Here is a 71,775-nt window from a genome sequence, read left to right as displayed (position 1 = left end):
TAATATAATCTCCACTGTAATGTAATCTCAACTGTAATGTAATCTCCACTGTAAATGTTATCTCAACTGTAATGTAATCTCAACTGTAATGTAATCTCAACTGTAATGTACTTTAATGTAATCTCAACTGTAATGTAATCTCCACTGTAATGTAATCTCCACTGTAATGTAATCTCCACTGTAATGTAATCTCAACTGTAATGTAATCTCCACTGTAATGTAATCTCAACTGTAATGTAATCTCCACTGTAATGTAATCTCAACTGTAATGTAATCTCAACTGTAATGTAATCTCCACTGTAATGTACTTTAATGTAATCTCCACTGTAATGTAATCTCCACTGTAAATGTAATCTCAACTGTAATGTACTGTAATGTAATCTCAACTGTAATGCACTGTAATGTAATCTCCACTGTAATGTACTTTAATGTAATCTCCACTGTAATGTAATCTCCACTGTAATGTAATCTCCACTGTAATGTAATCTCCACTGTAATGTAATCTCCACTGTAATGTAATCTCAACTGTAATGTAATCTCCACTATAATGTACTTTAATTTAATCTCAACTGTAATGTAATCTCAACTGTAATGTAATCTCAACTGTAATGTAATCTCAACTGTAATGCACTGTAAAGTAATCTCAACTGTAATGTAATCTCAACTGTAATGTAATCTCCACTGTAATGTAATCTCAACTGTAATGTAATCTCAACTGTAATGTACTTTAATTTAATCTCAACTGTAATGTAATCTCAACTGTAATGTAATCTCAACTGTAATGCACTGTAAAGTAATCTCAACTGTAATGTAATCTCAACTGTAATGTAATCTCCACTGTAATATAATCTCCACTGTAATGTAATCTCAACTGTAATGTAATCTCCACTGTAATGTAATCTCCACTGTAATGTAATCTCAACTGTAATGTAATCTCAACTGTAATGTAATCTCAACTGTAATGTACTGTAATGTAATCTCAACTGTAATGTAATCTCAACTGTAATGTAATCTCCACTGTAATGTAATCTCAACTGTAATGTAATCTCAACTGTAATGTAATCTCAACTGTAATGTACTTTAATGTAATCTCAACTAACTGCAATCCAGGCCATGTAGTTGTGCTATTAGATCAAGCACAGGGATAACACATTACATTGTTGTAGAAATAAACCAAATAGCTGACATTGTATTCCCATTTAAACTTTAGTGTGCGTTTAACTATAACACATTTAGGTGACAATTAATCAAAAAATCTGACATTGATCTTCCAATTGAAATTTGGTTGGGAATTCAACAAACGTTTTGTCTGTCTTTGTTTTTGATTGGTTGAAAATCGGTTGGAATCTCATTGATCAACGAATCTACCAAATAGTATCCAATTTCTCCACGTTGAAATGACCTAGTGTGCCCAGTGGATTACATTCTCACTTAATTAATTGATTTTGGATCAACTCTATAGGGCGGCAGGGTAGCCTAGTGGCCTAGTGTTTAGAGCGTTGGACTAGTAATCGGAAGGTTGCAAGTTCAAATCCCCGAACTGACAAGGTACAAATCTGTTGTTCTGCCCCTGAACAGGCAGTTAACCCCACAGGCAGTTAACCCACTGCTCCTAGGCCGCCATTGAAAATAAGAATTTGTTCTTAACTGACTTGCCTAGTAAAATAAAGATTAAATTAAATAGACTTTAATAAACAATTGGCAGAAGGATGAAACTTCATCAAGAGGTTAATTGATTTACATGTATTGGTTTTTAGTCAATTGAGCAAATATATCTCAGGTGTAAGAACCTTCCAAACTCAACTTTTTATTGTCCTACTCGAGTCGTATGGGAGTTTTCTCTGCTAACTGCAACGCTGCTAACTGCAACTCTGCAACACTGCAACTCTGCTAACTGCAACTCTGCTAACTGCAACTCTGCAACGCTGCTAACTGCAACTCTGCAACACTGCAACTCTGCTAACTGCAACTCTGCAACTCTGCTAACTGCAACGCTGCTAACTGCAACTCTGCTAACTGCAACTCTGCTAACTGCAACGCTGCTAACTGCAACACTGCTAACTGCAACGCTGCTAACTGCAACACTGCTAACTGCAACGCTGCTAACTGCAACACTGCTAACTGCAACGCTGCTAACTGCAACTCTGCTAACTGCAACGCTGCTAACTGCAACTCTGCAACGCTGCTAACTGCAACTCTGCTAACTGCAACGCTGCAACTCTGCTAACTGCAACTCTCTAACTGCAACGCTGCTAACTGCAACGCTGCTAACTGCATCCAAGTTTCTTCACGTAGGTGTTTCAAAGTGCTGTCAGTCAAAGACGAGCTCGTGAAGCTCCCTGCCCACTCAGACTGTCTTTTCAAACTTCCTGGTAGTTAGTCCTGAGAGAAAATGTACTTTTTCAAAAATGTATTACAGGTGATATTTCAGTTACTCAAAAGGCTATTTTACACCTTTAAACTAGAAGTAGACTGTACAGATCGTGTAAATAGAAAAGGCTTAATTAGTCCACATTGTCCACTCCGTACTGTATCTTTACTATGTACATGGAAAGATGAGTGTTGATGGGATGGATGTGTCAACACGTTGGTAAATGAGAACACAGCGTCAGTGGCCTCTCAGTCGCGGGCGAGCTAGACCACATTCCTTTCTGCGTTCTATTGTTCTAGAGTGTTATATTGTTCTAGAGCGTTCTATTGTTCTAGTGTGTTATATTGTTCTAGAGCGTTCTATTGTTCTAGAGCGTTCTATTGTTCTAGAGCGTTCTATTGATCTAGAGCGTTCTATTGTTCTAGAGCGTTCTATTGATCTAGAGCATTCTATTGTTCTAGAGTGTTATATTGTTCTAGAGCGTTCTATTGTTCTAGAGCGTTCTATTGTTCTAGAGTGTTATATTGTTCTAGAGTGTTATATTGTTCTAGAGCGTTCTATTGTTCTAGAGCGTTCTATTGTTCTAGAGCGTTCTATTGTTCTAGAGCATTCTAACAAGGAATAGGCTGCCATTTTGGATGTAGACCCTCGCTTCCATCTGGAAAACAATGCCAATTACGTGACTGCTCTCCCCGTAATGTTTTAACCATTATAACGATGGCTGACCTTTTAGTCGACACAACCTGCTGACGATGTGTATAATATCTCACTGGCTCAGATCAATTCTCAGATAACTGAAGCCACTGTGAAACCAAAGTTCAGCAGAAGTGCTGTGACAGTCCCCCTTGAAATAAGACATTTAGAGGGTAAAGGCCACACAAGGTAGGCAGGACACACGCAACAGTCAACCAGCTGACAGTAGAGAGGCCATTCGGTTCCTTTTGTTGTCTACAACCATCCTGAGACCCTTTCTGGATGAACAAAAAAGCCAGCAGCTGAAAGAGAAAGAGAGAAAGAGAGAGAGAAAGAGACCTAGAGAGAGAGATGGAGAACTAGAGAGAGAGACAGAGAACTAGAGAGAGAGAGAAAGATAACTAGAGAGAGACAGAGAACTAGAGAGAGAGAGAAAGAGAATTAGAGAGAGACGGAGAACTAGAGAGAGAGAGACGGAGAACTAGAGAGAGAGACAGAGAACTAGAGAGAGAGAGAAAGATAACTAGAGAGAGACAGAGAACTAGAAAGAGAGAGAAAGAGAACTAGAGAGAGAGAAAAAGAGAACTAGAGAGAGACAGAGAACTAGAGAGAGAGAGAAAGAGAACTAGAGAGAGAGAGAAAGATAACTAGAGAGAGACAGAGAACTAGAAAGAGAGAGAAAGAGAACTAGAGAGAGAGAAAAAGAGAACTAAAGAGAGACAGAGAACTAGAGAGAGACAGAGAACTGGAGAGAGAGAGAAAGAGAACTAGAGAGAGAGACGGAGAACCAGAGAGAGAGAGAGACAGAGAACTGTACCTTCATTGGGTGAGGAAGAATTCACTATCCAGCCGGTTGCCATGAGATTCCCCAAGCTGCCCAACCCAGGTCTGGATGACCGGATCCCATCTCATAAGGAGCTGGAGAGGATGGAGAAAGAGGAGGCTGGGGACAGGCCCAAATGGGACAACAAGACCCAGTACATGCTGACCTGTGTGGGCTTCTGTGTGGGGCTGGGGAACGTGTGGAGGTTCCCTTACCTGTGTCAGAGCCATGGAGGAGGTAGGGGAGAAAGAGGGGAGTGGGTTTGATTGTATGCAACATTTTTGTAAATTAATGAAAAGGATTTTGAGATACGTATTTTTTCACAGTAGAAATTAAAAATAAATTAAAAACTACAAACTACAGTGAGATTACAAAACATTACATTGAGCGAGGCACTTAAACCTAGTTGCTCTGGATGAGAGCATCTACTAAATAACTAAAATGTCAAACGTAGGACGAGTCAACAACATTATTTGGTTAATAACATTTCAAAGTAACTGGGGCGGCAGGGTAGCCTAGTGGTTAGAGTGCTGGACTAGTAACCGGAAGTTTGAAAGTTCATACCCCCGAGCTGACAAGGTACAAATCTGTCGTTCTGCCCCTGAACAGGCTGTTTCCTAGGCCGTCATTGAAAATATTAATTTGTTCTTAACTGACCTGCCTAGTTAAATAAAGTTTTTTTTTAAATAAGATATATGAGAACTTTTAAAAGAGGGATTTTTCACTGGAGAGTTCATTTAAAATGGTATTATCTGTAGTAGACTATTGTTGATTTGTCAACTGATCAAAACAACCAACAAGAGATTCCAATTCCAATCTTGTGTTCCCAGGAGCGTTTTATGATCCCATTCCTGATCTAATGTTCCCAGGAGCGTTTTATGATCCCATTCCTGATCTAATGTTCCCAGGAGCGTTTTATGATCCCATTCCTGATCTTGTGTTCCCAGGAGCGTGTTATGATCCCATTCCTGATCTTGTGTTCCCAGGAGCGTTTTATGATCCCATTCCTGATCTTGTGTTCCCAGGAGCGTTTTATGATCCCATTCCTGATCTTGTGTTCCCAGGAGCGTTTTATGATCCCATTCCTGATCTAATGTTCCCAGGAGCGTTTTATGATCCCATTCCTGATCTTGTGTTCCCAGGAGCGTTTTATGATCCCATTCCTGATCTTGTGTTCCCAGGAGCGTTTTATGATCCCATTCCCGATCTAATGTTCCCAGGAGCGTTTTATGATCCCATTCCTGATCCTGTGTTCCCAGGAGCGTTTTATGATCCCATTCCTGATCTAATGTTCCCAGGAGCGTTTATGATCCCATTCCTGATCCTGTGTTCCCAGGAGCATTTTATGATCCCATTCCTGATCCTGTGTTCCCAGGAGCGTTTTATGATCCCATTCCTGATCTAATGTTCCCAGGAGCGTTTATGATCCCATTCCTGATCCTGTGTTCCCAGGAGCGTTTTATGATCCCATTCCTGATCTAATGTTCCCAGGAGCGTTTATGATTCCATTCCTGATCCTGTGTTCCCAGGAGCGTTTATGATTCCATTCCTGATCCTGTGTTCCAAGGAGCGTTTATGATTCCATTCCTGATCCTGTGTTCCCAGGAGCGTTTATGATTCCATTCCTGATCCTGTGTTCCCAGGAGCGTTTATGATTCCATTCCTGATCCTGTGTTCCCAGGAGCGTTTATGATCCCGTTCCTGATCCTGCTGGTTCTGGAGGGGATTCCACTGCTGCACCTGGAGTTTGCCATCGGACAGCGCCTCAGGAGCGGCAGTGTCGGGGTGTGGGGCTCCGTCAACCCTTACCTCACTGGCATTGGTGGGTGACTGTCCATTCCTGATTACGGTATCTGTGTGGAATTCCTGTGATCACGTCTGACAATACCCTTGTGGCTTCAGGAATATGGTTATAAGTAGCTATAAGTTTTTATGTTTTGCAATATTATGTATTATGTATAGCATACTTAAACATACAGTACCAGTCAAAAGTTTGTAAACAGCGACTGACTCATTCAAGAATTTTGCTATATTTGTACTATTTTCTATATTGTAGAATAATAGTGAAGCTATCCAAACTATGAAATAACACATATGGAATCATGTAGTAACCAAAAAAGTGATAAACAAATCAACATATATTTTACATTTCAAATCAAATCAAAGTTTATTTGAGAATCTTCAAAGTAGCCACCCTTTGCCTTGATGACAACTTTGCACACCCTTGGCATTCTCTCAACCAGCTGAATGAGGTAGTCACCTGGAGTGCATTTCAATTAACAGCTGTGCAAAGTTGTAGAATTTCTTTTGTAGAATTTCTTTCCTTCTTGATGCTTTGAGCCAATCAGTTGTGTGGTGAAAAGGTAGGTGTGGTATACAGAAGATAGCCCTATATGGTAAAAGACCAAGTCCATATTATGGCAAGAACAGCTCAAATAAGCAAAGAGAAATGACAGTCCATCATTACTTTAGGACATGAAGGTCAGTCTATCCGGAAAGTTCCAAGAAATTTGAAAGTTTCTTCAAGTGCAGTCACAAAAAGTGCAGTCCTATGATGAAACTGGCTCTCATGAGGATCGCCATAATTGCTGCAAAGAAACCACTATTAAAGGGCACCAATAACAAAAAGAGACTTGCTCGGGCCAAGAAACAAGAGCAATGGACATTAGACCGGTGGAAATCTGTCCTTTGGTCTGATGAGTCCAAATTTGACAGTTTTGGTTCGAACCGCCATGTCTTTGTGAGATGCAGAGTAGGTGAACGGATGATCTCCGCATGTGTGGTTCTCACCGTGAAGCATGGAGGAGGAGGTGTGATGGTGTGGGGGTGCTTTGCTGGTGACACTGTCTGTGATTTATTTAGAATTCAAGGCGCACTTAACCAGCATGGCTACCAAAGCATTCTGCAGCGATACGCCATCCCATCTGGTTTTGGCTTAGTGGAACTATCATTCATTTTTTAACAATGACCCAAAACACACCTGCCGGCTCCTTAAGAGTTGTTTGACCAAGAAGGAGAGTGATGGAGTGCTGCATCAGATGACCTGGCCTCCACAATCACCCGACCTCAACCCAATTGAGATGATTTGGGATGAGATGGACTGCAGAGTGAAGGAAAAGCAGCCAACAAGTGTTCTACATATGTGGGAACACTTTCCATAGTTTTGGAAAGGCATTCCTCATGAAGCTGGTTGAGAGAATGCCAAGAGTGTGCAAAGCTGTCATCAAGGCAAAGGGTGGCTACTTTGAAAAATCTCAAATATATTTTGATTTGTTTAACACTTGTTTGGTTACTACATGATTCCATATGTGTTATTCCATAGTTTTGATGTATTCACTATTATTCTACAATGTAGAAAACTGTTTTTTGTTTTAATAAAGAAAAACCCTTGAATGAGTATGTGTGTCCAAACTTTTGACTGATACTCTGTATACTGTATATACTTAGACATAGCATACTTGAATACACTTTAATATGCTTATAATTCACTGGAATGTACAGGGAATGTAAATAACATTTGATCTGAAACAGGTATTGCCTCCATGTTGGTATCATTCCTGGTTGGGATGTACTACAACACCATCATGGCCTGGATCATGTGGTACCTCTTCAACTCCTTCCAGGACCCCTTGCCTTGGAGTCAGTGTCCCCTCAATGCAAACAAGACAGGTACAGAATTTCCTTCGTGAGTAACAGTTGGTATTGGTAGCGACCTTAACTCAATACGTAGCTACCTCGGTTACCCAGCTACCTCGGTTACCCAGTTACCTCGGTTACCCAGTTACCTCAGTTATCCAGCTACCTCGGTTACCCAGCTACCTCGGTTACCTAGCTACCTCGGTTACCCAGCTACCTCGGTTACCCAGCTACCTCGGTTACCTAGCTACCTCGGTTACCCAGCTACCTCGGTTACCTAGCTACCTCGGTTACCCAGCTACCTCGGTTACCCAGCTAACTCGGTTACCTAGCTACCTCGGTTACCCAGCTACCACGGTTACCTAGCTACCTCGATTACCCAGCTACCTCGGTTATGATGTTCAGACGTCTTGGCGTAAAGGTTTTTGAGGTGTTGGCTTGACAGAGTCCTGGTCAGGGCGACCCCCCCCCGTGAATTCACTACAGTATCATCAAAACCTGGACCCCAAAAAATATATCTAAACTTAGCTAGCTAGCCTAATAACAGCATGATAGCAAGCAGGATCAGCTCACGGGTTAACTGAGATCGTCACGATAACAATGCACACACGGGGAAGATGTCTGCGTGTTATTATTTAAGATGGTCAGATAGCTAGCAACTAGCAAATGAATATATATATATATGACACATATAGCTACGTATAACTAAGCTAGCAACATTGACAAGAAGCTGCCTTGAGGGGGAATCGTAGGTAGCTGTTATTAATACCATGTTGTTTTGAGGTGTTTTTGACTCGTCTCGTCTATGCTGAATCGTGCTGAATCATGCTGAATCATGCTGAATCATGTTTTTCATTCTGTATCATGCTGAATACATTGGTAGTAAGACCGCTAGCTAGACGAAATCATACCTTGAAGGCAGAACTCAGTGTGTCAGAGTGAGCAATGAGCTGTCGCCCACTCATTTACATACATTTACATTTAAGTCATTTAGCAGACGCTCTTATCCAGAGCGACTTACAAATTGGTGCATTCACCTTATGACATCCAGTGGAACAGTCACTTTACAATAGTGCATCTAAATCTTAAAGGGGGGGGGGTGAGAGGGATTACTTATCCTATCCTAGGTATTCCTTAAAGAGGTGGGGTTTCAGGTGTCTCCGGAAGGTGGTGATTGACTCCGCCTGGAGTCAATCACCGCCTCCGTCCTGGCGTCGTGAGGGAGTTTGTTCCACCATTGGGGGGCCAGAGCAGCGAACAGTTTTGACTGGGCTGAGCGGGAGCTGTACTTCCTCAGTGGTAGGGAGGCGAGCAGGCCAGAGGTGGATGAACGCAGTGCCCTTGTTTGGGTGTAGGGCCTGATCAGAGCCTGGAGGTACTGAGGTGCCGTTCCCCTCACAGCTCCGTAGGCAAGCACCATGGTCTTGTAGCGGATGCGAGCTTCAACTGGAAGCCAGTGGAGAGAACGGAGGAGCGGGGTGACGTGAGAGAACTTGGGAAGGTTGAACACCAGACGGGCTGCGGCGTTCTGGATGAGTTGAAGGGGTTTAATGGCACAGGCAGGGAGCCCAGCCAACAGCGAGTTGCAGTAATCCAGACGGGAGATGACAAGTGCCTGGATTAGGACCTGCGCCGCTTCCTGTGTGAGGCAGGGTCGTACTCTGCGGATGTTGTAGAGCATGAACCTACAGGAACGGGCCACTGCCTTGATGTTGGTTGAGAACGACAGGGTGTTGTCCAGGATCACGCCAAGGTTCTTAGCGCTCTGGGAGGAGGACACAATGGAGTTGTCAACCATGATGGCGAGATCATGGAACGGGCAGTCCTTCCCCGGGAGGAAGAGCAGCTCCGTCTTGCCGATATTCAGCTTGAGGTGGTGATCCGTCATCCACACTGATATGTCTGCCAGACATGCAGAGATGCAATTCGCCACCTGGTCATCAGAAGGGGGAAAGGAGAAGATTAATTGTGTGTCGTCTGCATAGCAATGATAGGAGAGACCATGTGAGGTTATGACAGAGCCAAGTGACTTGGTGTATAGCGAGAATAGGAGAGGGCCTAGAACAGAGCCCTGGGGGACACCAGTGGTGAGAGCGCGTGGTGAGGAGACAGATTCTCGCCACGACACCTGGTAGGAGCGACCTGTCAGGTAGGACGCAATCCAAGCGTGGGCCGCGCCGGAGATGCCCAACTCGGAGAGGGTGGAGAGGAGGATCTGATGGTTCACAGTATCGAAGGCAGCCGATAGATCTAGAAGGATGAGAGCAGAGGAGAGAGAGTTAGCTTTAGCAGTGCGGAGCATGATGTGGGCGTGCCCCAAGGGTCAATACTGGGGCCCCTCCTGTTCAGCCTGTACATTAATGATCTGCCTTCTGTCTGTACTGGGTCTGAAGTTCAAATGTATGCAGATGATACAGTGATATATGTGCATGCAAAGAGCAAACAACAAGCTGCACAAGAACTCACTACTGTAATGGTCCAGGTTACAAAGTGGCTCAGTGACTCGTGTTTGCATCTCAATGTGAAAAAAACTGTTTGCATGTTCTTCACAAAGAGGGCAACAGATGCTACTGAGCCAGATGTCTATGTGTCAGGGGAGAAGCTCCAGGTGGTATCCGATTTTAAGTACCTTGGCATCATACTTGATTCCAACCTCTCTTTTAAAAAGCATGTGAAAAAGGTATTTCAAATAACCAAATTCAAGCTAGCTAATTTCCGATTTATACGAAATTGTTTGACTACAGAGGTAGCAAAACTGTACTTCAATTCTATGATACTCCCCCACTTAACATACTGCTTGACTAGTTGGGCCCAAGCTTGCTGTACAACATTAAAACCTATTCAGTCTGTCTACAAACAGGCTCTCAAAGTGCTTGATAGGAAGCCCAATAGCCATCATCATTGTCACATCCTTAGAAAGCATGAGCTCTTGAGTTGGGAAAATCTTGTGCAATACACTGAAGCATGTCTTGTATTCAAGATCCTTAATGGCCTGGCTCCCCCTCCACTCAATATTTTTGTTAAACAGAAAACCCAGACATATGGCAGCAGATCCACAAGGTCTGCCATGAGAGGTGACTGTATAGTTCCCCTAAGGAAAAGCACCTTTAGTAAATCTGCATTCTCTGTGAGAGCTTCCCATGTCTGGAATACACTGCCATCAGACACACATAACTGCACCACATATCACACTTTCACAAAATGCTTGAAGACCTGGCTAAAGGTCAATCAGATTTGTGAACATGGTCCCTAGCTGTGTGTTGCCGCTTTCCATGTTGTCTGTAGCTTGTGAGGTGTGGAAACACTTTGTTGCTTTTATGAATTTTGTTTTGCTGCTTTTTGTTCTATGTTGCTCTGTCTGTATGCTATGTCTTGCTTGTCCTATGTTGCTATGTCTTGCTTGTTCTATGGTGCTATTGTCTATATTGTAATTGTTTTTAATAACCTGCCCAGGGACTGCGGTTGAAAATTAGCCGGCTGGCTAAAACCGACACTTTTACTGAAACGTTGATTAATGTGCACTGTCCCTGTAAAAATAAATTAAACTAAACTAAAACTAGACAAACATTGAGAATTTAGACCGACACAACTTCTATCTCATTTTCATCTTAGCTGTTATCATTCTTAGATCCAGACAGAAACAGTTTGAATATCGGCCCCCTGCAGGTCTGGTGTCAGAATGCGCACGGAGCTCCTCAGTGGATTACTTCTGGTACAGAGAGACACTGAACACCTCTACGGCCATAGATTTATCTGGAGGCCTTCAGTGGTGGATGGTGCTAGCCCTGGTGTCTGCCTGGACCTTACTCTATGTCTGCTGTATCAGGGGGATTGAGACTACTGGCAAGGTACCAGCTCAGATTCACTCTCTCCCTGTTTATGAGGGAGGTCAAATTTCAGTAAAAAATAATGGCTTGCCTTGGGAATGGGTGCCTGTTGTCTTTTGGCTGGTGTTTCTCTGTATCTCTCTCTGTATCTCTCTCTCTCTCTCTCTCTCTCTCTCTCTCTCTCTCTTCTCTCTCTCTCTCTCTCTCTCTCTCTCTCTCTCTCTCTGTCTCTCTCTCTGTCTTTCTCTCTCTGTCTTTCTCTCTCTGTGTCTCTCTCTCTGTCTCTCTCTCTCTCTCTTTCTCTCTCTCTCTGTCTCTTTCTCTCTGTCTCTTTCTCTCTCTGTCTCATTTCATAAGTGGTTCTGGATTCAGTTTGTGTAACAGTTTTAGAATCTCTCTCTCCTTCTCGTCAGGCTGTGTACATAACATCCACTCTGCCCTATTTGGTTCTCACCATCTTCCTGATCAGAGGACTGACTCTCAAAGGTTCTCTGGATGGAGTCAAGTTCCTCTTCACACCCGATGTAAGCATTAACTGTATGTGCTAACGTTGTCGTGACACTAAAATCAACACAAAGGCTGATTTCTTTGTGTCTGTTTTCTATTTCTCCAGGTGAATGAGTTGATGAACCCGTCTACCTGGCTGGATGCAGGGGCACAGGTGTTCTACTCTTTCTCCTTGGCCTTCGGAGGTCTCATCTCATTCTCCAGCTACAACTCAGTACAGTAAGCAACTCCTTATTAAAACATTTTTTTTAAATACTTTTATTGCGACTGAATCCTCATCCGTGCAGAGAGTAAATCACAGATGCTCATAGACATTATTCCCAAGGATCTTGTCTTTTAATCTCTTCGGGGCGGCAGCGTAGCCTAGTGGTTAGAGTGTAGAGGAGGCAGGTAGCCTAGTGGTTAGAGCGTTGGACTAGTATCCGGAAGGTTGTGAGTTCAAACCCCCGAGCTGACAAGGTACAAATCTGTCGTTCTGCCCCTGAACAGGCAGTTAACCCACTGTTCCCAGGCCGTCATTGAAAATAAGAATATGTTCTTAACTGACTTGCCTGGTTAAATAAAGGTCAAATTAAAAAATAATTTCAGTCATTTTCTTCCATTGTCTGTTTCTCCAGCAACAACTGTGAACAGGATGCTGTCATTATCTCCATCATCAACGGAGCCACCTCCGTCTACTCCGCTACAGTCATCTACTCCATCATAGGCTTCAGGGCCACAGAGAAGTTTGACGACTGCTCGGATGGGTAAATTCCTTGTTCCTTCTTGGTTGAATCCATATTTTCAATCAAATTCAATGTAGATTGAACTCATATTTGTTGACAACACTGTCAAGCATATGTCAAAATTGGATTTAATGAATAGGGATTACAGGAAGATAATCGAATTAGTTTGGTATTTACTTCTATATGTTCTCTCCCTTGTGACATCATGGCTCTGCTGAATGTGTTCTCTTCCTAGTGACATCATGGCTCTGCTGAATGTGTTCTCTTCCTAGTGACATCATGGCCCTGCTGAATGTGTTCTCTTCCTAGTGACATCATGGCTCTGCTGAATGTGTTCTCTTCCTTGTGACATCATGGCTCTGCTGAATGTGTTCTCTTCCTTATGACATCATGGCTCTGCTGAATGTGTTCTCTTCCTTGTGACATCATGGCTCTGCTGAATGTGTTCTCTTCCTAGTGACATCATGGCTCTGCTAAATGTGTTCTCTTCCTAGTGACATCATGGCTCTGCTGAATGTGTTCTCTCCCTTGTGACATCATGGCTCTGCTGAATGTGTTCTCTTCCTTATGACATCATGGCTCTGCTGAATGTGTTCTCTTCCTAGTGACATCATGGCTCTGCTAAATGTGTTCTCTTCCTAGTAACATCATGGCCCTTGTGAATGCATTTGATCTCCCTGAGCACTCCTTCACTGTTGACAACTATGAGGAAGTTCTTCAACATTTCAACAGCACATCGCCAGACATCATCCAGGGATTAAACCTGAAGACCTGTGATCTACAGCAGTTTCTCAGTCAGGTTAGTGAAATGACACGATGTCCAATCCAAGACACATCATTTATTCTAAGGGACACCAGAACTTTCTTATGCCCGTACTGTGATCCCTGTAGGGTGTGGAGGGAACTGGTCTGGCCTTCATCGTGTTCACAGAAGCCATCACCAAGATGCCTGTCTCTCCTCTCTGGTCCATCCTGTTCTTCATCATGCTCTTCTGTCTGGGACTGTCCACCATGTTTGGGAACATAGAAGGGGTCGTGGTGCCCCTTCAGGATCTCAACATCTTCCCCAAGTGGCCCAAAGAAGTCTTAACAGGTTAGTGACACACGGAAGCTGAGATTTCTTCTTCTAAACAGCACTACATCAAAATGTCTTCAAACCAAAAGGCATTGTCTCCAACATCCCAGTTGATCAGGGATTGAGATCACAAACTTGTTGTTGACCTTTAACCTCTCTGCACACACACACCTTTAAGAGAGTATCCCTCTGAACATCCAATGAGGTTGAGCACCAATGAGGTTGAGCACCAATGAGGTTGAGCACCAATGAGGTTGAGCACCAATGAAAGAACCTTGGTTGTCGACGTTTAAACAACTGTCTTTGTTTCGTCTTCTTTCAGGCATCACTTGTATCGTTTGCTTCACGGTCGCTCTCATATTCACCCAGCGGTCTGGTAACTACTGGCTGGCTCTGTTCGACAGCTTTGCCGGCTCCATCCCTCTCCTAGTCATCGCCTTCTGTGAAATGGTGTCTGTTGTTTACATCTACGGGATAGACAGGTGAGTCCAGATACTGAAACACCACGAAATAAAATAGAACTGAATAAGAATAGAAAATACCTAATTGTCAAAGCTATGTGGAGATGTACAGCAGATATCAAACGTTTGGACACCTACTCATTCAAGGGTTATTCTTAATATTTTGGTTATAGAGTATACCAGACTTATTTTACTCTCCATATCCCCGAATTCCTACCACAAACTCTGAACCTTTTCATCTGGATCATCATAGCTAGCAAACCGCAACCCGGGTTGACTACTCCTGGCTAACGTTTTCGTCCCGGAGCTAGCACCAACTAGCCTGGGGCTAGCCCATGCTAGACCCATCTCCCGGCTCACTCCTGGGCTACAATATCCGGACCCTTTCTACTGCCGGTACGGGGCACGGAACCCCACCGATCCTCTACGACATAATCTGCCAGAGGATTTCTGCATTAGCATCGAACAGCCCCTGTGATATGCAACTTTTCAGGGAAGTTAGGAACAAATATAGGAAAGCTAGGCTAGCTTTTTCAAAACAGAAATTTGCATTCTGTAGTACAAACTCAAAAAAATTCTGGGACACTGTAAAGTCTGTAAGATAAGAGCACCTCCTCCCAGCTGCCCACTGCTCTGAGGCTAGGAAACACTGTCACCACTGATAAATCTACTATAATTGAGAATTTCAAAAAGCATTTCTCTACGTGTCCATACTCTACGTGTCCATACTCTACGTGTTCCATACTAGACACGTGTTCCATACTAGACACGTGTTCCATACTAGACACGTGTTCCATACTAGACACGTGTTCCATACTAGACTATATAAGTACCCCAGGGGTGTAACTTTGTCTTTAGAAGTAGGGGGCATAAATATTATTATTTATTTTTATGCAGTTGGATAAACACTCCGAACAGCCTTCCCGACTGCTCAGAGGCGTCCACATGGTCCTAAAGCACACTATTGCCTCGTTTTGTATCACGTTCCAATTGTAAAACTGTGGGGAACAAAAATGCAACTTCAGGATGTGGGGGGGGGGAAGACATGTCCCCAGTGAATGTTTGCACGCCTGAGTACACCTTAGGTCTTCATTAGACCTAAGGGTTGCATCAAACTTGGGAACATGTATCACATTCCTCTTCATTGGATGTCATGGGGAACTTTCACTCTGATAACCAGCCATTGGAACATCGAAATCCCAGTTAATTCACTCTCCTACTCCGACAGGTTTAACGCAGACATAGAGTTCATGATTGGACACAAGCCCAACCTGTTCTGGCAGGTGACCTGGAGGTTCGTCAGTCCGGTCATCATGCTGGTGATTTTCATCTTCTACTTGGTCACCCAGGTCAGCGGAGAGCTGACCTACCTCGTATGGGACCAGGACGCGGTAAGCCTTGTTGACAGGAAATAGTTCATGAATGTTGTTGATATCATATCTGCGTCCCAAATGGCACCAGATTTGCTGTGTAGTGCACTACTTTAGACCAGGGTCTATAGGGTATTAGTGCACTATGTTAGACCAGGGTCTATAGGGTAGTAGGGCACTACTTTAGACCAGGGTCTATAGGGTAGTAGTGCACTACTTTAGACCAGGGTCTATAGGGTAGTAGTGCACTACTTTAGACCAGGGTCTATAGGGTAGTAGTGCACTACTTTAGACCAGGGTCTATAGGGTAGTAGGGCACTACTTTAGACCAGGGTCTATAGGGTAGTAGGGCACTACTTTAGACCAGGGTCTATAGGGTAGTAGTGCACTACTTTAGACCAGGGTCTATAGGGTAGTAGTGCACTACTTTAGACCAGGGTCTATAGGGTAGTAGTGCACTACTTTAAACCAGGGTCTATAGGGTAGTAGTGCACTACTTTAGACCAGGGTCTATAGGGTAGTAGTGCACTACTTTAGACCAGGGTCTATAGGGTAGTAGTGCACTACTTTAGACCAGGGTCTATAGGGTAGTAGGGCACTACTTTATACCAGGGTCTATAGGGTAGTAGTGCACTACTTTAGACCAGGGTCTATAGGGTAGTAGTGCACTACTTTAAACCAGGGTCTATAGCAGGGGTGTCAAAGTCAAATGGACGGAGGGCCAAATAAAAAATTTAGCTACAAGCCGAGGGCCGGACTGTTCGAATGTTCATTGAAAATTTTTTAAATGACGCATATAGTCTAGTGAACCTAATTGAACCTACTGAAAACCTAACAAATATATTCCAATATGATCAGATAAATAAAGCAATATTTTCTTATGGCTCTGTCAGTAATCTTTAATTTTCAACAGACACAAAAGACAAATTTCCTTTATATAAAAATCCCCATAACATGAACATTAAATGAAAGAAACCGGTATTCAAGGCACCATCAGTAGCCTATATTTTCTATTTTAGCAAAAGTGGGCTAAATTTACTTCAAAGAAAAAAACAATAATAGCAATTTTCTATCATCCACTCAACTGAAATATTTTTAAAATATAATTGGATTGAAATACAATAAAATAAAGTGCAAAAATCTATTAACAAAAACAACACTTTGTTTAAGGAGAAGTAACATGCAGTGAAAACAAATATTAAACTTTAACTTTTAAACTTGAACTGAGTAAAAACTCTAAATATGTGATTGCACAGTAATGTTCACTTGTTTGAGGTTGAGGGTGATACTTGGTGGTGTCCCATCTTTTCCACAAGTTCATCAATGTTCGGGTAAGGCTCTGAGCTGAGGAAATCCTCAGAATTGAGTGGAGGTGTTCAGCAGTAAGTCGACTTCTGTGTGATGTTTTGTTCAAGTTCATCAAAGAAAACAGTTGTTCACACAGGTATGTGCTGCCAAACATAGACAACGTTTGAGCAGCCTGGATGCGCAGCTGGGGCATTGTGTCGGGGAGGAAACGGGCGAACTCCGCAGCACCCACTGCCGCATATTTTGCCCTCAGTGCATTATTGCATTGGAGGTCAATCAACTCCATTTGGAGGTTTGGTGGTGAGCTTTCCACGTCAACAGCAAATGGGTTACCGAGCAGTTCCAACCTGCTTTTTTGTGCTTCAAAGTCAGCAAATCGGCGTCGAAAGTCAGCGGCAAGCATACCTATTTTATCAGCCAACTGTGCGCTCGGGAACGCACTGGTAGAGAGCTTCTCTTTCATGGTCTGGCAGCTGGGAAAGTGGCTCAAATTTTCTTTCCGCATCTGCGTCTCCCACAGAGTCAGTTTGGTTTTAAATGCCTTCACTGTACTGTACATATCAGAGATGACACGATCCCGACCCTGCAGCTGCAAGTTCATTGCATTCAGATGACTCGTAATGTCACACAGAAAAGCCATTTCACACAGAAACATTTCGTCTCGGAGTTGTGTTGTGTCTTTCCCTTTGCTGTCCAAGAACAGACAAATCTCCTCACGAAGCTCGAAACATCTTTGAAGCACCTTTCCCTGGCTTAGCCATCGCACCTCTGTGTGATAAGGCAAATCACCATGCTCCGTTTCTAACTCCGTCAGAAATGCCTTGAACTGGCGGTGATTCAAACCTTTGGCTCTGATAAAGTTAACTGTGCGCGTGATGATGCTCATTACATGCTCCATTTTCAAGGCTTTACCGCACAACGCTTCCTGGTGTATGATACAATGATAAGCTGTCAGCTCACCTGTCGCGTTTTCCTCTTGCATCTTTTCCCGTATCTTCGCGACCAGTCCGCTCCTGTGTCCACACATCGCAGGTGCTCCGTCGGTTGTCAAACCCTCGAGTTTTTCCCAAGGCAGCTCCATCTCATTTACACATCTTGACACCTCTTCATACAAATCATGCCCCGTAGTTGTGCCATGCATAGGACGTAAAGCCAAAAACTCCTCTGTCACGCTTAGGCTGGAGTCCACTCCGTGGATGAAAATTGACAACTGGGCAATGTCAGAAATGTCGGTGCTCTCATCCACAGCCAAGGAATATGCAATGAAATCTTTTCCCTTTTTCACAAGCTGCTCTTTTAGATTGATGGACAACTGGTCTACTCTCTCGGCAATGGTGTTTCTGCTCAGACTCACATTTAAAAAGAGTTGCCTTTTTTCTGGGCAAACTTCGTCACAAACTTTAATCATGCAGTTTTTGATGAAATCCCCCTCCGTAAATGGCCGGGCTGATTTAGCGATCTCTTCTGCCAAAATAAAACTGGCCTTGACAGCAGCCTGGCCTTGTGATTTGGCTTTTTTGAACAGAGCCTGTCGAGATTTGAGGCCTCGTTTTAATTCCTCTGCCTTTTGTAGCCTTTGTTCCATGTCCATATTCTTGTTTTTGTCCGCGTGTTTCGTTTCATAATGTCGTCTCAGATTATACTCTTTCAGTACCGCCACACTTTCTCCACACAGAAGACACACAGGTTTTCCAGCTACCTCCGTGAACAAATACTCCGACTCCCACCTTGTTTGAAACCCCCGGTTCTCAGTGTCCACCTTCCGTTTTGCCATTTTTGATGGGTATCTGAAAGTTAATTTTACTGTGATGCTGACAACTGCTGTGCCAATAAATATTGAAATGAAGCAGCCTACTGCTCGGTGCGTCACCGTTGCATTGTGGGAAATGTAGTATTGGTGCGTGTAAAAGATCTGCGGGCTGCCGGCTTGCTGCGGTCTGCGGGCCGGTTCTAATAATAAATCAAGATCATCCCAGGGGCCGTAAAAAACCTTCTCGCGGGCCGGATGTGGCCCGCGGGCCTTGACTCTGACATATGTGGTCTATAGGGTAGTAGTGCACTACTTTAGACCAGGGTCTATAGGGTAGTAGTGCACTACTTTAGACCAGGGTCTATAGGGTAGTAGTGCACTACTTTAGACCAGGGTCTATAGGGTAGTAGTGCACTACTTTAGACCAGGGTCTATAGGGTAGTAGGGCACTACTTTAGACCAGGGTCTATAGGGTAGTAGTGCACTACTTTAGAACAGGGCCTATAGAGGATGCAGACATGGACTTGTATGTATTTTCTCCCTTGTTCTAAGTAAAGAGTTTCACTTGTTGAAGTTTAAACCATTTGTTGCTCTTATGCCACAACAACTCTTTAGTATCGAGATTGGAAACGTATCTAAAGTTGTCAACAGTTTTTGAAGTTGATACATTATACAGGATATATAGCCGTATGTGGACACCCAATCAAATTAGTGGATTCGTCTATTTCAGCCACACCCATTGCTGAAGGGTGTATAAAATCGAGCCCGCCGCCATGCGATCTCCATAGACAAACAATGGCAGTAGAATGGCACAGTATGGACCCGGAACTTAATCCAGAATCTAAAACTAATTACGCAAAACTTTAGTTCTGGATTATCCAAGATGAATCAATTATCAACAAATGAAAACACTATTGAGGATAAACCAAGTTAATTTAATAAAATAAGTTATTTTGTTGTTCCCTGATTTCCTTCATCTGGTTCTAGGAGGAGTTCCCTACTCTGGCAGACCGTCAGTATCCCAACTGGATCTACTTCATCATATTTATTTTGGCTGGCATTCCCAGTCTGGCTGTCCCTGGAGTCGCCATACTCAAATTCACCTACAACCGCTGCTGCCAGAAAGACAACGGCTTCAGAGAAGACACCATCAACTCTGTCTCTGCTCAAATACAGATGACAGAAAAACCGATGGACTAAAAGTAACAGGTTCACCTTCAGTTCTGGATTTCAAAGAAAAGTTGTTTTTACCTTGTCAGCTCGGGGGATTCGTCCCCGAGGCCGGTGTCGGCACACTGCTGGAGCCGCGTGTCTCTTTACACACCTGGTTCCCATCTCATAATTATGTTCCTTATTTAACCCTCTGGTTTCCCTTTCTGTTCTGTCTCTTTACACACCTGGTTCCCATCTCATAATTATGTTCCTTATTTAACCCTCTGGTTTCCCTTTCTGTTCTGTCTCTTTACACACCTGGTTCCCATCTCATAATTATGTTCCTTATTTAACCCTCTGTTTTCCCTTTCTGTTCTGTCTCTTTACACACCTGGTTCCCATCTCATAATTATGTTCCTTATTTAACCCTCTGGTTTCCCTTTCTGTTTTGTGGGTGATTGTCTTTCGTGTATTCCGGTGTGTTGTATTTTGAGTCCTGTTTTGTGGGTGATTGTCTTTCGTGTATTCCGGTGTGTTGTATTCTGAGTCCTGTTTTGTGGGTGATTGTCTTTTGTGTATTCCGGTGTGTTGTATTCTGAGTCCTGTTTTGTGGGTGATTGTCTTTTGTGTATTCCGGTGTGTTGTATTCTGAGTCCTGTTTTGTCCTTTGTCCTTGTTTGGAACAGGATTTTGTTACGTTTTGGAGTAAATCAGTGATTGTTACTCTTATCTGTGTCCTGCGCCCGACTCCTTCGCTATCTTTTAGATAGACTCTGACAGCTGTAACTTAACAAAATGTGGGAAAAGTCAAGGGGTCTGAATACTTTCCGAATGCTCTGCATTTTACTTGCTTTGGCAATGTAAACATACAGTGGCTAGTGAAAGTATTCACCCCCCTTGGCATTTTTCCTATTTTGTTGCTTTACAACCTGGAATTAAAATTGATATTTTGGTGGTTTGTAATCATTTTATTTACACAACATGCCATTTTGAAGATGTAAAATACTTTTTTTATTGACAATAAATAAGACAAAAAAAGGAAAACTTGAGCGTACATAACTGCCCCACCCCCCAAAGTCAATACTTTGTAGAGACATCTTTCGCAAGTCTCTTGGGGTATGTCTCTATAAGCTTGGCACATCTAGCCACAGGGACTTTTGCCCATCCTTCAATTCAAAACTGAATCAGCTCCTTCAAGTTGGTTGGATTCCGCTGGTGTACATCAATCTTTAAGTCATACCACAGATTCTCAATTGGATTGAGGTCTGGGCTTTGACTCAGCCTTTCCAAGACATTTAAATGTTTCCCCTTAAACCACTTGAGTGTTGCTTTAGCAGTATGCTTAGGGTCATTGTCCTGCTGGAAGGTGAACCTCCGTCCCAGTCTCAAATCTCTGGAACACTGAAACAGTTTTCCCTCAAGAATTTCCCTGTATTTAGAGCACTCCATCATTCCTTCAATTAAGACCATTTTCCCAGTTCCTACCGATGAAGAACGTCCCCATAGCATGATGCTGCCACCACCATGCTTCACTGTGGGGATGGTGTACTTTGGCTGATGAGAGGTGTTGGATTTGTGACAGACAAAGCATTTTCCAAAAAACTACATTTTTTTGTCTCATCTGACCAGAGTACCTTCTTCCACATGTTTGGGGAGTCTCCCACATGCCTTTTGGCAAACACCAAATGTGTTTGGGGAGTCTCCCACATGCCTTTTGGCGAACACCAAATGTGTTTGGGGAGTCTCCCACATGCCTTTTGGCAAACACCAAATGTGTTTGGGGAGTCTCCCACATGCCTTTTGGCAAACACCAAATGTGTTTGGGGAGTCTCCCACATGCCTTTTGGCAAACACCAAATGTGTTTGGGGAGTCTCCCACATGCCTTTTGGCAAACACCAAATGTGTTTGGGGAGTCTCTCACATGCCTTTTGGCGAACACCAAATGTGTTTGGGGAGTCTCTCACATGCCTTTTGGTGAACACCAAATGTGTTTGCTTATTTTTTTTTAAGCAAAGCTTTTTATCTGGCCACTCTTCAGTAAATCCCAGCTCTGTGGAGTGTACAGCTTAAAGTGGTCCTATGGACAGATACTCCAATCTCCACTGTGGAGCTTTGCAGCTCCTTCAGGGTTATCTTTGGGCTCTTTTGTTGCTTCTCTGATTAATGCCCTCCTTGCCTGGTCTGTGAGTTTTGGTGGGCGGCCCTCTCTTGGCAGGTTTGTTGTGGTGCCATATTCTTTACATTTTTGAATAAAGGATTTAATGGTTCTCCGTGGGATGTTTCAAAGTTTCAGACATTTTTTTATAACCCAACCCTGATCTGTACTTCACCACAACTTTGTCCCTGACCTGTTTGGAGAACTCCTTGGTCTTCATTACATTTACATTTACGTCATTTAGCAGACGCTCTTATCCAGAGCGACTTACAAATTGGTGCATTCACCTTATGACATCAAGTGGAACAGTCACTTTACAATAGTGCATCTAAATCTTAAGGGGGGGGGGTGAGAGGGAATACTTATCCTATCCTAGGTATTCCTTAAAGAGGTGGGGTTTCAGGTGTCTCCGGAAGGTGGTGATTGACTCCGCTGTCCTGGCGTCGTGAGGGAGTTTGTTCCACCATTGGGGGGCCAGAGCAGCGAACAGCTTTGACTGGGCTGAGCGGGAGCTGTACTTCCTCAGTGGTAGGGAGGCGAGCAGGCCAGAGGTGGATTAACGCAGTGCCCTTGTTTGGGTGTAGGGCCTGATCAGAGCCTGGAGGTACTGAGGTGCCGTTCCCCTCACAGCTCCGTAGGCAAGCACCATGGTCTTGTAGCGGATGCGAGCTTCAACTGGAAACCAGTGGAGAGAACGGAGGAGCGGGGTGACGTGAGAGAACTTGGGAAGGTTGAACACCAGACGGGCTGCGGCGTTCTGGATGAGTTGAAGGGGTTTAATGGCACAGGCAGGGAGCCCAGCCAACAGCGAGTTGCAGTAATCCAGACGGGAGATGACAAGTGCCTGGATTAGGACCTGCGCCGCTTCCTGTGTGAGGCAGGGTCGTACTCTGCGGATGTTGTAGAGCATGAACCTACAGGAACGGGCCACCGCCTTGATGTTGGTTGAGAACGACAGGGTGTTGTCCAGGATCACACCAAGGTTCTTAGCGCTCTGGGAGGAGGACACAATGGAGTTGTCAACCGTGATGGCGAGATCATGGAACGGGCAGTCCTTCCCCGGGAGGAAGAGCAGCTCCGTCTTGCCGAGGTTCAGCTTGAGGTGGTGATCCGTCATCCACACTGATATGTCTGCCAGACATGCAGAGATGCGATTCGCCACCTGGTCATCAGAAGGGGGAAAGGAGAAGATTAATTGTGTGTCGTCTGCATAGCAATGATAGGAGAGACCATGTGAGGTTATGACAGAGCCAAGTGACTTGGTGTATAGCGAGAATAGGAGAGGGCCTAGAACAGAGCCCTGGGGGACACCAGTGGTGAGAGCGCGTGGTGAGGAGACAGATTCTCGCCACGCCACCTGGTAGGAGCGACCTGTCAGGTAGGACGCAATCCAAGCGTGGGCCGCGCCGGAGATGCCCAACTCGGAGAGGGTGGAGAGGAGGATCTGATGGTTCACAGTATCGAAGGCAGCCGATAGATCTAGAAGGATGAGAGCAGAGGAGAGAGAGTTAGCTTTAGCAGTGCGGAGCGCCTCCGTGATACAGAGGAGAGCAGTCTCAGTTGAATGACTAGTCTTGAAACCTGACTGATTTGGATCAAGAAGGTCATTCAGAGAGAGATAGCGGGAGAGCTGGCCAAGGACGGCACGTTCTAGAGTTTTGGAGAGAAAAGAAAGAAGGGATACTGGTCTGTAATTGTTGACATCGGAGGGATCGAGTGTAGGTTTTTTCAGAAGGGGTGCAACTCTCGCTCTCTTGAAGACGGAAGGGACGTAGCCAGCGGTCAGTGATGAGTTGATGAGCGAGGTGAGGTAAGGGAGAAGGTCTCCGGAAATGGTCTGGAGAAGAGGGGAGGGGATAGGGTCAAGCGGGCAGGTTGTTGGGCGGCCGGCCGTCACAAGACGCGAGATTTCATCTGGAGAGAGAGGGGAGAAAGAGGTCAGAGCACAGGGTAGGGCAGTGTGAGCAGAACCAGCAGTGTCGTTTGACTTAGCCGCTTGCTTGGTGGTGCCCCTTGCTTAGTGGTGTTGTAGACTCTGGGGCCTTTCAGAACAGGTGTATATATACTGAGATCATGTGACACTTAAATAAAGTCCACCTGTGTGCAATCTAACTAATTATGTGACTCCTGGAGGTAATTGGTTGCACCAGATTTACATTTACATTTAAGTCATTTAGCAGACGCTCTTATCCAGAGCGACTTACAAATTGGTGCATTCACCTTATGACATCCAGTGGAACAGTCACTTTACAATAGTGCATCTAAATCTTAAAGGGGCGGGGGGGGGGAGGGAATACTTATCCTATCCTAGGTATTCCTTAAAGAGGTGGGGTTTCAGGTGTCTCCGGAAGGTGGTGATTGACTCCGCTGTCCTGGCGTCGTGAGGGAGTTTGTTCCACCATTGGGGGGGCCAGAGCAGCGAACAGCTTTGACTGGGCTGAGCGGGAGCTGTACTTCCTCAGTGGTAGGGAGGCGAGCAGGCCAGAGGTGGATGAACGCAGTGCCCTTGTTTGGGTGTAGGGCCTGATCAGAGCCTGGAGGTACTGAGGTGCCGTTCCCCTCACAGCTCCGTAGGCAAGCACCATGGTCTTGTAGCGGATGCGAGCTTCAACTGGAAGCCAGTGGAGAGAACGGAGGAGCGGGGTGACGTGAGAGAACTTGGGAAGGTTGAACACCAGACGGGCTGCGGCGTTCTGGATGAGTTGAAGGGGTTTAATGGCACAGGCAGGGAGCCCAGCCAACAGCGAGTTGCAGCAATCCAGACGGGAGATGACAAGTGCCTGGATTAGGACCTGCGCCGCTTCCTGTGTGAGGCAGGGTCGTACTCTGCGGATGTTGTAGAGCATGAACCTACAGGAACGGGCCACCGCCTTGATGTTGGTTGAGAACGACAGGGTGTTGTCCAGGATCACACCAAGGTTCTTAGCGCTCTGGGAGGAGGACACAATGGAGTTGTCAACCGTGATGGCGAGATCATGGAACGGGCAGTCCTTCCCGGGAGGAAGAGCAGCTCCGTCTTGCCGAGGTTCAGCTTGAGGTGGTGATCCGTCATCCACACTGATATGTCTGCCAGACATGCAGAGATGCGATTCGCCACCTGGTCATCAGAAGGGGGAAAGGAGAAGATTAGTTGTGTGTCGTCTGCATAGCAATGATAGGAGAGACCATGTGAGGTTATGACAGAGCCAAGTGACTTGGTGTATAGCGAGAATAGGAGAGGGCCTAGCACAGAGCCCTGGGGGACACCAGTGGAGAGAGCGCGTGGTGAGGAGACAGATTCTCGCCACGCCACCTGGTAGGAGCGACCTGTCAGGTAGGACGCAATCCAAGCGTGGGCCGCGCCGGAGATGCCCAACTCGGAGAGGGTGGAGAGGAGGATCTGATGGTTCACAGTATCGAAGGCAGCCGATAGATCTAGGAGGATGAGAGCAGAGGAGAGAGAGTTAGCTTTAGCAGTGCGGAGCGCCTCCGTGATACAGAGGAGAGCAGTCTCAGTTGAATGACTAGTCTTGAAACCTGACTGATTTGGATCAAGAAGGTCATTCAGAGAGAGATAGCGGGAGAGCTGGCCAAGGACGGCACGTCATTGCAAAGGGGGTGAATACATATACACTCACCACTTTTCCTTTTTTAAATTATTTTAAATTTAGTTATTTTTTTCATTTCACTTCACCAATTTGTCATTTTTTGTGTGTATGTCCATTACATGAAACCCAAATGATAATCTATTTAAATTATAGGTTGCGATGCAACAAAATAGAAAAACCGCCAAGGGGGATGAATCCTTCTGCATTGCCACTTTGTAAATTGAATTGAGAAGTGAATTCAACCAGAACATTAGTTCCCACTGTCTCATACTGAAGGGAACACCTGTTAGGTTAAAGGTCAAAGAAGACGTATTTGAAATATTGGAACGCAACGCAAACGGAGCTCTGTAGTTGAGCTGGCGTAGACTGTGAAATCACGATGGAGTGCCTTTCACAGCCTAAAGACAGACCTGGGCAAGGGACATCAGGGCTACTGAAGACTACAGTGACAATGAGTGGACAGAGATGGAGGATGTGAAAGAGAGATGGAAGCTAAAACGACAGAAGTATGGAGAGTTCTATATTATGTAACAAAAAGCTTGGGCTTGCCTTTGTTTCAGAGTTTGACTAGCTGGTGTACTACTCTGACATGTCCCAGATCAGATTGAGTACTTAGGCGTGGTTTCAGTCCACATTCTGACCAAAAGTCAAACTCTGAGCATAGGCATGGAACCTAATGCCCCCAAAACCACAGAAAGTATCATTTAGTAGAAGTAAAGGAGGTTACTGAATGAAATGGAATGTGTCCACTCTTGGAGTAAAGTTGAACAAGAAAATAAATTATTGATTCCGTTACAGATAAAATGTAATCACCAAAGAATTAATTCATAAAACCCAGGAAAACATTAACCATAGAGAAATGACCATTGCTATATCATAGCTGCTAAGGTTTATTACAGTATCTATAATATGTTAGCTAGTTAACCATCAGTCTGCTGGTGTGTCTATCTGGGTTTCTTCCAGACAGAGAGGCTAAAGTCCCTCTCCTTTGTTTACTGTGGCTGTTTGTGGTCACACACTTTCATGTAGGCCGTGGAGAGAGTGGACAGACAGTTGATTGACAGGTGGTCATAGCCAATAGCAGAGCCCGACTCACTTTAAAGTCCAGGAAGAGGGCGTGGCACTTGAGTCTGAGGATGGACATGAGCTTCCTCATCATTTGCTGCGCGTCACAGTGGGCGGAGCCTAGAGTCAGACTGTAGCTCAGGGATTTATTTAGTTATTTCACTTCTAATTAACCAGGTAAGCCAGGTGAGAACAAGTTCTCATTTACAAACTGCGACCTGGTCAAGATAAAGCAAAGTAGTTCGACACAGACAACAACACAGCGGCTCACGTGGACATTTCTGCAGTCAGCCCATTGCACCCTTTCTCAAACCGCAGACATCTGTGGTCGTTATGTTGTGTGACAAAACTGCACGTTTTAGAGTGGCTTCGTATTGTCCCCAGCCAACCTGTGCGTGGCAATAATACATGATTTGAGATGCACGACAAGGCGTTGGACTGGAACACGTTTTAATAAGACGGAATTTTAAAATGGATCCTCCTTGGTGCTGTGTCGTCTGGTTGTGCTAATATATTTGAGACCAGTGTATTGCAGTTAATGTCGTTTTTTGATTTAATAAGTAACATATATTTGAGTAGTGAACAGGGAAGCAAAGAGTCCCAGACAGTTTTCAATAGAACACAGCAGAGGAAGGCAGCATTTTTACTAGCCTAATTAAATGATTGGGATGTTTGGAATACATCGAGTTCGTTGACAGGACAAGAGACGATGGGACGCCCTTTTCACACGGAGATTTATTTGTCAAAGGTCCGCGGTGGGCGAGTTTAAACTAAACTATATTGGAGAGGTTTAAAACAGTCAATGTCATTTATTCATTTACTGTTATAGTAGTTCTAAGTAACAGTCATATAACAGCCAATTCAATTCATTGTTCTCAATTTGATGGCTGGTGATGGCTCTTTACCAGAATTGTTTGGGTTTTCTTGTGATCACAAAATGACTTATTTTGCTCAAAATAGAGATTAAACATTAAAAGATGGGCTGAGAATAGAACATTCTCGTGTGCCGATGACCCCAACTCTCTGGATTATTTTTGTGACCAGAATAAAGGGACATGTTTTACTCACCGAGAGATGAATTAAATGGTGTTTCTTTGAAAAGTGGGAGGCCTGGCTGACATGGAAAATATCCAGACAGAGGAATATCTTTCTGCACATCTCTTTAGTTAAAATGGTAGCTGCCATGGTTAACACAAACACAGGACATTTTTATTTATTTTTATTTGACCTTTATTTAACCAGGCAAGTCAGTTAAGAACATATTCTTATTTTCAATGACGGCCTGGGAACAGTGGGTTAACTGCCTGTTCAGGGGCAGAACGACAGATTTGTACCTTGTCAGCTCGGGGGTTTGAACTCACAACCTTCCGGTTACTAGTCCAATGCTCTAACCACTAGGCTACGCTGCCACCTCCACATTAAATGCTACCTGATTTGATTCAGTAGAGCAACATGAGCAGGCCTACAGTATCACAGCCAGGTGGAACAGGTGTGTGTGCTATTGATTATTCTCTAACCCCCAGTGTATGTGGTCTACTAGACATCACTAACCCTCATCTTTTCTCTATCTGTCTCCCCTTTCTGGAGGGCTTGAGGCACTTGGACCGCGACTGACTGAGGACACCCTGGCCCAATCATACCTGGCCGAATTACACATGGACCAATATCACCTGTCACATGTCAGTTACTTGCTGTGAAGAGTTAAAGTTGGTGGTTGAAGATATCCCTCTAGTGGTGTGGGGGCTGTGCTTTGGCAAAGTGGGTGGGGTTATATCCTTCCTGTTTGGCCCTGTCCGGGGGTGTCCTCGGACGGGGCCACAGTGTCTCCTGACCCCTCCTGTCTCAGCCTCCAGTAGTTATGCTGCAGTAGTTTATGCGTCGGGGGGCTAGGGTCAGTTTGTTATATCTGGAGTCCTTCTCCTCTCCTGTCTTATCCGGTGTCCTGTGTGAATTTAAGTATACTCTCTCTAATTCTCTCTTTCTTTTGCTCTCTCTAATTCTCTCTTTCTTTCTCTCTCTCGGAGGACCTGAGCCCTAGGACCATGACTCAGGACTACCTGACATGAAGACTCCTTGCTGTCCCCAGTCCACCTGGCCGTGCTGCTGCTCCAGTTTCAGCTGTTCTGCCTGTGATTATTATTATTTGACCATGCTGGTCATTTATGAACATTTGAAAATCTTGGCCATGTTCTGTTATAATCTCCACCCGGCACAGCCAGAAGAGGACTGGCCACCCCACATAGCCTGGTTCCTCTCTAGGTTTCTTCCTAGGTTTTGGCCTTTCTAGGGAGTATTTCCTAGCCACCGTGCTTCTACACCTGCATTGCTTGCTGTTTGGGGTTTTAGGCTGGGTTTCTGTACAGCATTTTGAGACATCAGCTGATGTACGAAGGGCTTTATAAATCAATTTGATTTGATTTTGTTTTGAAAGCCCGACCAAATTAACATAGAAATGTGGGTTATAGATCTGTCATTTTCATTGAAAACAAGTCTAAGAAGCAGTAGATATGATCTATGTGCGCTAATTCTACGCATTCCGTTCTTTAAAATGTTGTTAATGCGTCTTCTTTTACTTTTGGTTTTGTTCACCAGCTTCAAACAGCTGAAAATATTTATATATTTCTTTGTTATGGAAAACATATTTCACAGTTTAAATACTATGATTCTTTAAACTACTTGTTTTGTCATAAACTGAAATTAGTAAGAACGAAAATACATTTTAAAAATGTAGCAACCAGGAAATGGCAGAGCAACCAGGAAATGGCAGAGCGACCAGGAAATGGCAGAGCGACCAGGAAATGGCAGAGCGACCAGGAAATGGCAGAGCGACCAGGAAATGTCAGAGCGACCAGGAAATGGCAGAGCGACCAGGAAATGGCAGAGCGACCAGGAAATGGCAGAGCGACTAGGAAATGGCAGAGTGATTTCAGCACTGTGCGTCTTTAGCTAGAGACTTTCAGCATATAGAGACACTCAACTTGTACTGCAAATCAAATCAACATTAATGTCGCGTGTGTTACAGTGAAATGCTGAATACAACAGGTGTAGTAGACCTTACAGTGAAATGCTGAATACAACAGGTGTAGTAGACCTTACAGTGAAATGCTGAATACAACAGGTGTAGTAGACCTTACAGTGAAATGCCGAATACAACAGGTATAGTAGACCTTACAGTGAAATGCTGAATACAACAGGTGTAGTAGACCTGACAGTGAAATGCTGAATACAACAGGTGTAGTAGACCTTACAGTGAAATGCTGAATACAACAGGTGTAGTAGACCTTACAGTGAAATGCTGAATACAACAGGTGTAGTAGACCTTACAGTGAAATGCTGAATTCAACAGGTGTATAGACAGTGAAATGCTGAATACAACAGGTGTATAGACCTACAGTATAGACCTATACAGCTGATATACAGTAGAGAGGAAATGCTATATACAGTAGAGAGGTGTATATACAGTAGAGAGGTTATATACAGTAGAGAGGTTATATACAGTAGAGAGGCTATATACAGTAGAGAGGTTATATACAGTAGAGAGGCTATATACAGTAGAGAGGTTATATACAGTATATACAGTAGAGGCTATATACAGTATATACAGTAGAGAGGATATATACAGTAGAGAGGCTATATACAGTAGAGATGCTATATACAGTAGAGAGGCTATATACAGTAGAGAGGCTATATACAGTAGAGAGGTTATATACAGTAGAGAGGTTATATACAGTAGAGAGGTTATATACAGTAGAGAGGTTATATACAGTAGAGAGGTTATATACAGTAGAGGGGCTTTATACAGTAGAGACTATATACAGTAGAGAGGCTATATACAGTAGAGAGGCTATATACAGTAGAGAGGATATATACAGTAGAGAGGCTATATACAGTATATACAGCAGAGAGGTTATATACAGTAGAGAGGATATATACAGTAGAGAGGCTATATACAGTAGAGATGCTATATACAGTAGAGAGGTTATATACAGTAGAGAGGCTATATACAGTAGAGAGGCTATATACAGTAGAGAGGTTATATACAGTAGAGAGGTTATATACAGTAGAGGGGTTTATACAGTAGAGAGACTATATACAGTAGAGAGACTATATACAGTAGAGGCTATATACAGTAGAGAGGCTATATACAGTAGAGAGGCTATAGACAGTAGAGAAGCTATATACAGTAGAGACTATATACAGTAGAGAGGCTATATACAGTAGAGGCTATATACAGTATATACAGTAGAGAGGCTATATACAGTAGAGAGGTTATATACAGTAGAGAGGCTATATACAGTATACAGTAGAGAGGCTATATACAGTAGAGAGGTTATATACAGTAGAGAGGATATATACAGTAGAGAGACTATATACAGTAGAGAGGTTATATACAGTAGAGAGGTTATATACAGTAGAGAGGCTATATACAGTAGAGAGGCTATATACAGTAGAGAGGCTATATACAGTAGAGAGGTTATATACAGTAGAGAGGTTATATACAGTAGAGAGGCTATATACAGTAGAGGCTATAACAGTAGGGAGGCTATATACAGTAGAGAGGCTATATACAGTAGAGAGGCTATATACAGTAGAGAGGCTATATACAGTAGAGAGGTTATATACAGTAGAGAGGCTATATACAGTAGAGAGGCTATATACAGTAGAGAGGCTATATACAGTAGAGAGGTTATATACAGTAGAGAGGCTATATACAGTAGAGAGGTTATATACAGTAGAGAGGTTATATACAGTAGAGAGGCTATATACAGTAGAGAGGTTATATACAGTAGAGAGGCTATATATAGTAGAGAGGCTTTATACAGTAGAGAGGCTATATACAGTAGAGAGGCTATATACAAGCACCGGTTAGTCATGCTAATTGAGATAATATGTACATGTAGGTGTAGTTAAAGTGACTGTGCATTTATGATGAAAAGAGAGTAGCAGCAGCGTAAAAGGGGGGTTGAGGGGGGGGGAAGCACACAATGCAAATAGTCCGGGTGGCCATTTGATTACCTGTTCAGGAGTCTTATGGCTTGGGGGTAAAAACTGTGGAGAAACCTTTTTGTCCTAGACTTGGTACCACTTGCTGTGCCGTAGTAGAAAGAACAGGCTTCCTCCTTTTAGGACCTTCCTCTGACACCTGGTATAGAGGTCCTGGATGGCAGGAAGCTTAGCTTCACCACCCTCTGTAGTGCCTTGCGGTCGGAGACCGAGCAGTTGCCATACCGGGGCAGTGATGCAAGCAGTCAGGATGCTCGGATGTTGCAGTTGTAGAACCTTTTGAGGATCTCAGAACCCATGCCAAATCTTTTTAGTTTCCTGAGGGGGAATAGGCTTTGTCGTGCTCTCTTCACAACTAACTCAGATAAAGGATGATTGGTTAAAAGACAAGGATAAGATGATAGTTGGAGCTGTGTTGTTAGATTTCAGTGCAGCGTTTGATGTTATTGATTATAAATTGTTATTGAAGAAACTCACTATATATGATTTTACATCACCTGCCATCATAGGGTAGGAGAGTTACTTATCCAATAGAACCCAGAGAGTGTTCTTCAAAGGAAGCTTCTCGAACATCAGATATGTAGTGGGGGTGTCCCTCAGGGCAGTTGCCTTGGGCCATTACTCTTCTCTATTTTTAACAGTGATTTGCCACTGGTCTTAAACACAAAGCTAGAATGATTCGGATGATTCCAAAGCCAGTTGAGCTCAATGAAACTCTAAATAATGAGTTAGTTACATAATGGGTGATTAATAACGAACAGGTCTTATATACATCTACAACTAAAAGTATTTTATTTGATTAAAAACACTCTCTAAGACCTCAAATTGGAGAACATAAAGAATGTGACCACTGAGCCAGTTGAGGAAATTAATCTCCTTGGTTTAACATTGGAGGGTCAGTATTCATGGTTAAAACTGTCATGACTGTCCTGGTCAGGTCAGGTTACAGGAGACCACACCCTACAGATTATCTCTCAACCCCAACAGAGGAGGAGAGATCTAGGGGTCTGAAGATGTGGGGGGTTTATGACCCCTCAATCCCCTGGTAAATCTCAGGCCACAGACAAATTCCTTTTGTTCTGTTACTATGGAGAACCAGCCTCAGAACATTAAACATGAAATAAACGGAACAATGGTTTCCGTCAGCCACAATGGTGGTCATGACGATAGATGGAATATGAAAATGTATGTCATTTTTGTTTTGTTATTAAAAGGTTAATAGATGACGTTATTTCAAAAACATTGTAACATCAACAGTTTACCTAGTATATGTTTCAAATCAAATCAAACTTATTTATATAGCCCTTCGTACAACAGCTGATATCTCAAAGTGCTGTACAGAAAACCTAGTATACGTTTGATGTTTATACATTTGAATCAAATCTAGACCTTGCCTCATTAACTTGGTACGAGAATTGCCCTAAAAGGCGGTTACGCCCACTTCTGACACGAGGGTATAAAACCTGTGAGAAAATAATTTACAGAGAAGACTAAGTGACCCAAGCTGCAGCCAAGGTCTAAAAAGTCAACGAACCCAAAACGCAACGCAAGTTTGAAGACAAAGAAATATTTTTCTACCCAAGCTACCCGCTATATCTAAGCGGGTGAATTCAAGTCGAACCACCTAGCATCCAATCCCAGCGAATCATGGTATCTAAAAGGTTTCATTCCTATGCTGTGAGCTCTGAGCTACAGAGCTGTCTGTCCTCAGAAGACCCCTTCCAGAGCAAAGGGTGAGGGAACAGACCACTAAGCCAAAAGGACACTGACATCGTGAGGACGACCAGAAAGGTGCGCCGGAGAAGTGCGTCATCGAGAAGCCTCAACTGTCCCCTGAACGGTCCACGCAGAGAATCCTCAGAGACCTTCCCCACGTAATTACATCATTATATTCTGACCCATAAGAGCGGCAGTTTGGGGCAAGGCTAGGGTTAGAATAGCATAGCTGACAAATTCACCCAAATGTATATTTCTCTCCGTGTACTTTTTTCTCTCTCGCTCTTTGAAATCCCCATTTTGGATAACACGCGCCATAGTGTGTTGGCCCGTTATACTAAGTTCTAATCAATAGACTATAATGTGTTTTGTCTATGTGTATCTTTTATCATCATTTTAGCAAATAAATATTCATCTAAGATTGGTGTGGTACGAACTCATTGGTGAGACCCGGGTCTGTGCAGATTCACAGACTATACGACTTTCAGAACAAGATTGTAGAGGTAACTGGTTAATTAGCAGCTGTTGTAAAATCGATATTCTGATATTCTTTGAGTTAGTTTGGGAAATAGAAACATTTCCCTTTAACTGCACATACAGAACTAAACATCAACAACAGGCGTGATAGTCCTTTATGGTTGAGGGTTGACTAGTTCTCTTCGTCTTCATCTTCTCTACTAGTTATGAGAATATTTACTGTAATATATACCAGATTGTTTGCATAATCAAATAACATTCAGCTCAGACACCCAATACACACCCCACAAGTCAAGCCACCAGGGGTCTCTTCAGACACTCAAAACACACCCCACAAGACAAGCCACCAGGGGTCTCTTCAGACACCCAATACACACCCCACAAGACAAGCCACCAGGGGTCTCTTCAGACACCCAATACATACCCCACAAGACAAGCCACCAGGGGTCTCTTCAGACACCCAATACATACCCCACAAGACAAGCCACCAGGAGTCTCTTCAGACACCCAATACACACCCCACAAGACAAGCCACCAGGGGTCTCTTCAGACACCCAATACATACCCCACAGGACAAGCCAACAGGGGTCTCTTCAGACACCCAATACATACCCCACAAGACAAGCCACCAGGGGTCTCTTCAGACACCCAATACACACCCCACAAGACAAGCCACCAGGGGTCTCTTCAGACACCCAATACATACCCCACAAGACAAGCCACCAGGGGTCTCTTCAGACACCCAATACACACCCCACAAGACAAGCCACCAGGGGTCTCTTCAGACACCCAATACATACCCCACAAGACAAGCCACCAGGGGTCTCTTCAGACACCCAATACACACCCCACAAGACAAGCCAACAGGGCTCCAAAAATAATTTACGGCAACGCAGTAATATACAGAGTCATGATCGCACATCTCCAACTACTCAAGCAAACAGCAAAATGACCATAACAAAACAAAAAACATCTCACGGAAGGGTAGGGACTGCAAGACACACACACACACACACACACACACACACACACACACACACACACACACACACACACACACACACACACACACACACACACACACACACACACACACACACACACACACACACACACACACACACACACACACACACACACACCACAGTTGGTTTCTGTTGTATTATGAGTAAATGGTATTTTAAATGTGTGTGTGTGACTGTCCGCGTTTTGTTACTTGTCAAAAAGTATCATTCATACAACACCTGAGGAAGGGGAAGGGGGGGGGGCTTAGATGAAAGCACACAACAGCCAGCCATAATTAAAACTGATTTTAATGTTGAAATATGAAGTCCCTGCAGACCACCAGTAAGTAGCCTGTGATAATGATATCTACATTACATTCTGCTCCCCCTTCATTTTAAAAAGAAAACATTTCAACCAAATGACAAGGCACTATTACCAGGACCACCCTCTTGGTTGAAGCAGGACATCATTCAGAATCAGTAGATCAGTAGAATCCAGTCAGATCAAGGGTTTTTACTCATTCAGTCCAGCTCTTTCCTCATCAGGTCAGTTAAAGAAAAGGAGACGAGCCATTTAGCAGATGTCCATGGTGGGATCAGACCACCAGCATATCAACAGGGGGGGGTCTGAGTGGTGGGATCAGACCACCAGCATATCAACAGGGGGGGGTCTGAGTGGTGGGATCAGACCACCAGCATATCAACAGGGGGGTCTGAGTGGTGGGATCAGACCACCAGCATATCAACAGGGGGTCTGAGTGGTGGGATCAGACCACCAGCATATCAACAGGGGGTCTGAGTGGTGGGATCAGACCACCAGCATATCAACAGGGGGTCTGAGTGGTGGGATCAGACCACCAGCATATCAACAGGGGGGTCTGAGTGGTGGGATCAGACCACCAGCATATCAACAGGGGGTCTGAGTGGTGGGATCAGACCACCAGCATATCAACAGGGGGGTCTGAGTGGTGGGATCAGACCACCAGCATATCAACAGGGGGGTCTGAGTGGTGGGATCAGACCACCAGCATATCAACAGGGGGTCTGAGTGGTGGGATCAGACCACCAGCATATCAACAGGGGGTCTGAGTGGTGGGATCAGACCACCAGCATATCAACAGGGGGTCTGAGTGGTGGGATCAGACCACCAGCATATCAACAGGGGGTCTGAGTGGTGGGATCAGACCACCAGCATATCAACAGGGGGGTCTGAGTGGTGGGATCAGACCACCAGCATATCAACAGGGGGTCTGGTCTGAGTGGTGGGATCAGACCACCAGCATGGGATCAGACCACCAGCATATCAACAGGGGGTCTGAGTGGTGGGATCAGACCACCAGCATATCAACAGGGGGTCTGAGTGGTGGGATCAGACCACCAGCATATCAACAGGGGGTCTGAGTGGTGGGATCAGACCACCAGCATATCAACAGGGGGGGTCTGAGTGGTGGGATCAGACCACCAGCATATCAACAGGGGGTCTGAGTGGTGGGATCAGACCACCAGCATATCAACAGGGGGTCTGAGTGGTGGGATCAGACCACCAGCATATCAACAGGGGGTCTGAGTGGTGGGATCAGACCACCAGCATATCAACAGGGGGTCTGAGTGGTGGGATCAGACCACCAGCATATCAACAGGGGGTCTGAGTGGTGGGATCAGACCACCAGCATATCAACAGGGGGTCTGAGTGGTGGGATCAGACCACCAGCATATCAACAGGGGGTCTGAGTGGTGGGATCAGACCACCAGCATATCAACAGGGGGGTCTGAGTGGTGGGATCAGACCACCAGCATATCAACAGGGGGTCTGAGTGGTGGGATCAGACCACCAGCATATCAACAGGGGGTCTGAGTGGTGGGATCAGACCACCAGCATATCAACAGGGGGTCTGAGTGGTGGGATCAGACCACCAGCATATCAACAGGGGGTCTGAGTGGTGGGATCAGACCACCAGCATATCAACAGGGGGTCTGAGTGGTGGGATCAGACCACCAGCATATCAACAGGGGGTCTGAGTGGTGGGATCAGACCACCAGCATATCAACAGGGGGTCTGAGTGGTGGGATCAGACCACCAGCATATCAACAGGGGGTCTGAGTGGTGGGATCAGACCACCAGCATATCAACAGGGGGTCTGAGTGGTGGGATCAGACCACCAGCATATCAACAGGGGGGTCTGAGTGGTGGGATCAGACCACCAGCATATCAACAGGGGGTCTGAGTGGTGGGATCAGACCACCAGCATATCAACAGGGGGTCTGAGTGGTGGGATCAGACCACCAGCATATCAACAGGGGGGGGTCTGAGTGGTGGGATCAGACCACCAGCATATCAACAGGGGGTCTGAGTGGTGGGATCAGACCACCAGCATATCAACAGGGGGTCTGAGTGGTGGGATCAGACCACCAGCATATCAACAGGGGGGTCTGAGTGGTGGGATCAGACCACCAGCATATCAACAGGGGGTCTGAGTGGTGGGATCAGACCACCAGCATATCAACAGGGGGGTCTGTGTGGTGGGATCAGACCACCAGCATATCAACAGGGGGGGTCTGAGTGGTGGGATCAGACCACCAGCATATCAACAGGGGGGTCTGAGTGGTGGGATCAGACCACCAGCATATCAACAGGGGGGTCTGTGTGGTGGGATCAGACCACCAGCATATCAACAGGGGGTCTGAGTGGTGGGATCAGACCACCAGCATATCAACAGGGGGGTCTGAGTGGTGGGATCAGACCACCAGCATATCAACAGGGGGTCTGAGTGGTGGGATCAGACCACCAGCATATCAACAGGGGGGGGTCTGAGTGGTATCTGTCCCAGGGTGAACCTCTTCCCTCCAAACTCCTTGAGTTCCTCTTCACTCAGCTGGCTCTGGGGGGAGAAGAGACTGTTTGCTGCCCCCCCAGTCTCCCCTGCCCTTGCTACCAAACCCTCAAACCCTCCACTCGCCTGTCCAAAACCACTCGCAGCCCCCGGGACTGCACTCCCGAAACCACTTCCTGTAAATCCTCCACCACTAGTGGCCGTCGAGGTGAAGCTAAACCCGGAAGCAGAGGCAGCAGCTCCAAACCCTGAAGCAGAAGCCCCGAAACTGGCAGTAGTTAGGTCTTTGTTGGCAGCAGGGGCGGCAAAGGAGAAACCTGCTGCCGAGGGAGCAGAGGCGGCCGTAGAGCCGATCCCAGCGGGAGATGGTGCGGCACCCACCACAGCACTGCCAAAACCAGACGCTGCAGGCTTTGGAGCAGCCGAACCAAAGCCTCCTGCACTCGGCGCAGCAAAGCTGAAACTGCTGACACCTGCGGTGTCCTGGGCTGGAGCCTGGGCTGGCACTCCAAAACCTAGAGAGAGGAGAGAGAGTCGAGCTTTAGATTGAGAGACGTACCAGGGAGATATCGTCCTACAGGGGGTCTTAGCCAGTCATCATAGGAGTTACAGAGGGTCTTAGCCAGTCAACATAGGAGTTAGAGGGTCTTAGCCAGTCAGCATAGGAGTTACAGAGGGTCTTAGCCAGTCAACATAGGAGTTACAGGGGGTCTTAGCCAGTCAACATAGGAGTTACAGGGGGTCTTAGCCAGTCAACATAGGAGTTAGAGGGTCTTAGCCAGTCAACATAGGAGTTACAGAAGGTCTTAGCCAGTCAACATAGGAGTTACAGAAGGTCTTAGCCAGTCAACATAGGAGTTACAGAGGGTCTTAGCCAGTCAACATAGGAGTTAGAGGGTCTTAGCCAGTCAACATAGGAGTTAGAGGGTCTTAGCCAGTCAACATAGGAGTTAGAGGGTCTTAGCCAGTCAACATAGGAGTTAGAAGGTCTTAGCCAGTCAACATAGGAGTTAGAGGGTCTTAGCCAGTCAACATAGGAGTTACAGGGGGTCTTAGCCAGTCAACATAGGAGTTACAGGGGGTCTTAGCCAGTCAACATAGGAGTTACAGGGGGTCTTAGCCAGTCAACATAGGAGTTAGAGGGTCTTAGCCAGTCAACATAGGAGTTAGAGGGTCTTAGCCAGTCAACATAGGAGTTACAGAGGGTCTTAGCCAGTCAACATAGGAGTTACAGAAGGTCTTAGCCAGTCAACACAGGAGTTAGAGGGTCTTAGCCAGTCAACATAGGAGTTACAGGGGATCTTAGCCAGTCAACACAGGAGTTAGAGGGTCTTAGCCAGTCAACACAGGAGTTAGAGGGGATCTTATCCAGTCCACATAGGAGTTACAGAAGGCCTCCATGCCTGTATTCCATTTGTATTGTCTTCCTATGAAGAACACAGGCTACAGCAGATCTTACCTGTTCCGAAGCCAGATGGTGCTGAGGACCCAAAGCCGGTCACTGGTGTCGACCCAAAGCCGGTCACTGGTGTCGACCCAAAGCCTCCAGACGCTGCCTGTGGTGCTGGGTTGCCCAGCTCTGCAAGCTGGGAGAGAAGAGACAGTATTACTCACCTTGTACATACACTACCGTTCACCAGTCTCAACGTCAACAGTGAAGAGGTGACTCCGGGATGCTGGCCTTCCAGGCAGAGTTCCTCTGTCCAGTGTCTGTGTTCTTTTGCCCGTCTTAATCTTTTATTTTTATTTTATCGGACAGTGTGAGATATGGTTTTTTCTTTGTAACTGCCTAGAAGGCCAGCATCCTGAAGTCGCCTCTTCACTGGTCCTTCTGTAGCTCAGTTGGTAGAACATGGCGCTTGTAACGCCAGGGTAGTGGGTTCGATCCCCGGGACCACCCATACGTAGAATGTATGCACACATGACTGTAAGTCGCTTTGGATAAAAGCGTCTGCTAAATGGCATATACTGTTGACGTTGAGACTGGTGTTTTGCGGGTACTATTTAATGAAGCTGCCAGTTGAGGACTTGTGAGGTGACTGTTTCTCAAACTGGACACTCTAATGTACTTGTCCTATTGCTCAGTTGTGCACCGGAGCCTCCCACTCCTCTTTCTATTCTGGTTAGAGCTAGTTTGTGCTGTTCTGTGAAGGGAGTAGTACACAACGTTGTATGATATCTTCAGTTTCTTAGCAATTTCTCACATGGAATAGCCTTCATTTCTCAGAACAAGAAGAGACACGAGTTTCAGGAGAAAGGTCTTTGTTTCTGGACATTTTGAGCCTGTAATCGAACCCACAAATGCTGATACTCCAGATACTCGACTAGTCTAAAGAAGGCCAGTTTTATTGCTTCTTTAATAAGAACAACAGTTTTCAGCTGTGCTAACATAATTGCAAAATGGGTTTCTAATGATCAATTAGCCTTTTTAAAATGATAAACTTGGATTAGCTAACACAACGTGCCATTGGAACACAGGAGTGATGGTTGCTGATAATGGGCCTCTGTACTTGGATTAGCTAAAACAACGTGCCATTGGAACACAGGAGTGATGGTTGCTGATAATGGGCCTCTGTTCACCTATGTAGATATTCCTTAAGAAAATCAGCCGTTTTCCAGCTACAACAGTAATTTACAACATTAACAATGTCTACACTGTATTTATGATCAATTTGTTGTTATTTTCAAAATGGACACATTTTTTGGGGGCCTTTCTTTCAAAAACAAGGACATGTCTAAGTGACCCCGACCTTTTGACCTTTTGAGCGGTTAGTGTATAAGACTACCTATTTTGTTTTGTCGTATTACTACAGAAAGTAGTGTGTGTGTGTGTGTGTTACCATAGCGACTCTGGTGTTGCCGCTCATAGCCCTCAGCTCCTGGACTCTGCTTCTCCATTGGTTGAGCAGCTGATTGATGATGTCAGCCTGCAGACACACAAGAAGGTAGCATTGATTGGCCGATACAGACACATATCAAATCAAATTGTACTCCAATGGCGGTACACTCTGGAATCGCTGTCCTTAAGTTAGAAGGAACTTAACGCCCCTAAACTGTCCATTGGACACTGCACTATGACCACTACAGCCACCTCTACATAAGGTGTGTGTGTGTGTGTGTGTGTGTGTGAGTATCGGAAAGGGTTCGTTAAAAAGCAGGAGACAAATGCCTGTCTCGTATGGATCAATAACATATTGTCTTCATGACATTGAATCCCAGTGCAGAGTTGGCTTCACGTTATCCAGTGTTCATGCAGATAAAGGGACACATGCATGTGATTCTACTCACATATCCCTGCAGGTCTCCAGACGGCTTGGTGTTGTAGTACTCCAGTCTCAGCTCCTCTGGTGAGAGCTCTGTGAACCCTGCACAGAGGAGGAGACCCGGTTCAATGCCGTCCACATCCATTCAATATGCTGGAGTTAAAATCACAGCCCCCCCCCCCAAGTCCAAAACTAATTCATGACAACGTACAGTAATATACAGAGAGCCCTGATCGCATAGAAACTCCTTTCCATGTCCAACTACTCAAGCAAACAGCAAAATGACTTTTTAAAACAAACTAATAAACAACATCTCATGGAGCAGTAGGGACTGTAAGACACACACACACACACACACACACACACACACACACACACACACACACACACACACACACACACACACACACACACACACACACACACACACACACACACACACACACACACACACACACACACAGGGGAAAAGGAGACGAGCCATTTAGCAGATGTCCATGGTGGGGGGATCAGACCACCAGCATATCAACAGGGGGTCTGAGTGGTGGGATCAACCACCAGCATATCAACAGGGGGGGTCTGAGTGGTGGGATCAGACCACCAGCATATCAACAGGGGGGGTCTGAGTGGTGGGATCAGACCACCAGCATATCAACAGGGGGTCTGAGTGGTGGGATCAGACCACCAGCATATCAACAGGGGGGTCTGAGTGGTGGGATCAGACCACCAGCATATCAACAGGGGGTCTGAGTGGTGGGATCAGACCACCAGCATATCAACAGGGGGGTCTGTGTGGTGGGATCAGACCACCAGCATATCAACAGGGGGTCTGAGTGGTGGGATCAGACCACCAGCATATCAACAGGGGGGGATCAGACCACCAGCATATCAACAGGGGGTATGAGTGGTGGGATCAGACCACCAGCATATCAACAGGGGGGTCTGAGTGGTGGGATCAGACCACCAGCATATCAACAGGGGGTTTGAGTGGTGGGATCAGACCACCAGCATATCAACAGGGGGTTTGAGTGGTGGGATCAGACCACCAGCATATCAACAGGGGGTCTGAGTGGTGGGATCAGACCACCAGCATATCAACAGGGGGGTCTGAGTGGTGGGATCAGACCACCAGCATATCAACAGGGGGGTCTGAGTGGTGGGATCAGACCACCAGCATATCAACAGGGGGTCTGAGTGGTGGGATCAGACCACCAGCATATCAACAGGGGGTCTGAGTGGTGGGATCAGACCACCAGCATATCAACAGGGGGTCTGAGTGGTGGGATCAGACCACCAGCATATCAACAGGGGGGTCTGAGTGGTGGGATCAGACCACCAGCATATCAACAGGGGGTCTGAGTGGTGGGATCAGACCACCAGCATATCAACAGGGGGTCTGAGTGGTGGGATCAGACCACCAGCATATCAACAGGGGGGTCTGAGTGGTGGGATCAGACCACCAGCATATCAACAGGGGGGTCTGTGTGGTGGGATCAGACCACCAGCATATCAACAGGGGGGGTCTGAGTGGTGGGATCAGACCACCAGCATATCAACAGGGGGGGTCTGTGTGGTGGGATCAGACCACCAGCATATCAACAGGGGGGTCTGAGTGGTGGGATCAGACCACAGGCATATCAACAGGGGGTCTGTGTGGTGGGATCAGACCACCAGCATATCAACAGGGGGGTCTGAGTGGTGGGACCAGACCACCAGCATATCAACAGGGGGTCTGAGTGGTGGGATCAGACCACCAGCATATCAACAGGGGGTCTGAGTGGTGGGATCAGACCACCAGCATATCAACAGGGGGTCTGAGTGGTGGGATCAGACCACCAGCATATCAACAGGGGGTCTGAGTGGTGGGATCAGACCACCAGCATATCAACAGGGGGTCTGAGTGGTGGGATCAGACCACCAGCATATCAACAGGGGGGTCTGAGTGGTGGGATCAGACCACCAGCATATCAACAGGGGGTCTGAGTGGTGGGATCAGACCACCAGCATATCAACAGGGGGTCTGAGTGGTGGGATCAGACCACCAGCATATCAACAGGGGGTCTGAGTGGTGGGATCAGACCACCAGCATATCAACAGGGGGGTCTGAGTGGTGGGATCAGACCACCAGCATATCAACAGGGGGTCTGAGTGGTGGGATCAGACCACCAGCATATCAACAGGGGGGTCTGAGTGGTGGGATCAGACCACCAGCATATCAACAGGGGGTCTGAGTGGTGGGATCAGACCACCAGCATATCAACAGGGGGTCAGACCACCAGCATATCAACAGGGGGTCTGAGTGGTGGGATCAGACCACCAGCATATCAACAGGGGGGTCTGAGTGGTGGGATCAGACCACCAGCATATCAACAGGGGGTCTGAGTGGTGGGATCAGACCACAACAGCATATCAACAGGGGGGGGGGTCTGAGTGGTGGGATCAGACCACCAGCATATCAACAGGGGGGTCTGAGTGGTGGGATCAGACCACCAGCATATCAACAGGGGGGTCTGAGTGGTGGGATCAGACCACCAGCATATCAACAGGGGGGTCTGTGTGGTGGGATCAGACCACCAGCATATCAACAGGGGGTCTGAGTGGTGGGATCAGACCACAGGCATATCAACAGGGGGGAGGGTGGGATCTGTGTGGTGGGATCAGACCACAGGCATATCAACAGGGGGGTCTGTGTGGTGGGACCAGACCACCAGCATATCAACAGGGGGTCTGAGTGGTGGGATCAGACCACCAGCATATCAACAGGGGGTCTGACAGACCACCAGCATATCAACAGGGGGTCTGAGTGGTGGGATCAGACCACCAGCATATCAACAGGGGGGTCTGAGTGGTGGGATCAGACCACCAGCATATCAACAGGGGGGTCTGAGTGGTGGGATCAGACCACCAGCATATCAACAGGGGGGTCTGAGTGGTGGGATCAGACCACCAGCATATCAACAGGGGGGTCTGAGTGGTGGGATCAGACCACCAGCATATCAACAGGGGGTCTGACCACCAGCATATCAACAGGGGGGTCTGAGTGGTGGGATCAGACCACCAGCATATCAACAGGGGGTCTGAGTGGTGGGATCAGACCACCAGCATATCAACAGGGGGTCTGAGTGGTGGGATCAGACCACCAGCATATCAACAGGGGGGTCTGAGTGGTGGGATCAGACCACCAGCATATCAACAGGGGGTCTGAGTGGTGGGATCAGACCACCAGCATATCAACAGGGGGTCTGAGTGGTGGGATCAGACCACCAGCATATCAACAGGGGGTCTGAGTGGTGGGATCAGACCACCAGCATATCAACAGGGGGTCTGAGTGGTGGGATCAGACCACCAGCATATCAACAGGGGGTCTGAGTGGTGGGATCAGACCACCAGCATATCAACAGGGGGGTCTGAGTGGTGGGATCAGACCACCAGCATATCAACAGGGGGTCTGTGTGGTGGGATCAGACCACCAGCATATCAACAGGGGGTCTGAGTGGTGGGATCAGACCACCAGCATATCAACAGGGGGTCTGTGTGGTGGGATCAGACCACCAGCATATCAACAGGGGGGTCTGAGTGGTGGGATCAGACCACAGGCATATCAACAGGGGGGTCTGTGTGGTGGGATCAGACCACAGGCATATCAACAGGGGGGGTCTGTGTGGTGGGATCAGACCACCAGCATATCAACAGGGGGTCTGAGTGGTGGGATCAGACCACCAGCATATCAACAGGGGGTCTGAGTGGTGGGATCAGACCACCAGCATATCAACAGGGGGGTCTGAGTGGTGGGATCAGACCACCAGCATATCAACAGGGGGTCTGAGTGGTGGGATCAGACCACCAGCATATCAACAGGGGGGGTCTGAGTGGTGGGATCAGACCACCAGCATATCAACAGGGGGAGTCTGAGTGGTGGGATCAGACCACCAGCATATCAACAGGGGGTCTGAGTGGTGGGATCAGACCACCAGCATATCAACAGGGGGTCTGAGTGGTGGGATCAGACCACCAGCATATCAACAGGGGGGGTCTGAGTGGTGGGATCAGACCACCAGCATATCAACAGGGGGTCTGTGTGGTGGGATCAGACCACCAGCATATCAACAGGGGGGTCTGAGTGGTATCTGTCCCAGGGTGAACCTTTTCCCTCCAAACTCCTTCAGTTCCTCTTCACTCAGCTGGCTCTGGGGGAGAAGAGACAGTTTGCTGCCCCCCAGTCACCCCTGCCCTTGCCTGCTGCCCCCCCAGTCTCCCCTGCCCTTGCCTGCTGCCCCCCCAGTCTCCCCTGCCCTTGCCTGCTGCCCCCCAGTCTCCCCTGCCCTTGCCTGCTGCCCCCCAGTCTCCCCTGCCCTTGCCTGCTGCCCCCCAGTCACCCCTGCCCTTGCCTGCTGCCCCCCCCCCCAATCTCCCCTGCCCTTGCCTGCTGCCCCCCAGTCTCCCCTGCCCTTGCCTGCTGCCCCCCAGTCTCCCCTGCCCTTGCCTGCTGCCCCCCCCAGTCTCCCCTGCCCTTGCTACCAAACCCCAAACCCTCCACTCGCCTGTCCAAAACCACTCGCAGCCCCCGGGGCTGCACCCCCGAAACCACTTCCTGTAAATCCCCCCCTGTCTAGTGGGTAATAGTTAACAGCTGTATCCAACCAGACGATCCTACAGTGGGACAGACCGAAGCTAAGCTGTCTGTCTTACCTGAGATGCTTTCTTTGAGGACAGAGTAGCTAAGCTGTTTGTCTTACCTGAGATGCTTTCTTTGAGGACAGAGTAGCTAAGCTGTCTGTCTTACCTGAGATGCTTTCTTTGAGGACAGAGTAACTAAGCTGTTTGTCTTACCTGAGATGCTTTCTTTGAGGACAGAGTAGCTAAGCTGTTTGTGTTACCTGAGATGCTTTCTTTGAGGACAGAGTAACTAAGCTGTTTGTCTTACCTGAGATGCTTTCTTTGAGGACAGAGTAGCTAAGCTGTTTGTGTTACCTGAGATGCTTTCTTTGAGGACAGAGTAACTAAGCTGTTTGTCTTACCTGAGATGCTTTCTTTGAGGACAGAGTAGCTAAGCTGTTTGTGTTACCTGAGATGCTTTCTTTGAGGACAGAGTAGCTAAGCTGTTTGTCTTACCTGAGATGCTTTCTTTGAGGACAGAGTAACTAAGCTGTTTGTCTTACCTGAGATGCTTTCTTTGAGGACAGAGTAACTAAGCTGTTTGTGTTACCTGAGATGCTTTCTTTGAGGACAGAGTAACTAAGCTGTTTGTCTTACCTGAGATGCTATCTTTGAGGACAGAGTAGCAGGAGAAAAGCCATTGGCCTGAAGTCTCCCAGATCTCCATATCTTTCTGGATGGTCTCTCTGTTGACGAGAGAAGACCATGGCTATTACATGACTTTGTACAGTGTGTGTGTGTGTGTGTGTGTGTGTGTGTGTGTGTGTGTGTGTGTGTGTGTGTGTGTGTGTGTGTGTGTGTGTGTGTGTGTGTGTGTGTGTGTGTGTGTGTGTGTGTGTGTGTGTGTGTGTGTGTGTGTGTGTGTGTGTGTGTGTGTGTGTGTGTGTGTGTGTGTGTGTGTGTGTGTGAATTCTGAATAGCATAATGAAAACGGTATCCACACAACCAATCACTGGACTTACAAGTGTTTTCCATTGTCCTCCCCTTCACTCCCACCCCTGTCGAAGCTGCTCTGTGTGCTCAAGGCAGAAAATCTGTTGTGGTTTGGAGAGGGGGCTGCAAAACTGAAACTGGAACTCTTGACTTGGCTGTCTCTTCCTCCTCCTCCTCCTCCTCCTCCGCCTGGACCCCAGTTGTTGCAACCACCTCCACCACCTCCACCACCTCTTCCTCCCCCTCTACCCCAGTCATCCCCACCCTGCTGGGAGGAGAAGGATGACGGCTGGACGTAGCTTCCTCCTCCAGACCTCTGAGCTGGGTTCACCCACACTCTGTTCTCAAATCCTGAAAACAGGATGTTCATAGATTAGACTACCTCAATACGGGCTGCCTGAGTGGCGCAGCGGTCTAAGGCACTGCATCTCAGTGCAAGAGGTGTCACTGCAGTCCCTGGTTCAAATCCAGGCTGTATTTTTTTTATTTTACCTTTATTTAACTAGCCAAGTCAGTTAAGAACAAATTCTTATTTTCAATGACGGCCTGGGGACAGTGGGTTAACTGCCTGATCAGGGGCAGAACGACAGATTTGTACCTTGTCAGCTCGGGGGTTTGAACTTGAAACCTTCAGGTTTCTAGTCCAACGCTCTAACCACTAGTCTACCCCACAACCGGCCGTGATTGAGAGTCCGATAGAGCGGCGCACGTTTGGCCCGGCGTCGTCCGGGTTTGGCCGGGGGGGTAGGCCGTCATTTTAAATAATAAATAGTTCTTTAACCGACTTTCCTAGTTTGATAAAAGGTTAAATAAATACAAATACTGGATGGGAGAAGTGTGTTGCTAGACTGCACGACGACACACTTTCAATGAATTAGCCAATCGGTTTCTGCTATCGCCAAAACAGTTGTTTTACTAGCCAGGACCTCGTCTCCCAAAAGCATCGAGGCAAAATTCATTACTAGAACCTTCGTATGAGCAAATCAAATCGTATTTTGATACATGAGGCAAATACAACAGGTGCAGATCTTACCGAAATGTTACTTACAAGCCCTCAACCAACGGGGTAGTTAAAAAAAGTTAAGAAGGTAAATGCACCAATTTGTAAGTCGCTCTGGATAAGAGCGTCTGCTAAATGACTTAAATGTAAATGTAAATGTTTTGACAAAATAAAACAAAAGTAAAAAAATAAAAAAAACATAAAAAAAGTAACAAAATGACATAACAATAACGAGACTATATACAGGGGGTACCGGTACCGGGTCAATGTGGGGGGGGGGGGGGGGTACAGGTTATTCGTGGTAATTTGTAAAGTGACTATACATAGATAGACAGTGAGTAGCAGCAGTGTAAAATCAAAGAGGGGGGGGGGTCGATGTAAATAGCCCAGGAGCCTTTTGGTCCTAGACTCGTGACTCTGCTACTGCCATTTGATCAATTGTTCAGTAGTATTTTGGCTTTGAGGTAGAAGCTGTTAAGGAGCCTTTTGGACCTAGACTCATGACTCTGCTACTGCCATACTGTTCAGTAGTCTTTTGGCTTTGAGGTAGAAGCTGTTAAGGAGCCTTTTGGTCCTAGACTCATGACTCTGCTACTGCCATACTGTTCAGTAGTCTTTTGGCTTTGAGGTAGAAGCTGTTAAGGAGCCTTTTGGTCCTAGACTCGTGACTCTGCTACTGCCATACTGTTCAGTAGTCTTTTGGCTTTGAGGTAGAAGCTGTTAAGGAGCCTTTTGGTCCTAGACTCATGACTCTGCTACTGCCATACTGTTCAGTAGTCTTTTGGCTTTGAGGTAGAAGCTGTTAAGGAGCCTTTTGGTCCTAGACTCATGACTCTGCTACTGCCATACTGTTCAGTAGTCTTTTGGCTTTGAGGTAGAAGCTGTTAAGGAGCCTTTTGGTCCTAGACTCGTGACTCTGCTACTGCCATACTGTTCAGTAGTCTTTTGGCTTTGAGGTAGAAGCTGTTAAGGAGCCTTTTGGTCCTAGACTCATGACTCTGCTCTTGCCATACTGTTCAGTAGTCTTTTGGCTTTGAGGTAGAAGCTGTTAAGGAGCCTTTTGGTCCTAGACTCATGACTCTGCTACTGCCATACTGTTCAGTAGTCTTTTGGCTTTGAGGTAGAAGCTGTTAAGGAGCCTTTTGGTCCTAGACTCATGACTCTGCTACTGCCATACTGTTCAGTAGTCTTTTGGCTTTGAGGTAGAAGCTGTTAAGGAGCCTTTTGGACCTAGACTCGTGACTCTGCTACTGCCATACTGTTCAGTAGTCTTTTGGCTTTGAGGTAGTAGCTGTTAAGGAGCCTTTTGGTCCTAGACTCGTGACTCTGCTACTGCCATACTGTTCAGTAGTCTTTTGGCTTTGAGGTAGAAGCTGTTAAGGAGCCTTTTGGTCCTAGACTCGTGACTCTGCTACTGCCATACTGTTCAGTAGTCTTTTGGCTTTGAGGTAGAAGCTGTTAAGGAGCCTTTTGGTCCTAGACTCGTGACTCTGCTACTGCCATACTGTTCAGTAGTCTTTTGGCTTTGAGGTAGAAGCTGTTAAGGAGCCTTTTGGTCCTAGACTCATGACTCTGCTACTGCCATACTGTTCAGTAGTCTTTTGGCTTTGAGGTAGAAGCTGTTAAGGAGCCTTTTGGTCCTAGACTCGTGACTCTGCTACTGCCATACTGTTCAGTAGTCTTTTGGCTTTGAGGTAGAAGCTGTTAAGGAGCCTTTTGGTCCTAGACTCGTGACTCTGCTACTGCTGTTGTAGCAGAAAACAGACTTGGACTTGAGCGGCTGGAGTCTAAACATTTTTTGGGGCCTTCCTCTGACACCGCCTAGTAAATAGGTCCTGGATGGCAGGAAGCTTGGCCCCGGTGATGTATCGGGCTGTTCTCACTACCCTCTGTAGCGCCTTACGGTCAGATGCGAGCAGTTGCCATACCAGGCGGTGACACAACCAGTCAGGATGCTCTCAATGGTGCAGCTGTACAACTTTTTGAGGATCTGAGAATCCTTCATCTTTTCAGTCACTCCCGCTTCTCTTTCTATTCTGGTTAGAGACAGTTTGCTCTGTTCTGTGAAGGGAGTAGATATTCAGTTTCATGGCAATTTCTCACATGGAATAGCCTTCATTTCTGTGAACAAGAATAGACTGACGAGTTTCGGGAAGAAAGTTCTTTGTTTCTGGCCATTTTGAGCCTGTAATCAAACCCACAAATGCTGATGCTCCAGATACTCAACTAGTCTAAAGAAGGCCAGTTGTATTGATTCTTTAAACAGCATAACAGTTTTCAGCTATGCCAGAATAATTGCAATTTGTTTTTCTAATGATCAATTAGCCTTTTAAAATGATAAACTTGGATTAGCTAACACAACGTGCCATTGGAACACAGGAGTGATGGTTGCTGATAATGGGCCTCTGTACACCTATGTAGATATTTCATTTTAATAAATCAGTAGTTTCCAGCTACAATAGTCATTTACAACATTAACAATGTCTACACTGTATTTCGTACAATTTGATGTTATTTTAAATGGACTAAAACAAGGACATTTCTAGGTGACCCCAAACTTTTGAACGGGAGTGTGTGCTGTTACATTTATAGTTTAGAAACATAAAATTCCTTCTAGCTGAATTAAGAAAACAAAACAAAATCTTCCACAGGTTGGAGTATTGTTATGTTCTCCTAAAAGAAGAATAGCACAATGTGTTGTTCTCATGAATTCTGGATAATCATTTAGTTGTCCATCAAGTTTCAATATTTGTTTAACCCAGATAATGCTATTGTAAAACCAGATCTGGAAAAACTTGTTTTTGTAACTTGTCTTTATAATTCCAGATTGTATATCTATGTGGGGATTTGTTGTTGTTGTTGACAAAAAAAAACAACCAGATAAAGATCTCTTAATAACCAGGACTTATATCTCTTTCCAATTTTCTCTACAATCGGAGAGAAATTTACAATTGGCCTTTTCTTTCTGATCTTCGTAAACTTTAACACCAAGACATGTGAAAACATCCTTTACAGGGATATAACCAGGCCGAGTTTAAGTCACATCTTTTCAATGCAAATAATTGACATTTCCTAATATTCAGAGATAAACCTGACACATGTGTGAAGGCATGGATACTCTCAACAACAACAATACTCTCAATAGCTTTCATGACTTCATTAAGATCTTTATAAAAAATATATGTTGTTGTCATCAGCCAATTGTGAACCTTTTATCTCGTATCTGAACACCCCTAAAACTATCCTTATTGATCCTTATTGATATGAAGTGTCATAACACCCCTAAAACTATCCTTATTGATCCTTATTGATATGAAGTGTCATAACACCCCTAAAACTATCCTTATTGATCCTTATTGATATGAAGTGTCATAACACCCCTAAAACTATCCTTATTGATCCTTATTGATATGAAGTGTCATAACACCCCTAAAACTATCCTTATTGATCCTTATTGATATGAAGTGTCATAACACCCCTAAAACTATCCTTATTGATCCTTATTGATATGAAGTGTCATAACACCCCTAAAACTATCCTTATTGATCCTTATTGACATGAAGTGTCATAACACCCCTAAACTATCCTTATTGATCCTTATTGATATGAAGTGTCATAACACCCCTAAAACTATCCTTATTGATCCTTATTGACATGAAGTGTCATAACACCCCTAAAACTATCCTTATTGATCCTTATTGATATGAAGTGTCATAACACCCCTAAAACTATCCTTATTGATCCTTATTGATATGAAGTGTCATAACACCCCTAAAACTATCCTTATTGATCCTTATTGATATGAAGTGTCATAACACCCTAAAACTATCCTTATTGATATTTATGTTTTTTTTTAATCTTTATTTAACCAGGAAGGCCAGTTGAGAACAAGTTCTCATTTACAATTGCGACCTGGCCAAGATAAAGCAAAGCAGTGTGACACAGACAACAACACAGACTTACACATGGAGTAAACAATAAACAAGCCAATAACACAATAAACAAGTAAATGACACAGTAGAAAAAAGAAAGTCTATATACAGTGTGAGCAAAAGGCATGAGGAGGTGGGCAATAAATAGGCCATAGGAGAGAATTATTACAATTTAGAAGATTAACACTGGAGTGATACATGATCAGATGATGATGTGCAAGTAGAGATACTGGTGTGCAAAAAGAGCAGGAAAGTAAATAAAATAAAAACAGTATGGGGATGAGGTAGATAGATTGGGTGTGCTATTTACAGATGGACTATGTACAGCTGCAGCGATCGGTTAGCTGCTCAGATAGTTGATGTTTGAAGTTGGTGAGGGAAATAAAAGTCTCCAACTTCAGCAATTTTTGCAATTCGTTCCAGTCACTGGCAGCAGAGAACTTGAAGGAAAGGCGGCCAAATGAGGTGTTGGTGTCACGCGGGACTAGGTGTGTGTGCAGGAATCAGACGCAGAGAGAGAGTAACGGAGTACAGAGTCAATGTGCAGGGCCACCGGTTAGTCAAAGTAATTGAGGTAATATGTAGGTAGAGTTATTAAACTGACTATTAATAGATAATAAACAGAGAGTAGCAGCAGCATAGAAGGGTGGGGTCTGGGTAGCCCTTTGATTAACCAAAGATCATAGGATCTTTGTTTGGTTTGGGTATTACAGAAATGAGGCCTTGTGTCATAGAAACAGGCAGGACCCCTAAATCAATTGCCTCCTTGAAGACATGAAATATAAAAATATGAAAATAGGAATAGAATTCAGTAATAATTTAGCTAATAATTTAGCATTTAGCTGATACATTTAGCTGATACATTTAGCTAACAATTTAGCATTTAGCTGATACATTTAGCTGATACATCTAGCTGATATATTTAGCTGATACATCTAGCTGATATATTTAGCTGATACATTTAGCTGATATATTTAGCTGATATATTTAGCTGATATATTTAGCTGATATATTTAGCTGATATATTTAGCTGATACATTTAGCTGATACATCTAGCTGATACATCTAGCTGATACATCTAGCTGATACATCTAGCTGATATATTTAGCTGATACATCTAGCTGATACATCTAGCTGATACATTTAGCTGATACATCTAGCTGATATATTTAGCTGATACATCTAGCTGATACATCTAGCTGATATATTTAGCTGATACATTTAGCTGATACATTTAGCTGATACATCTAGCTGATACATTTAGCTGATACATCTAGCTGATACATTTAGCTGATATATTTAGCTCTCTTCATACAGTCGGTCCATTTCTTCATACATTCGGTCCATAATTGACCCTTTCCTTCTTCATCCATAAAGATTAGAGAAAGTATGTCCTTAAATCTCTTTTCCCTCAATCTTTTAAAGTTCAGAAATGTCTTTCTCCCTCATCTCATACTTTATTCATTCACAATATTTCCCGTGGGTCAACTGGTCTAGGAACAGTGGGTTAACTGGTCTAGGAACAGTGGGTTAACTGGTCTAGGAACAGTGGGTTAACTGGTCTAGGAACAGTGGGTTGACTGGTCTAGGAACAGTGGGTTGACTGGTCTAGGAACAGTGGGTTAACTGGTCTAGGAACAGTGGGTTAACTGGTCTAGGAACAGTGGGTTAACTGGTCTAGGAACAGTGGGTTAACTGGTCTAGGAACAGTGGGTTGACTGGTCTAGGAACAGTGGGTTGACTGGTCTAGGAACAGTGGGTTAACTGGTCTAGGAACAGTGGGTTAACTGGTCTAGGAACAGTGGGTTAACTGGTCTAGGAACAGTGGGTTAACTGGTCTAGGAACAGTGGGTTAACTGGTCTAGGAACAGTGGGTTAACTGGCCTAGGAACAGTGGGTTAACTGGTCTAGGAACAGTGAGTTAACTGGTCTAGGAACAGTGGGTTGACTGGTCTAGGAACAGTGGGTTAACTGGTCTAGGAACAGTGGGTTAACTGGTCTAGGAACAGTGGGTTAACTGGTCTAGGAACAGTGGGTTAACTGGTCTAGGAACAGTGGGTTAACTGCCTTGTTCAGAGGCAGAAAGACAGATTTTTACCTTGTCAGCTCAGGGATTCCTTTCGGTTACAAGTCCAACGCTCTAACCACTAGGCTACCTGCCCCCCCCCCCCAATGACAAATAGTTTGGGCTTTCCTCCAATTGTCTTGTATAATATCTTTGACATCCATCTTGAAATGATCATCTACCAACAGTCTACTATTGAGTTTCCTATAACTCAGATTTGGGTTTATTAACTTCAGATCCAACTTTATGATCAGATGGTTCAATGGATACCTTTACTACAGTGCTATCTAATGGATTAGAAGTCAAATCTTGACTATCTGGACATGTCCTAGTGGTGAGTCTTACTACTGATGACCTTCCCTTTAAATACACCTTTAACTCTATTAATCTCCTCCAGAGTGGTGAGTCTTACTACTAATGACCTTCCCTTTAAATACACCTTTAACTCTATTCATCTCCTCCAGAGTGGTGAGTCTTACTACTGATGACCTTCCCTTTAAATACACCTTTAACTCTATTAATCTCCTCCAGAGTGGTGAGTCTTACTACTGATGACCTTCCCTTTAAATACACCTTTAACTCTATTAATCTCCTCCAGAGTGGTGAGTCTTACTACTGATGACCTTCCCTTTAAATACACATCTTAAAACAGCTACACCTGCAGAGTGGTTGTTGCCATATGATAACCAGATATTGTTACTCCATTGATTTTTTTCAAAAAAGCTAAATCGGAAGAACAAGCATGAGTCTCTTGTAGAATGTCTCCATTAAACCGTTTTCAATATAAATAGCCTTAGGTTTTGAGTAAATCCCCAATAACCCTGACATTAATAGAACAAGGAGATAAAAGACATCAATTTCAACCAACAACCTACAGAAAAGCTAAGAAAAAAAGTTGTAACTCAAAAGATGTCCATGTCATTATACTGTTCATAACGTTACCAAAGTATTCTAACTCCCACAAGGGGGAGACATCTTTATAATAAAAGGCTGCTTTTCACTTAGCAATCAGGCCTTGTTTAGGCCTGCCAGGTCTGTCCGAGTTCGACTCTGGCTCTCTCTCAAATGAGAGAGAGGGATAGAGAAATAGCGATAGAGAGATAGAGAGACAGAGAGAGAGCTCCACAGATGTAAACAACTCTACATTTGGTGTCCTCCCCCACCTGCTCTGGAATTCGATGGAGCCTCTGGTTCCACCTGCTGGCATCTCTCCGCCTCATTCACCTTTTCGCTCAAGTTCAGACACCTTCTCATTTTCCTGGCAGATACCTTCCGTCATTGTAAATAAGAATTTGTTCTTAACTGACCAGTTAAATAAAGGTTAAACATTTTTTTTTAAACACGTTCTCCAAGCCATCTGCCCTTTCATTTATTTATTTTTTTGCTGTCAAAAGCATCACAATATTGTTTTGCATCTCAATAAGTGACATACCCTCTTGCCCTCACCTTTTTCACCTGGGACGTGACTGGAGTTTCAGGGCTCGTCCGAGCGCGGATTTTTCATCACCAACAGCATCATTTCCCCCACAGTTACATTCTGAAGAGGACTACCCACGACCATACCATATTTTGCTCTTAACAAACGTTTTCAAAACATTCAGACAGATACTGGTTCACACGCGGGAATTAGTGATTGGTCCAAATAACCAGTGAACCAAAAACCATCACAAGTCACATTACAATACAAGTGTTCCTCATAACCACCGTCTTTATCCCACTGCCGTAACATCTTGTAACGGATGTAAAGCCGAGACTACTAGAAAGAAACGTAACTAGCTAGGCTAAAAGGTAAACAAAACAAATGTTATAGTTGAGTTTATGTCTTTTAGCTACGGTGGAGAGTACAGACTTGTAGTCTGGGGACCCGGCTCCCACGCTGCGCCGGCTTTGTTGTCGAAAGTAAAGATGAAACCCTTTGGGGCAGAGACTAGCTACTAGTTACCCCTTACCTCCTCCTCCTCTGTTGGACTGTTGAGGGGGACGGTTGTTGTAATTTCCTCCTCCTCCTCCTCCTCCTTTTGGGTGCTCATTCCAACACTTGTCGCCATATCGACACCGGCCTTGCATCCAAAAGTTGCACACCGTCATAGTGTGGCAGGATTTACAATTACCGGTGCGGTGAATGAAATGAAATCCTCTCGTTTCCCCACAATAGTTTTCAACACCACATTGTTTTCTTTCAAATTACGCCATTTTGAAAATCCACGTGAAGGAATGTCGCGGGTCTATGACGTCAGGTTCAAGGCGGGTAACGCAACAACGCGCTCATGTGTTTGGTTTTGGTACTGCATCCGGGAAAGGAATCGTCAATCAAAATGATCACCAGCCACAGCAGACAATAGTACCGAAAATAATTACATAATTAGGCTATATTACCCAAGACTCTATACAATTTGTAGTATTATTGTATTGTGTGTGTGTGTGTGTGTGTGCGTCAGGTGCATATGGGTGCTTAAATACTGTACATACGTAGTCTGTGTTTAGAGCAACACGATTGTCTGCATTGTCAGTGTTGATAGTACAGTTGCTATGTAAACTATGCTATTTTTAACTTAGAAGTGAAAGAGTTGCAAGACAGAGAGACAAAGTGAAAGAGGGAGGAACACAGTGTTTCTTTTGGATTCCGCTTTGCCAACTCCACATTCCAGAGCGTTTCACCTGTGGCGAGTCTCGCCATGACAACACACAACCTGTTGTTTCACCTGTGGCGAGTCTCGCCATGACAACACACAACCTGTTGAGGTGAGATTCAGTTGAGTTTCACCTGGAGGGCCGTGCAGTGTTTACACAGTACCACACACACACACACACACACACACACACACACACACACACACACACACACACACACACACACACACACACACACACACACACACACACACACACACACACACACACACACACACACACACAGCACAGCACAGTATCACAAATCCCAGGTCACCAATAACATACACCACCAATAGACTGAAAAGTCTCTTTCCCAATATTGTATAAGAGACACTCCACCGTAATATTCCTGCAAATAGAATTTTGTATGGTTGACAACAAGCCCATGCAAATGTGAGGAAGGTTTAGCATGCATTAGGGATAAGGAGTTGACCCGAGCAAAAACCCAGGGAAGTATTTTTTTGTATTTATTTAACCTTAATTTAAATCAGTTAAGAACAAAATCTTATTTACAATGAAGGCCGAGCCCAGCCGAACCCTAAACCGATGACGCTAGGCCAATTGTGCACCGCCCTATGGGACCCCCAATCATGGCCGGTTGGGACACAGCCTGGAATTGAACCAGGGGTCTGTAGTGATATCTCTAGCAATGCTGTGCCTTAGACCGCTGTTCCAGTTGGGAGCCCCAAGTATGGTGAGATCTTTTCCCATTTCCACCTTGTGACATAAAATATCATACTGCTCAAAGAGTGTGTGTGTGTGTGTGTGTGTGTGTGTGTGTGTGTGTGTGTGTGTGTGTGTGTGTGTGTGTGTGTGTGTGTGTGTGTGTGTGTGTGTGTGTGTGTGTGTGTGTGTGTGTGTGTGTGTGTGTGTGTGTGTGTGTGTGTGTGTGTGTGTGTGTGTGTGTGTGTGTGTTGTCTGTCTCAGTCTGAGTGTGATAGTTGCAGCCTGAGAACATGCCTGACATAAATACATTAGGTGTCATTGTGTACTTAGATCCAATACTTCCTGAAAGATGTCCTGACTCAGAGATGCATCTCTCTCTCCTCCATCAAAGATGCATCTCTCCTTCCTCCATCATCTCCTCTCTCTCTCTGTCTCTCTCTCTCCTTCCTCCATCATCTCCTCTCTCTCTGTCTCTCTCTCTCCTTCCTCCATCATCTCCTCTCTCTCTCTGTCTCTCTCTCTCCTTCCTCCATCATCTCCTCTCTCTCTCTGTCTCTCTCTCTCTCCTTCCACCTTCATCCCCAACCCCTCTCTCTCTCTCCTTCCACCTTCATCCATTACATTACATTTACATTTAAGTCATTTAGCAGACGCTCTTATCCAGAGCGACTTACAAATTGGTGCATTCACCTTATGACATCCAGTGGGACAGTCACTAACAATAGTGCATCTAAAAACTTAGGGGGGGGGGTGAGAGGGATTACTTATCCTATCCTAGGTATTCCTTAAAGAGGTGGGGTTTCAGGTGTCTCCGGAAGGTGGTGATTGACTCCGCTGTCCTGGCGTCGTGAGGGAGTTTGTTCCACCATTGGGGGGCCAGGGCAGCGAACAGTTTTGACTGGGCTGAGCGGGAGCTGTACTTCCTCAGTGGTAGGGAGGCGAGCAGGCCAGAGGTGGATGAACGCAGTGCCCTTGTTTGGGTGTAGGGCCTGATCAGAGCCTGGAGGTACTGAGGTGCCGTTCCCCTCACAGCTCCGTAGGCAAGCACCATGGTCTTGTAGCGGATGCAAGCTTCAACTGGGCCACCGCCTTGATGTTGGTTGAGAACGACAGGGTGTTGTCCAGGATCACGCCAAGGTTCTTGGCGCTCTGGGAGGAGGACACAATGGAGTTGTCAACCGTGATGGCGAGATCATGGAACGGGCAGTCCTTCCCCGGGAGGAAGAGCAGCTCCGTCTTGCCGAGGTTCAGCTTGAGGTGGTGATCCGTCATCCACACTGATATGTCTGCCAGACATGCAGAGATGCGATTCGCCACCTGGTCATCAGAAGGGGGAAAGGAGAAGATTAATTGTGTGTCGTCTGCATAGCAATGATAAGAGAGACCATGTGAGGTTATGACAGAGCCAAGTGACTTGGTGTATAGCGAGAATAGGAGAGGGCCAAGAACAGAGCCCTGGGGGACACCAGTGGTGAGAGCGCGTGGTGAGGAGACAGATTCTCGCCACGCCCCACCCCCCCTCTCTCTCTCCTTCTACCTTCATCCCCAACCTCTCTCTCTCTCTACTTCCACCTTCATCCCCACCCCCCCCCTCTCTCTCCTTCCACCTTCATCCCCAACCTCTCTCTCTCTCTCATCCACTTTCATCCCCAACCTCTCTCTCTCTCTCTCTCATCCACTTTCATCCCCAACCCCTCTCTCTCTCTCTCCTTCCACCTTCATCCCCAACCTCTCTCTCTCTCTCTCTCTCTCATCCACTTTCATCCCCAACCCCTCTCTCTCTCTCTCCTTCCACATTCATCCCCAACCTCTCTCTCTCTCTCATCCACTTTCATCCCCAACCCCTCTCTCTCTCTCTCCTTCCACCTTCATCCCCAACCTCTCTCTCTCTTTCATTCACTTTCATCCCCACCCTGTCCCCTTCCTCCTTCCACCTTCATCCCCACCCTGTCCCCTTCCTCCTTCCATCTTCATCTCCACCCTGTCCCCTTCCTCCTTCCACCTTCATCCCCACCCTGTCCCCTTCCTCCTTCCACCTTCATCCCCACCCTGTCCCCTTCCTCCTTCCACCTTCATCCCCACCCTGTCCCCTTCCTCCTTTTACCCTCATCTCCACCCTGTCCCCTTCCTCCTTCCACATTCATCCCCACCCTGTCCCCTTCCTCCTTCTACCTTCATCCCCACCCTTGCCCCTTCCTCCTTCCACCTTCATCCCCACCCTGTCCCCTTCCTCCTTCCACTGAATATAAAATACTGCCATATGTTGACTTGTGAAAGCATCAAATGGAACTACTGGCACACTGGTTTATACGTTTCTATGGAGACAATCCTATTTCACTGAGATAGGTAATAACATGGGTTAGATAGAAAATACTGTATTTCCAATGCATTATTAGTACTTCGTATGCAATTTATATTTCATATGTTGTATTGACATTGGTCCATTTACACCATGGATGTTCAGGTGACTCTGTGACTGTGGATGGTGAAATAAGTCCCAGTTATAATGAGAGAGAGAGAGAGAGAGAGAGAGAGAGAGAGAGAGAGAGAGAGAGAGAGAGAGAGAGAGAGAGAGAGAGAGAGAGAGAGAGAGAGAGAGAGAGGGAGAGAGAGAGAGACATAGAGAGAGCGAGAGAGAGAGAGAGTGGGATCGAGAGAGAGAGAGAGAGAGAGAGAGAGAGGGAGAGCGAGGGAGAGAGCGAGAGAGAGAGAGCGAGAGAGAGAGCGAGAGAGAGCGAGAGAGAGAGAGCGAGGGAGAGAGAGAGACATAGAGAGAGAGCGAGGGAGAGAGAGAGAGAGCGAGGAGAGAGAGAGAGAGAGAGAGAGAGAGAGAGGGAGAGAGAGAGAGCGAGGGAGAGAGAGAGACATAGAGAGAGAGAGAGCGAGGGAGAGAGAGAGAGAGAGAGCGAGGGAGAGAGAGAGAGCGAGGGAGAGAGAGCGAGAGAGCGAGAGAGAGAGAGCGAGGGAGAGAGAGAGAGACAGAGAGAGAGAGAGAACGAGGGAGAGAGAGAGAGAGAGAGAGAGAGAGAGAGAGAGAGAGAGAGAGAGAGAGAGAGAGAGAGAGAGAGAGAGAATTGAAAAAACTCATACAGAAACTTCATCCAGAGACACTAAGGAATGCACAGTATGTGTTCTTGCTAAAGCATTCGGAACCTTCATTTCCTACAAGCTGCACAACAGGTAAAACTGGCAACAGTCCAGTCTCACGTCAGTTTGTATGCTCTGTTTCAATTTGATTTGGAAAGGTCCTGGGATTCCTCCAACGCCTAAGCTCCTTTTTATAATAGAGACACTAAATGTCTCTGCTAATTTTAACACGGAATGCATTTTCATCTCTGTATCTGTCGCAGGAGGTTGGAATACATATATTGTAGAAATTGTATAGGCCTACTCAGATAGATTGGGGTTAAGGCCAATTGTACAGTACATCAATCTGCTCAGTTGCATCTATCTGCAGGAAACAGTTTTTGTTGTTTTATTAGATGTGACAGATAGGTCGACAATTACTGGTATACCTCACTGTCGCTGTGGTAACCATTCAAATATTTGTTCTGTAAAAAGTATCACCAGTGCTGTCTTCATTCCATTTTTTGGGTGTTTTAATATTCTGTTGCTAAGCAATTAAACTCTAGTATCTGAACATCGTTGGTCCCTTTGGAGGGTGTGACTCTGTGTTGTGTCCTATTGTTCAGTGCCTCTATGTATATCCTCCTGGATGTCAGGCAATGCGCGCGCCGCAGCACGTTGCTAGGTAACCCTGAAGCCCAACCCTCCCTTGGACTGGATTCACCTGAACGCAGGTCACGTGTGCGGTCCTCCGGTTTAGGCCAATCAGGGGCCTGGACAGGTGCTCCTCCGGGAGGACAGTTTCGGAGGCGGAAACCTGCAGGTCCACTAAAAGACAGACGCCTCAATATAAAGTTGTAAATTCAGTCGTATTTTTTAAAATCAGAGAATCACCGAAACAACGAGTTATGAGAGCGAATCAAATTAATGATATTTAGGTTTAAATATATATTTTTTTCAACCGTGGAAAGAGAATGAGTGGAGATAGCTTGTGCTGAGAATCCGTGTATAAAGGTAGACGCACTTTTAGGACGCACAACATAAAAACCGTTTCAACTGACTCCACGAGAGATCAGCCATGGATTTTTACATCAACACGGACTAAAGTTCGTTCTTGAAGAGGTCCGACCCGCTCCGCTCCGACCCTGTCCCATACCAGCCCGAATAGTGCAGGTGAGTGGCCCGATGGTGTAGAGATGCTTATAGCATTGCTGAGCGGTGAATCACAGCTCCGTCTCAGCTGTTCTCACGGCTCATTAAACCTGTTCTGCACCACATAGGTAGTTACGGATAGTATGCGCTGTGTTTTCTGTTTAGTTTATTTATTTTTTGCAAAGAAGTTCTTAATTCATATTCATAGGCTTTCACTGACCAAGAAGAACATAAAGCAATAGTCGGTGTGCGAATGAGACATGAGGGTCTAGACACTGTATTTGCGTCTCATATATTTCATATATATGGTACGGTACACAGTGCGCTGTTGTGATGCACGAAGTCTTTTTGTAGTGGAACGAACATGTGCACGTAGCCTTATTTTTTTTTTTAAATTGATTTTTTGTTTTAAATATCATACATATATCCCATATTTCAACACCTTCTCATGTGTCCAGACTTTCATTATTGACAAAAAAAAGTTCATTTTGACAACAAAACGTATCAATTACTCAGGCTACAAGAGTGCAGGCCTAATGACAATCGCCGAATGTAATTTAGACTTGTTGGTGTGTCTTATAACAGATGTCTCTTTCTATTCATCCAATCGCGGTGCACAGTGCGTCTCATATATTTCATATATATGGGATGGTGCACAGTGCGTCTCATATATTTCATATATATGGGATGGCGCACAGTGCGTCTCATATATTTCATATATATGGGATGGCGCACAGTGCGTCTCATATATTTCATATATATGGGATGGTGCACAGTGCGTCTCATATATTTCATATATATGGGATGGTGCACAGTGCGTCTCATATATTTCATATATATGGGATGGTGCACAGTGCGTCTCATATATTTCATATATATGGGATGGTGCACAGTGTGCTGTTGTGATGCACAAAATCTTTTTGGAGTGACACGAACATGTGCATGTAGCCTTATGTTTTTAAAATATATATATATATATTTTGACAATTAGATGAAAGCATCATGATTGGTCATGACACATTAAAATAGAATACATTTCTACCGTTATAGGAAGTCACATAATTTTTTATTTTTTTTAATATCTCCTGAATGTCAGGATATAATTCGCACTGTGGGCATCATCGTAGAGCTATAATTGCTGATGAAGAAGATGATGATGATGATGAGTATGCATTATGCTGCTCAGGATGTTTGTTGTAAAAATAAAAAATAAACGTAATATTCATTGCGCGATTATAACGGCAGTATTGTAAACAGTTTTTACATTGCAATAACACTGTACCAACCTGTTGATATGACATCACTATGACATCACTATGACAACATTAGTTTTAGATATACTGTTTAATACATGTCTGAGTGATACTCGGCATAAAGGTGGACCTGTTCATGTCTCTAGCAGGTGGAAGATGGCAGAGAGAGTGACTTGGTGGAGAGCGTTTATGGGGAACAATAAGAGAACAAGTAGTGGTACCAAGGACATCGCCACTCAGCTCCCCGACACAGTGAAGGACCCTCTGACGCCCAGCACACAGGGAGTCCTAGCAACACAGGGAGTCCTAGCAACACAGGGAGTCCTAGCAACACCACACTGTAAGTCATCTCAGCACCCGCAGTGAAGTCGGAAGTTTACATACACCTTAAATACATTTACTAAATTCAGTTTTTCACAATTACTGAAATTGAATCCTAGTAATATAAAAAAAAATGCCTGTTTTAGGTCAGTTAGGATCAAAACTTTATTTTATGAATGTGAAATGTCAGAATAATTGTAGAAAGAATTATTTATTTCAGCTTTTATTTATTTCATCACATTCTCAGTGGGTCAGAAGTTTACATACACTCAATTAGTATTTGCTATCATTGTCTTTAAATTGTTTAACTTGGGTCAAACGTTTCGGGCAGCCTTCCACAAGCTTCCCACAATAAGCTGGGTAAATGTTGACCCATTCCTCCTGACAGAGCTGGTGTAATTCAGTCAGGTTTGTAGGCCTCCTTGCTCGCACACGCTTTTTCAGATCTGCCCACAAATGTTCAATAGGATTGAGGTCAGGGCTTTGTGATGGCCACTCCAAAACCTTGACTTTGTTGTCCTTATGGCATTTTGCCACAACTTTGGAAGTATGCTTGGGGTCATTGTCCATTTGGAAGACCCATTTGCGACTAAGCTTTAACTTCCTGACTGTTGTCTTGAGATGTTGCTTCAATATATCCACATAATTTTCCTTCCTCATGATGCCATCTATTTTGTAAAGAGCACCAGTCTCTCCTGCAGCAAAGCACCCCCACAACATGATGCTGCCACCCCTGTGCTTCATGGTTGGGATGGTGTTCTTCGGCTTGCAAGCCTCCCCATTTTTCCTCCAAACATAACGATGGTCATTATGGCCAAACAGTTCTATTTTTGTTTCATCAGACCAGAGAACATTTCTCCAAAAAGTATGATCTGTGTCCCCATGTGCAGTTGCCTTGGAATACATCCACAGGTACACCTCCAATTGACTCAAATGGTGTCAATTATCCTATCATAAGCTTCCAAAGCCATGACATTATTTTCTGGAATTTTCCAAGCTGTTTAAAAGCACAGTCAACTTAGTGTATGTAAACTTCTGACCCACTGGAATTGTAATACAGTGAATTATAAGTTAAATAATCTGTCTTTAAACAATTGCTGGAAAAATGACTTGTGTAAATGTCAATGGTCTCCTTGTATGCCCCCAAAATGTGACTGATCGCCTTCATTCTGTCATATGTTGCAAAATTTGAAACAGTGTTTTTTTTTTACATTGGATAGAAATAGAGACACAGATCAAAATGTTATATCACTACAGTTGAGGAAACAATGGGAAAGTAATTCTGCTTTCAAAAGTTGATCAACTTGTAAAACTCACTTTTGAGAAAATGGCCCTTGAATGTTTTGGTACCTACAGGGCAGCTCTTCTTTGACTTGTGCAAATGTAAATGGCCCTTGAATGTTTTGGTACCTACAGGACAGCTCTTCTTTGACTTGTGTAAATGTAAATGGCCCTTGAATGTTTTGATACCTGTTTTGATACCTCTAGAAAGCTCTTCTTTGTTTCCACCCATTCAGCATCATCCTCTTAAATTGTAGTCCCCATCCAAAACTCTGACCATTTTACTCCCCCTAGCAGAGCTTGGTTAGGCAATTTTCATGTCATCCAGAGCGTTGGTGACTGTGCTGCTGGCAACAATTTAATTACGTTATTTTGCTGACGTTGACTGACTCCGGCCATATTCAACAGGTGTTGAGCGTTCGTAAAATCATCAGTTATTGTTTACGTTCAAACGGCTCTCCTGTAAAGTAGTGACCTGCGACATAGTTCCTGAAACAGGCCACATACGTTAAGCCACCTTGAAATCCCCCAACATGTATTCTACTGTTCTCAGCAGCAGCCCCCAAACTCCCAACCGACCAACAACCACCAGCACCACAGCAGTCACCAGCATCACAGCAGCCAACAGCATCACAGCAGTCACCAGCATCACAGCAGCCACCAGCATCACAGCAGTCACAGGCACCAGTCAGTACAGGCAACAGCCTCTTCAGCGACGAGACCTTCGATGACTCCCAGTTTGAGTCGGTCTTCAACGAACAGACGTGTCGTAGGAACCTGAGGGTGTCTCGGTCAGGCCGGTTTAAGGAGAAGAAGAGGGCACGCTCCAGTCTTCCTACTGGGAAAGAGGACGTACGATGACGAGGATGGCGATGAGGATGAGGGAGACAGTGGCCAAAGACTCTTACTTCTGAACTTTATTTCAACATGGCCGTCCGTTCTGGGGAGGGAGGAAGGTAGATGAAGATGAATTGTAAGTTGAAGATAAGTTGAGGGTTAATTGAAGATAAGTTGAGGGTAAATTGAAGATAAGTTGAGGGTAAGTTGAAGATAAGTTGAAGATAAGTTGAGGGTAAGTTGAAGATAAGTTGAGGGTAAGTTGAAGATAAATTGAGGGTAAGTTGAAGATAAATTGAGGGTACGTTGAAGATAAGTTGAAGATAAGTTGAGGGTAAGTTGAAGATAAAATGAGGGTAAGTTGAAGATAAGTTGAGGGTAAGTTGAAGATAAGTTGAGGGTAAGTTGAAGATAAGTTGTGGGTAAGTTGAAGATAAGTTGAAGATAAGTTGAAGATAAGTTGAGGGTAAGTTGAAGATAAGTTGAGTTGAAGATAAGTTGAGGGTAAGTTGAAGATAAGTTGAGGGTAAGTTGAAGATAGTGATTTGAGACTTTGACTTTACCCTTTGGAACCCTTTTGTCAGTACTAAAGAGTCTGTCCGTTCCACTGCTGTCCGTTCCACTGCTGTCCGTTCCACTGCTTCTGCTTCTTCACCAATCAACATGAGATTCATTTCATTGATTTTGATTTATTGATCCCTTGTCGGAAGTTGAACGTGTTGAACTGTGTTTCCCATCACAAAGAAAGTGAACTGATCAGAAATGAAGTTATACTCTCCTGTACCTCCTGTCTTGTTACATTATAATGGACTGCTGATTGGCAGTAGTGAACGTTTCTCAGTGACAGCTAGATAGGCACTTAACAGTCCTTCCCTGAGGAAATCACAGGTCTGACAAGGTTTGATTGATTTAAAGCAATAGGAAGACAAGTGTGTCTTTACTAATCCAATCCCATAAAGATCAGTGGTTAGGCTCCTTCAAGAAAGGAAGGAAGTGAGGGAGGAAGGAAGCAAGGAAGGAAGGAAGGGAGGAAGGAAGGAAGGTTTTCTTTAAGAAGTATCACCTTTCAGCTTTAAAAACTATCCAGACTTTTCTAACCTTTTCTGTATCCAAACAGTATGCTGAAAATGAGACACACACACAGCTATGCACATTCCAGGAAATGATACGTTGTTTTTAAGATGTTTACATATATATACGTGTAATATTTTGAATATGAAGGATATAATATTGTTTTTTACTAATCAATGTTGTTTTTTTGTTGTTTTTTAAAAACTATGATTACAGTGGGTTAGAAGGGTACCTCTTTTGTTTTAAAAAAAACAGTGGGTTAGAAGGGTACCTCATTTGTTTTTGTTTTTAAAGAGGTGGGATTGCTTGAATGAATGAGCATTGGTGTTTGTGACCGGACAGGTGAAAATATAAGATTATATCCACTAGCTGCTATTCAGTTACATACAGGCACACGTTTTAGAGGGAAACATCACTGTCTGGAGCAAATCCTGATGGAAGGTAAGGTGTTATAGATATATATAATCCTGATAGAGGGTACTATTAGAAGCTAATCGGTAAGGTGTTATATATATATATATATGTGTCACACCCTGACCATAGTTTGCTTTGTATGTTTCTATGTTTTGTTTGGTCAGGGTGTGATCTGAGTGGGCATTCTATGTTGTGTGTCTAGTTTGTCTATTTCTGTGTTTGGGCCTGATATGGTTCTCAATCAGAGGCAGGTGTTAGTCATTGTCTCTGATTGGGAACCATATTTAGGTAGCCTGTTTTGTCATTGTGGGTTGTGGGTGATTGCCTATGTTAGTTGCTTGTGTCAGCACAGTTCTTATAGCTTCACAGTCGTTTTTTGTTTTCTATTCAGTGGTCAGTGCTTTCTTTAATTAAAATATCATCATGAACACTTACCACGCTGCATTTTGGTCCTCTTCTTATGACGATCGTGACAGTAATAGTAAGGTGTTATAGATATATATAATCCTGATGGAATGTACTATTAGAAGCTAAACAGTAAGGTGTTATAGATATATATAATCCTGATGGAAGGTACTATTAGAAGCTAAACAGTAAGGTGTTATAGATATATATAATCCTGATAGAAGGTACTATTAGAAGCTAAACAGTAAGGTGTTATAGATATATATAATCCTGATAGAAGGTACTATTAGAAGCTAAACAGTAAGGTGTTATAGATATATAATCCTGATAGAAGGTACTATTAGAAGCTAAACAGTAAGGTGTTATAGATATATATAATCAATCTGATAGAAGGTACTATTAGAAGCTAAACAGTAAGGTGTTATAGATGGAAGGTATATAATATATATAATCCTGATAGAAGGTACTATTAGAAGCTAAACAGTAAGGTGTTATAGATATATATAATCCTGATGGAAGGTACTATTAGAAGCTAAACAGTAAGGTGTTATAGATATATATAATCCTGATAGAAGGTACTATTAGAAGCTAAACAGTAAGGTGTTATATATATATATATATATAATCCTGATGGAAGGTAAGGTGTTATAGATATATATAATCCTGATAGAAGGTACTATTAGAAGCTAAACAGTAAGGTGTTATAGATATATATAATCCTGATAGAAGGTACTATTAGAAGCTAAACAGTAAGGTGTTATATATATATATATAATCCTGATGGAAGGTAAGGTGTTATAGATATATATAATCCTGATAGAAGGTACAATTAGAAGCTAAACAGTAAGGTGTTATAGATATATATAATCCTGTGAACGCTGGTGTGTGTGACTACATACTGTATGTACATCTCTGTGAGAGTCAGTGGCTCATTTCCTGATTCAGTAACATTGTGAATCACATGACCCAAAAGTCAGTGTGTGACCCAAATGGCACCCTATTCCCTACACAGTGGACTACTGGCACCCTATTCCCTACACAGTGGACTACTGGCACCCTATTCCCTACACAGTGGACTACTGGCACCCTATTCCCTACACAGTGGACTACTGGCACCCTATTCCCTACACAGTGGACTACTGGCACCCTATTCCCTACACAGTGGACTACTGGCACCCTATTCCTATTCCACCCTATTCTACACTACTGGCACCCTATTCCCTAGTGGACTACTGGCACCCTATTCCCTACACAGTGGACTACTGGCACCCTATTCCCTACACAGTGGACTACTGGCACCCTATTCCCTACACAGTGGACTACTGGCACCCTATTCCCTACACAGTGGACTACTGGCACCCTATTCCCTACACAGTGGACTACTGGCACCCTATTCCCTACACAGTGGACTACTGGCACCCTATTCCCTACACAGTGGACTACTGGCACCCTATTCCCTACACAGTGGACTACTGGCACCCTATTCCCTACACAGTGGACTACTGGCACCCTATTCCCTACACAGTGGACTACTGGCACCCTATTCCCTACACAGTGGACTGCTGGCACCCTATTCCCTACACAGTGGACTACTGGCACCCTATTCCCTACACAGTGGACTACTGGCACCCTATTCCCTACACAGTGGACTACTGGCACCCTATTCCCTACACAGTGGACTACTGGCACCCTATTCCCTACACAGTGGACTACTGGCACCCTATTCCTACACAGTGGACTACTGGCACCCTATTCCCTACACAGTGGACTACTGGCACCCTATTCCCTACACAGTGGACTACTGGCACCCTATTCCCTACACAGTGGACTACTGGCACCCTATTCCCTACACAGTGGACTACTGGCACCCTATTCCCTACACAGTGGACTACTGGCACCCTATTCCCTACACAGTGGACTACTGGCACCCTATTCCCTACACAGTGGACTACTGGCACCCTATTCCCTACACAGTGGACTACTGGCACCCTATTCCCTACACAGTGGACTACTGGCACCCTATTCCCTACACAGTGGACTACTGGCACCCTATTCCCTACACAGTGGACTACTGGCACCCTATTCCCTACACAGTGGACTACTGGCACCCTATTCCCTACACAGTGGACTACTGGCACCCTATTCCCTACACAGTGGACTACTGGCACCCTATTCCCTACACAGTGGACTACTGGCACCCTATTCCCTACACAGTGGACTACTGGCACCCTATTCCCTACACAGTGGACTACTGGCACCCTATTCCCTACACAGTGGACTACTGGCACCCTATTCCCTACACAGTGGACTACTGGCACCCTATTCCCTACACAGTGGACTACTGGCACCCTATTCCCTACACAGTGGACTACTGGCACCCTATTCCCTACACAGTGGACTACTGGCACCCTATTCCCTACACAGTGGACTACTGGCACCCTATTCCCTACACAGTGGAATACTGGCACCCTATTCCCTACACAGTGGACTACTGGCACCCTATTCCCTACACAGTGGAATACTGGCACCCTATTCCCTACACAGTGGACTACTGGCACCCTATTCCCTACACAGTGGACTACTGGCACCCTATTCCCTACACAGTAGACTACTGGCACCCTATTCCCTACACAGTGGACTACTGGCACCCTATTCCCTACACAGTGGACTACTGGCACCCTATTCCCTACACAGTGGAATACTGGCACCCTCTTCCCTAAACAGTGGACTACTGGCACCCTATTCCCTACACAGTGGAATACTGGCACCCTATTCCCTACACAGTGGACTACTGGCACCCTATTCCCTACACAGTGGAATACTGGCACCCTCTTCCCTACACAGTGGAATACTGGCACCCTATTCCCTACACAGTGGAATACTGGCACCCTATTCCCTACACAGTGGAATACTGGCACCCTATTCCCTACACAGTGGAATACTGGCACCCTATTCCCTACACAGTGGAATACTGGCACCCTATTCCCTACACAGTGGAATACTGGCACCCTATTCCCTACACAGTGGACTACTGACACCCTATTCCCTACACAGTGGACTACTGGCACCCTATTCCCTACACAGTGGAATACTGGCACCCTATTCCCTACACAGTGGACTACTGGCACCCTATTCCCTACACAGTGGAATACTGGCACCCTCTTCCCTACACAGTGGAATACTGGCACCCTCTTCCCTACACAGTGGAATACTGGCACCCTCTTCCCTACACAGTGGAATACTGGCACCCACTTCCCTACACAGTGGAATACTGGCACCCTATTCCCTACACAGTGGACTACTGGCACCCTATTCCCTACACAGTGGAATACTGGCACCCTATTCCCTACACAGTGGAATACTGGCACCCTATTCCCTACACAGTGGAATACTGGCACCCTATTCCCTACACAGTGGACTACTGGCACCCTCTTCCCTACACAGTGGACTATGGCACCCTATTCCCTACACAGTGGAATACTGGCACCCTATTCCCTACACAGTGGACTACTGGCACCCTATTCCCTACACAGTGGACTACTGGCACCCTATTCCCTACACAGTGGAATACTGGCACCCTATTCCCTACACAGTGGACTACTGGCACCCTATTCCCTACACAGTGGAATACTGGCACCCTATTCCCTACACAGTGGAATACTGGCACCCTCTTCCCTACACAGTGGACTACTGGCACCCTCTTCCCTACACAGTGGACTACTGGCACCCTATTCCCTACACAGTGGACTACTGGCACCCTCTTCTCTACACAGTGGACTACTGGCACCCTCTTCCCTACACAGTGGACTACTGGCACCCTCTTCCCTACACAGTGGACTACTGGCACCCTATTCCCTACACAGTGGACTACTGGCACCTTCTTTCCAACATAGTGGACTACTGGCACCCTATTCTCTACACAGTGGACTACTGGCACCCTCTTCCCTAACCCTAACCCTGCACTACTTTTTTACCAGACCCCCATGCGTTATAGGGTGCCATTTGAGATGAAGGCAAAGGTCATGCTCTCTCCATACAGAGAGCAGAGAATCTCCTTTATTGTTAATATAGCTTATTATTGTCATTAGCCTTACAATCTACCTGGTTTCACGTCTTCTGTCTGTCAACACACCTGGTTTCACACTGTCTGTCTGTCAACACACCTGGTTTCACACTGTCGGTCTGTCAACACACCTGGTTTCACACTGTCGGTCTGTCAACACACCTGGTTTCACACTGTCGGTTTGTCAACACACCTGGTTTCACACTGTCTGTCAACACACCTGGTTTCACATTGTCTGTCTGTCTCAACATACCTGGTTTCACATTTTCTGTCTGTCAACACACCTGGTTTCACATCGTCTGTCTGTCAACACACCTGGTTTCACACTGTCTGTCTGTCAACACACCTGGTTTCACAACGTCTGTCTGTCAACACACCTGGTTTCACATTGTCTGTCTGTCAACACACCTGGTTTCACACTGTCTGTCAACACACCTGGTTTCACACTGTCTGTCTGTCAACACACCTGGTTTCACACTGTCTGTTTGTCAACACACCTGGTTTCACACTGTCTGTCAACACACCTGGTTTCACACTGTCTGTCTGTCTCAACATACCTGGTTTCACACTGTCTGTCAACACACCTGGTTTCACACTGTCTGTCTGTCAACACACCTGGTTTCACACTGTCTGTTTGTCAACACACCTGGTTTCACACTGTCTGTCTGTCTGTCTCAACACACCTGGTTTCACACTGTCTGTCTGTCTCAACATACCTGGTTTCACATCTTCTGTCTGTCAACACACCTGGTTTCACGTCTTCTGTCTGTCAACACACCTGGTTTCACACTGTCTGTCTGTCAACACACCTGGTTTCACACTGTCTGTCAACACACCTGGTTTCACACTGTCTGTCTGTCTCAACATACCTGGTTTCACATCGTCTGTCTGTCAACACACCTGGTTTCACGTCTTCTGTCTGTCAACACACCTGGTTTCACACTGTCTGTCTGTCAACACACCTGGTTTCACATTGTCTGTCTGTCAACACACCTGGTTTCACATTGTCTGTCTGTCAACACACCGGGTTTCACATCGTCTGTCTGTCAACACACCTGGTTTCACATCGTCTGTCTGTCAATCAAATCAACATCCCTGTGCCACCACCTTCCTCTGTCTGTCACTGGTGGTCATGGAGGAGCCAAGGACTGTCCAATCAGAGAGAGTCCTCCTCCAGGCTGTCTGT

General features: G+C 45.2%; 3 protein-coding genes across 6 annotated transcripts; 2 read left to right on the top strand and 1 right to left on the bottom strand.

Moving 5' to 3' along the window:
* The first annotated feature begins 3,234 nt into the window (after positions 1–3,234).
* Positions 3,235–19,988, top strand: LOC124012042 (sodium-dependent neutral amino acid transporter B(0)AT1-like). Of its 2 annotated transcripts, XM_046325405.1 has the most exons (13): positions 3,235–3,461; positions 3,806–4,124; positions 5,569–5,709; positions 7,419–7,556; positions 11,190–11,371; positions 11,764–11,874; positions 11,964–12,076; positions 12,475–12,603; positions 13,225–13,381; positions 13,474–13,675; positions 13,980–14,139; positions 15,347–15,509; positions 19,534–19,988. In XM_046325405.1, the coding sequence occupies exons 2-13, from the start codon at positions 3,923–3,925 to the stop codon at positions 19,744–19,746; spliced, it is 1,911 nt and encodes a 636-aa protein (XP_046181361.1). In that variant the 5' UTR covers positions 3,235–3,461; positions 3,806–3,922; the 3' UTR covers positions 19,747–19,988. The 2 variants fall into 2 exon arrangements, with proteins under 2 accessions (XP_046181361.1, XP_046181360.1); XM_046325404.1 differs by lacking the exon at positions 3,235–3,461 and having other exon boundaries at positions 3,784–4,124.
* A 17,411-nt stretch (positions 19,989–37,399) lies between these two features.
* Positions 37,400–55,588, bottom strand: LOC124012749 (nucleoporin NUP42-like). The gene is made up of 7 exons (XM_046326686.1): positions 55,337–55,588; positions 46,420–46,741; positions 46,055–46,143; positions 40,827–40,903; positions 40,379–40,465; positions 38,998–39,124; positions 37,400–38,053 (listed from the first exon to the last, which is right to left on the bottom strand). Exons 1-7 carry the CDS (start codon positions 55,473–55,475, stop codon positions 37,485–37,487), a joined length of 1,410 nt encoding a protein of 469 aa, XP_046182642.1. The 5' UTR covers positions 55,476–55,588; the 3' UTR covers positions 37,400–37,484.
* A 4,992-nt stretch (positions 55,589–60,580) lies between these two features.
* On the top strand, positions 60,581–66,340 carry LOC124013144 (proline-rich protein 15). Of its 3 annotated transcripts, none has more exons than XM_046327339.1 (3): positions 60,581–60,965; positions 62,347–62,537; positions 64,353–66,340. In XM_046327339.1, exons 2-3 carry the CDS (start codon positions 62,354–62,356, stop codon positions 64,658–64,660), a joined length of 492 nt encoding a protein of 163 aa, XP_046183295.1. In that variant the 5' UTR covers positions 60,581–60,965; positions 62,347–62,353; the 3' UTR covers positions 64,661–66,340. The 3 variants fall into 3 exon arrangements, with proteins under 3 accessions (XP_046183295.1, XP_046183296.1, XP_046183294.1); XM_046327340.1 differs by having other exon boundaries at positions 62,344–62,537; positions 64,356–66,340; XM_046327338.1 differs by having other exon boundaries at positions 62,344–62,537.
* The last annotated feature ends 5,435 nt before the right edge of the window (positions 66,341–71,775 follow it).

This window comes from Oncorhynchus gorbuscha, linkage group LG24 (genome assembly GCF_021184085.1).
Source record: "Oncorhynchus gorbuscha isolate QuinsamMale2020 ecotype Even-year linkage group LG24, OgorEven_v1.0, whole genome shotgun sequence".
Lineage (NCBI taxonomy): Eukaryota > Metazoa > Chordata > Actinopteri > Salmoniformes > Salmonidae > Oncorhynchus > Oncorhynchus gorbuscha.
This window is presented reverse-complemented; position numbering and strand designations above follow the sequence as displayed.

Bases quoted from the DNA above. Each gene is read 5' to 3' on its own strand.
- LOC124012042 (XM_046325405.1), top strand. From the start codon at position 3,923: ATGAGATTCCCCAAGCTGCCCAACCCAGGTCTGGATGACCGGATCCCA. The intron at 11,372-11,763 runs GTACCAGCTCAG...CCTTCTCGTCAG, and splicing joins GGATTGAGACTACTGGCAAG to GCTGTGTACATAACATCCAC. The intron at 12,604-13,224 runs GTAAATTCCTTG...TTCTCTTCCTAG, and splicing joins TTTGACGACTGCTCGGATGG to TAACATCATGGCCCTTGTGA.
- LOC124012749 (XM_046326686.1), bottom strand. From the start codon at position 55,475: ATGACGGTGTGCAACTTTTGGATGCAAGGCCGGTGTCGATATGGCGAC. The intron at 46,144-46,419 runs GTAAGTCCAGTG...TCTCGTCAACAG, and splicing joins GAGGACAATGGAAAACACTT to AGAGACCATCCAGAAAGATA. The intron at 39,125-40,378 runs GTAACACACACA...CTTCTCTCCCAG, and splicing joins GCAACACCAGAGTCGCTATG to CTTGCAGAGCTGGGCAACCC.
- LOC124013144 (XM_046327339.1), top strand. From the start codon at position 62,354: ATGGCAGAGAGAGTGACTTGGTGGAGAGCGTTTATGGGGAACAATAAG. The intron at 62,538-64,352 runs GTAAGTCATCTC...TACTGTTCTCAG, and splicing joins AGTCCTAGCAACACCACACT to CAGCAGCCCCCAAACTCCCA.